Source organism: Epinephelus fuscoguttatus, linkage group LG12, assembly GCF_011397635.1.
Source record: "Epinephelus fuscoguttatus linkage group LG12, E.fuscoguttatus.final_Chr_v1".
Taxonomy (NCBI): Eukaryota; Metazoa; Chordata; class Actinopteri; order Perciformes; family Serranidae; genus Epinephelus; species Epinephelus fuscoguttatus.
The window spans coordinates 11,605,426-11,661,278 of record NC_064763.1 but is presented as its reverse complement, the minus strand read 5'-3'; the positions used below and the strand labels follow the sequence as shown (position 1 = coordinate 11,661,278).

Below are 55,853 nucleotides of genomic sequence, written 5' to 3'. Positions count from 1 at the left end.
GCTGCTCCTGACGCTACCGTCATAAAAACAAGAGAGGAAGAAATCTGAGTATCTGATTGGTCGAAGGGCCGAACTGAACAGTTGCTATCAACATCCGTGATCAACAACATAGACGCATTTATTTTTATCACAAAACTAATAAATAATCATGGTGGATTTACTGAACAGAGTTCCCGAAAAAACGCTGCACTTAACAGCTTATTGTAATTTCCCCCCCTTATGTTCCGTTGTGTGTGTTTAGAGATGTTAAAACAACATATTAATGCAACTGCTATGTTTCCTGCCTTTTTTGTGTAAGTGGGGAACATAGGACCTTTTTTGCAGGGTTAAATGGGGAACATAGAACCCGGGGAACATAGGGATGACCCCATATAGAGTCACTGGCCACTTTATTAGGTACACCTTGCTAGTACCAGGTTGGACCCCCTTTTTAATTCTTGTTGTCAAAGATTCAACAAGGTGCTGGAAACATTCCTCACAGATTTTGGTCCATATTGACATGATGACATCACACACTTGCTGCAGATTTGTCAGCTGCACATCCGTGATGAGAATCTCCTGTTCCACCACATCCAGCAGCAGCCTGAACCGTTGATACAAGGCAGGATGGATCCATGCTTCCATCTGAATGTGGTTTTTCCAATCTTCTATTGTCCAGTTTTGGTGAGCCTGTCTGAATTGTAGCATCAGTTTCCTGTTGTTAGCTGACAGGAGTGGCACCTGGTGTGGTCTTCTGCTGCTGTAGCCCATCTGCTTCAAGGTTGGACGTGTTGTTGGTTCAGAGATGGTCTTCTGCAGACCTTGGTTGTAACCAGTGGTTATTTGACTTCCTGTTGCCTTTCTATCATCTTGAACCAGTTTGGCCATTGTGACGGAAGGAGGAGAACCCTCCATGTCCTGATGCTGCCTGCTCATCATGCTGAGGGCTGACACCTGGCTGGGTGTGGCCAGCAGGCCTGAGCAGAAAGGCTCAGCTCTGTGCAGGCAGTCTCTCTCTGCACTCCTTCTTGGGGTACATCCTAAGTCCCTTAAAATTACTGCTAACCACCTTACCTTGCCACCTTAGCTAACTGTTTAGTCCCTCCCACTTAGGAAATCATGCAAGGAGTCAAGAGTTAGGAATGAGGAGCGAGGATTGCTGATTAAGAGACATGAGACGGCCTTACTCTGAAGCGTCACGTAAAGCGACGTCCTTTTCTGATGACGGCGGCACAGCTGGATCTGCTGCATAACGGAGCCAGCGTTTGGCGTACATCCCAAGTCACATTATATTCATTGATCAAAGCCATAACCCCCCCCCCCCCCCCAATCATCATCATTATCATTATTATCATCATTATCATTACTATCACTATTATTAAATCCACTCGCCATCATTCAACAAGTCAGCTGCTGAGTGAATAAGACATCAGACCTGTCAGTCTACCTCAATCAATTCAATTTTATTTATAAAGCCCAATATCACAAATCACAATTTGCCTCACAGGGCTTTACAGCATACGACGTCCCTCTGTCCTTACGACCCTGACAGCTGATCAGGAAAAACTCCCCAAAAAAACCCTTTAACGGGGAAAAAAATGGCAGAAACCTCAGGAAGAGCAACTGAGGAGGGATCCCTCTTCCAGGACGGACAGACGTGCAATAGATGTCGTATAGCGTGTGTGTGTGCGTGTGTGTGTGTGTGTGTGTGTGTGTGTGTGTGTGTGTCTGAAAAGACTTCCTGTTAGGAACCTCTGGTGTTACCTTACTCATCGCACCTAACAGATCCCTCCTAACTCCTAACGCTAACTCCTTACTGGCAGGAATAAGAGACATGAGACGGCCTTAAAGATGGCAGACCTCGAACGACTTCCGGTTCAAGTAAGGAGTTAGGAGTTAGCAGTATAAAATTAAGAGACTTGGGACGTACCCCTGGTTGGACCTCCAGCACATGCTGTGGGGGTTATTTGAGGCCTCCGTTTCTTTGTTTAGTGGTTTGTGGCTTTTTGATCCTCAGGTTCTTACACATACACAGACATACACACATTTTCCCCCACTTTACTTGCAAACACACATCCATGCAACACTTCCAAATGATTTTGATTCTATTTTAAGTTAATTAATACATTTCTTTGTTAAAAGTAATGCAGCGTGTGGTCTCCAACTTTTTGTCCTGTTCCCTGAGCATGGAACGTGACACCATTCTCCTCTGACCTCTGGCATCAACAAGGCATTTTGGCTCACTGGATATTTTCTCTTTTTGGGACCATCCTCTGTAAACCCTAGAGATGGTTGTGCTGAAAATCCCAGTAAATACTCAGACCAGCCCATCTGGCACCAACAACCATGCCATGTTCAAAGTCACTTAAATCACCTTTCTTCATCATTCTGATGCTCAGTTTGAACTTCAGCAGGTTGTCTTCTCCATGTGTTGAGTTGCTGCCACGTGATTGACAGATTAGCTATTTGCGTTAATGAGTAGTTGAACGGGTGTACTTAATAAAGTGGCTGGTGAGTGTATACTGACAGTTTTGTTTTTACTTTGACGTGACACTGCAGTGTGGTTATGAAGCCCCTCGCTTTCAGATGAACTTAAAATAGGAGGAAACCCCCAGCGTCTCTGTACTGTAGACTGTTGCAGTTTGTTATATTCTACATTCCACATCTGGAGACATGCAGTATCTTCCACGCACCAAACTGCTCCTCGTCCTGCGTTAATTGATATATAATGATAACTGTTTAGTTTGTGAGGTCTGGTAAACATGATGTGAGGTGATTTGAATATTTCAATGAAGTTTTAATGAATATTGTGATAAAACCATTTACTGTGATATCTTGGCTACAATAATTGTTGCATGGAAATGTGACACCAGCACAAATCTTGACAGGTGATCTCACAGCTCATATACTGAAAGGTTTTAGGTTAATAATGACTCCATGTTCTGTGTTCACTGACAGACTGAGAAGACGTCACAGTGATGTAGTGACAGCCGAGGACGTCTGCAGCTTCTCTGAAGGACGAAAGAAGTCTCTGGGTTTCCTATGGAGAGACTGGGAGTCACATCACCATGGTGTTAGGTATCCAGAAAGCACAGTTGTGCTCCCCGAGGATGGAATGTGTAGATCTGTGTGTGCTGACAAACGCTGTGATGCAGAAGCTTTATGACTTTGACAAAATGACAAAATGTTGGATGATGTCATGCAGTGCTACAACCACACACCTGCGGTCAAACAGCTGCTGTGTCTCCGAAACCTTCTCTGAGTTGCTGTTGTTTGACTTCACATATCTGGAGATGTGTTGGCATGTGCAGTGGTGGAAAGTCACAGTACATTCATTCATGATCTGTACCTAAGTACACATTTGAGGTACTTTACTTGAGTCTTTCCTTTTTACCACTTGATAAATCTACTCCACTACACATCAGAGGAAAGAATACTTTTGGATCCACCAGTTTATGTTACAGTTTTAGTCACTTCACTCTGGATGCCGTTTCATCTACCTCCAGCTTCCACCATCTTGGCTCTTTATGTACTGTCCATCAGCCACTCACCTAGAGCCAGTAGCGGTTCCACCAATGGCCACCTCAACCTAGAGGACACCTGTTCGCACACAGACATGCACAGACACCTGGCGCACCAGACACACACCCACAGCTGCATCACAAATATGGCCACAGTCATCACAGTCTGGATACCTGAGAGTCTGTGCCCACCACAGCAGCAGGGCAGTGATGCTCTGTCTCCATGGCTACAGCAGCTGGGATGTAGTGCTGTGCCTTATTCCAGTTTGAAAGAACAGGACGACAGCGTGGCTCCATGTACTGCGTCCAAATCTCTCCCTGTGCCCCTGTCGCATATCTGCAGGCTGGAATATTTTGCCTTTTTCGTCACTTTAACAGAGGCTGAGTTCTGTTTAGGGCTGGGTGATATGGCAAAAAATATTATCACAATAATTGTCCACGTATTGATCGATATCTATATTTATCACGATATATAATTTGATGATGCTGCGGGTTTGAAAAGTATCCTGATGATGTCTGACACCGGAAGAAACCAATTGATTTTCCATCATTTAAGTGACTTTTTTTATCCACAGTTTTATCAGTTTTTGAGGACAATGCAAGCTCTTCTTCAGCTTCACTTCCCCTCATTTTCCCCTCTTATCGTCATGTCCACGCTACTTCCTGTTCCTCCTCACCTCGGCACAAACTTTGCAGTAAAAAAAAATGGGTGTGTACAGTGACACACATCCCCAACACTGACTGACAGCTGTCTGTTAACTTCTGCTGCATGACACGCTGTCTGGATCTATCAAGGTCTGTCCGTATCCAGTAAAAATGACTATAGTTTATCATCGTCAACACACATTTTATTGTGATCCTGTTTCGAGATCATCTTATTGCCCAGCTCTAGTTCAGTTCTGCAGTCAACAAGGGGTCAAATACAGCTGACGGCTCCACACCCAGGCAGCTTCAGCTCTACCAGCCTCTGGAAGTTCAAGCGCTGTGCTTCATTCAAGGCCTGGACCTGGAAAAGCTCACAGGACACTCGGTTGCCTGTCACCCACTGGGCTTGGTGAAGGTGGAAGACATGCAGCTCTGTAGCTCTGACCGACCCAGAGGTCGAGATGTTTGCGTGGAAGCAGCCGATGTAGCCAGTGCACAGGCCTCAGCCCTCTGTTGCTGGAGGTTGTACATCTTGCTGTTTTTCACACACTTCACTCCTACAATGAAGGCAGCGTAACCGTCCCCCCTGCTCTCCTGATCTGCCTCCAGGCGTCCTCGGCTCCAAAGCCAACTATATTGTCCCCCTCTGATGACACTGGTGGCGCAGGCGTCCTGGAGAATATCTCCTCGCATAGTCCAACAATGACAGCAGGCTGTCCTTGCTGTTCCCTTGGGCGTTGAAGGTCCCAGCTCTCTCCTCCTCTTCTACCTTATTTATCAGGTAGATGGTGTAGCTGACATCATTTTCTAGGAGCCACCTGTATGGTTTCCCCTTGTACTTTTCGAACTGCAGCACGTACTCCCCCATCACCTCCTGTCGGTCCGACACATCACCCCCCGCTGAAGGAACGCAGTGAGAGTGTTAGTCCTCAAGAGGTCACGTCTCTGAGGGGGACACTTGTCCTGAAGCGAAGGATTTTTTTTTTAATCCTCATGGCCTCATCTGAGGGGCCCCGCCGCGGTTGTCATCCTTCCTGGGAATAAATTGTTGGCCTTCTTCATCATCTCCTGTGCACCACAAAACACAATGCATATATTACATATTATTATAATGTGTGTTTTATGTTGGTAGTTTATTCCTGTCAGAGAGTCCTATTTAGATTAACTTGACAGTTAAATTCATTTTCATTTGATGTATGATTTTTTTCATGCTAATTATTGTTTGAGAAAGTTTATGTCTTTAAAAAGTTTATTTTCTCTTACCCTGTATGGTTGAGCATGTGATGCCAGCAGCAGAAATGTTACTGAGTGTTACTGTGAAATAAAACACAGTCATGGTCTCAACCACAATCCAGAATCCTGCATCTGGTGCCTCCTTCTCTCTGCTCGACACTCCACCAAAACTATAAAGTAAAATCACACGGCAGAGTCCAGGGGAGGTGTAGAGAGGGAGTCAGTGGATTACAGTTACATACAGTACATGACCTAAATGTAACGTCATGAGCCTTAGCTAACATTAGCTTAGTATTAGCTAACAACAAATGGAGGCTGAACAACAAAACTTGAGCCAACTCATAGCAAGATTATACAGTTTGCCCATATATACATCTGAGAATTGTTGATTTGGTGCTTGAAAAAATAAGCCGTACTTCAAGTTTGACTTTTTGGTTGACCAAAGGCGTGATAAAACACTGTAAAATTGAAAAAATCTACTGTGTTCTCTGCTGCTGCTGCTGTGCTGTCTGTCACCCAAAGAGATGACAGGTCTCCTAATGTTGTGTTCACACAATAAAACAATTTGTGCGAGTGAATTACATGTAAAGTCAGTGTAAAGACACGATTAGACGTGAATTCCTGCCGGGCGGCGAGATGGACGCAATGTCAGTGACTTTTGGTGTGAACACAACATTACTGTTAAAAAAGTGGGGAAACAGCACCACCTAAATCCCACTTTTGGTCAAGAATATATTGCATATGAGGATATCCTGAAGGGATAAAGTGAGATTTATACTTGTGCAGCAGACCCTACGCCGTAGCCTAAGCATGTTGCGAGCATTTATACTTGTGCGGTGGTGTGTGTGTGTCACTCTGCAGTTACACCTAAAGAACACTAGTTGGTGGTGGAGGTTTCTGTGGAGTGCTGTAAAGTTTAGTTGATTCAAAACACACATTAAACACACATTAAACATGGCTTAATGTTTCAAACACAAGTACACAAAACAGCTTCACTATAATTCACAGCATTCACAGACACTTGTCTTTATCTGGACACATTTTCCCCACAAATACAACATGCTAACATTATTAGCACAAGCCTATGGCATTTTACATTGTAGAAATTAGCCTAGCAGATAGCATCTTTTCCTCTACTCATATAAAGCCAGGAACAACAGCAACATTTTACAAAGTTAACTTTACAAAACTCGGCTCTTTGACACTCAGAAGGTTCACTGACACAACAACTGTCTTATACTAAACACATTTGCCAAATACATGTAACATGCTAACGTTATTAGCACAAGCCTATGGCCAGTGGTCAATTTTTTAACAAGTGTGATGCAATGTAGCTTTGATATTTTTTGCCTGCACACATCATGCCCACAACGACTTTCACAAAATGTATACCACCCAAAGGACATTATTGCAGGACACCTTAACCTTGACTATAATCAAACAACAAATGATACCAGTGTTATTTTTCTACTCCAATTATCAAACAAGTTATGCCCTACTACATAACCGGATGTCACCAAGGTATGCACAGAAAAGCAGGTAAAGTTTGCAGTTAGCTAGCTGCCTAGCTGGTAAATTTCACTTCACTTTGGGTAGCTGAACGTTAGCTCTATCACAAAATAGCAGGCTGACAGTAGCATAGCTAAATAAGGCATTTCTGTGGAAACAGCCACTGCAACATTTAAGTTTTGTGTGAGAAATCACATCACTTGTCTGGGCATGAGTCAAATCCAAGCTTCTCACCTGTTCTTTTCTTTTTAAAATAATCACGAAGGTCAAACTTTATTTTTGTTTGTTCAGGCTGCCAATGAATGCATCAACTGCGGCCCTGTCCAAATACCCGCACTTGCACCCTGAGGTCTTCCCTGAAGTGCACTTGCCAAAAGTGCAGTTAGGGGCTTAAGCGCGTAAGGGACCGACGCTGTTTAAAGGCCTAGGGTTTAGGGTTTAAAGGCTATGTCGTGGCCTGCCGAGTGTCCTCTTTTTTGGAAATCAAAATATGGTCACCCTAACACTGACAAACCTGGATGTGTGCTCAGATGGATTCAGCTTCTCCTCTCCCTCATTTTCCTCTGATGACCATTCATAGTTCAATTCAAAACTTATTTTAGGAAATAAATCCATATTTTTGGCTGTTTGACAGTGGATGAATTAATTAGCCTACAACGCAACTGCTGACCTAACTGACACTAACCATCAGTTTTGATTTGATTGTTGATTGCAATCAGCTGTGAGGCGGAGTGATGCATACACAGTGAAATAACCGTGATGTTGCACTCCAATATCGTCACGGTTTTACTGTCTCTCGACCAATCAGATTGCAGGGCCGAAACTAACTGTTGTATAACAGTAAATATTATTCATAAAAAGCAAACAACAGAACAGAACTCCATGCATGCAGGAAGTTAATTTCTACCTTTCTGTCAAATGGCCCACCAGTTTTCCAGACAAATCTAACATCCTGTCCATTTGCTGCTGAGAGTTTTGGAGCCAAGCATTATCCCTTTCATTTTCTTCCTTCTGTGTTTTCTCAAGGCGCGTGCAGTACTCTTTAAGGTACTCTACAGTACTCCCCTCACTCTTCCTCTTTCTCTTTCCTGGTCTAACTTCTGTTGAGGTACCTGGTTGATCACTGCCATGTGCCTGTGAGTCTGGGAAGTTTCCTGCTTGCAGGATTGCTGTCTCTGTCTCTCTGGAGGAGCCTGCTGGTGAGCTTGCTTCCACCTCAACCTCACTGACAGGTGTCTGGGGTCTCTCTACACTAGATGGTCCAGATGAAAACATACTGACTGGCCTGACTGAGGGTCTCTGGCCAATGGCTTCATGCATTGCTGCATAGAAAGTCCACGAGGCAGCAGTGACCTCTCCTGCATCTGTCCCTGACCCTGTTTTTGGCAGTGTTAAGTCCTATGTAAATTGTAATAAGAATAACTTTATTAATCATCAGAGGGAAATATACACACACATATATAAGGGTAATAATAGTTAAAATTATGAAGGGTAATAATAGTTAATATAATGTGGTTTTATATTATAAAGGGTAATAATAGTTAACATAATAACATGGTTTTATATAGGTCTACAAGACATTCATTGAATAGTGTCATTTATACAGTTAAAGCATTAGGCTACATAAAATGTGGAAATTGCTGTTACCTTGTATCTTTTTATCAGATTTTCTCACTTCTTCCACTGCTGCGGAGTGACTTTCCCCTCCAGCCCCATGATTTTGATAATTTCACTGAAAGACACATGTTCATCAATTAGGCCTACATCACTTTGAATGAAACACTTAAATAACAAACCTGTTTGCTCATGCTATGGGCATGATAACTTACTCATATCCCTGGGAAGAGGCATTTCTGTGCCCTGTGAACAGCCTCTCATTCTCCGCTCTGAACTTAATAAAGCTGAACGTCTGCTCATCACTCCCTATGGCAAATTAATAGCAAAATCACAGCTGTGTCAGTTCATATTTTGATATATATGATATTCAATTTCTGATTAAACAATTTTCACTTACACTTAAAAAGACATTTCTTCTCCATTGCCTATGGCATGGCAAGCTGTGTTTCCACTGAGGGAAATGGTTTCAGCTTACAGAAACAGGAGGTCTGTGTCGCCAGGACGTGTTGTTAGATTTCTGGGGAGGTGCACGTCCAGTTATAGCGTAGGCTCTATGTCTACGTGGAGCCTACATTGTAGCTAAGGCGTTGATTCAATGCAGAAGTATAAATTCCCCCTTAGTGCTACCGTAGTGAGTGAAAGAGAGAAGTAAACAAATTGCTCTGAATGATAGTGAAGACAAATTTTACAAAACCAAAATTAAAAAAAGCAACAACACATGAATCGACATTTATTTATTATTCACAAGTATTTATTGTAACATAAAACATTTTTGGTGGTGTTGATGTGAGAGGCATTACGTTGTTGTTGTTGTTGTTGTTGTTGTTGTTGTTTTCACTGAAGTAACCAATTATTTGAAGATTTTATAACACATAGACAGGATAAAAAGATTTCAAAATTTCTACTTTCTATGTTTAAGCATTTTTAAGACTTTTTAACGGCTGACTTACGTTTTGATACTAATTAAGGCCTTATTTGTAGATAAAGAAATTATATGCCTTTTAAGACTTTTAAGGATTGGCAGGGGTCCTGTTTTTATCCAGAAAAAACACAGCTCCTGATTCTGTGTTCATACCAGACGTGAATAAAACACTTCAGGTGAGTGAATTATATGTAAAGACATGACTAGACGCGAAATTCCACAGGGCGGCGCGATGAATGCAATGCAAAATATGCGAATTCAGCAGCGCGAAAGAAGTGAGTAGTGCAATTTTGAGTTAAAAGTACGAGTGCAAGCCTCTAGAGGGCACTGTAGACTGTATTAAACACAAACTTTACGTCACAACTAATAAAATAAAAGAATTGGTTTTGTTGGTATTAAATATCCACTCTTAAAAGATTTTTATAAATGTTTTAATTTTGAAATTGTCTGTAGTCAGGAGGAGATGGAGCTGCAGATATTTCTTGCAGTGTGGAGCTCAGCTGTCCTCTTTTAGCTTTTGCTGAAGCGAAAGTCCGAGGCTCAGAAACAGGAAGCAGCCGACACCTCATGCTACAGGAAGTCATGTGCTGACTGCACTCATCTGCTCCACATGTTCCCAGCGACACACTACAGAATACCATCTGAGGTCATCTGGTATCTGATGACATGAGCGTCCTGTCACATAGTTCCCTTATTTCTAAAAATGAGGCTCCTTCTGTCTCTGTGATGATGATGATGATGATGATGATGTGACAGTGGTTTGTTCCTGACAGGAAATACTGATAGATGAAAAGCTACAAAGGAAAAAATACATTTTATGACAAAATGTTTATGACAATAAGAAGGTCATAAAGGAGAGATATTAATTTATCACTTTGGCTCATTGTTATTAAACCTTATCCCGTGGGCTTGGTGAAGACTTGATTCTGATTGGCTGCAGGATGTCTGATAAAAACTGATCATGGACACCTAGTAAGTAGTTTGGTGAAACTGTGTTCACTGCTCTAAATTAACGCGTCAGCTACATAATAGTGTCATTAGAGAGTAATGTTCGTCCTTCAGAGTCTCGTCCTCTGAACACCACAGGATGGAGACTGTAACACTTCCTGCAGGTAAGACACTGCCCTTCTGAACTCCAACAGTCATCTGACATCCCGTCTGCTATTCTACTCGCCACTTTTAGCTGCAGCCAAAAGTAACATTACTCAAGGCGAATTGTTTGTTCATGAAAATCATGATGGACATGGTTGACAGCTCGCTGTCTTGTTGTTAAACATACTATCAAATTATATTTACTGTTTGTTACTGACTTTGAATCTTCTTAGCATAATGTTAGCTTTCTGGGCTAATGGCTGATCCAAAGGGTTCCATGAACTACGTGGACCAGAACATCTCCTGTTGCTAGGTTGTATTTAAGGTCCGTCCTATTTACTGGAGTAATGAATAACATTTTCATTGCACAAGAACCTTACAGGGAATTTGATTGTTCCAGGTATTAGGTAAACCCTCAGGTGTTTCTATGGGAACCACGTTATGGCCTGTGAAAAACTTTAGAGTTTGACTGTATAACAATATGAATGAATACTCTGACTTTTTATTTCTTTGGTAAGTGACCATGGTATAAGCAGGATAATGCCCTTCAAGGTGTCCATTATCACTTGAACTGCCTGCTTCACCGCCACACCCCTTCCTGCAGTCTCCGCTCCTTTGATGACCTCCGACCTCCTGACTCCACCACTCTCCATAGCCACCCTCTCCCTCTGGAACTCTGTCCCCAAACACTGCACCGACCTCTCCTGGTTCACGTCTCTCATCGAAACTCAGCTTTTCAAAATGGCTTTTAATGAGTGAATAACGTGTGTATTTTATGATCGTTTCTAACTAATGTAAAGTGTCTTTGAGTAAAATGAAAAATGCTCTATAAATAGAATGTAATATTATTATTATTATTATTATTATTACAAATTTTAAAAGGCATTTAGGATTTAGGACCCAAAACTCAAAGTTTAGGACTTGGGACTTGGGTGCAAAGACTTGAGACTAACGTGACTTTTGAAGCACTGACTTAGTTCCATTTTCTGACATAGTATCTCAAACTATTAAAATAACAAGACACAAAGTCGTTATTTGATTTTTCTTAATGAATTCTCCCAACAAATGAAGCTGTTTACTAGTCAATAACAACACCTTTGTTTCATGATACTGAAACTACAACAGGTGTTTGCACAGGAAGAGACCCAGTTCTTACATTTCTTTTTTGTATGTGTGTGTTTAAAGCAGCAGTGAGAGATTTTTTACAGTGTGCAGCGGTGGTGACTCAGTGTGTCAGCAGCAGCTGTGCGTTTAAATGTGTGTGTGTGATGACAGTTTGTCAGTGTGTTCATGATGAAGCTCGTTCTGCTCCTCACTCTGCTCACAGGTAACTTTACATTCAATTTGTCACTGTTTCATTGTCTTTGATTTAAAACTGATCAAATAGGAAAAGGTCACTGAACGTCTCTCCATCTGTCGAGGTTTCATCTCCACTTTAACTTTATTTTCACCAGCTCAGGTCTCAACATCTGTTACTGACAATAATTCTGTTTCTTGTTAAAGTTATTAATTTGTAACACATTTATCCTCCAAACCAATTTTTATTGCATTTTTTTGCACTTTTTCTTTTGTTGGAGGCTTATTTTTCATTTATATTATTTTTTTTATTATTATTATTTTGGGGCTGTTGAATGATTAATTTTTTTAAACTCGATTAAGTGCTGAAATTCAGTAGTTTTGCGATTAATCACATTTTTAACTGCATAAAATTCCACTATTTTGCATTTCAAAGCAGTTTGGAGGTCCATATTAATGAGGTAAATAAATTCTTACCAGAGTGTTTTGATTGGGAATCAAATTAATGCAAAGAAATTTTATTTACGATCTTTTTGATCTTTTTTTACGTTTTGATTTATTTATTTCAAATCAGAGCTGCACAGTGATGCTGAAACCATGAACCACGTCACAGTGCTTATTCTGTCAAATACACTGTTTGCTGTTTGTTTGCAAGGATTACACTGCTACTGTTGAGGAAGTTTAGGTACTCTGATATAATTTCAATAACTCACAGATGTCCAGTGATCTGGTTAATGTGATGACGTTGTCACTTTTCAGGAGTTTGAGTTCAGTGTCTTTCTCTGATTCATTCAGGTCCTCAACGTGTCAAACTATCGTTCCCTGTGAAGGAATGAGTAGTTTCTGTCAAGTGCTGCAAACTCTGACTGATTCAAAACACACATTTTATTAGTGCCCAGTGCAGATATAGAGATAAAAATGCCAACTAATGGGGCGTCAGTGGCTTAGTGGTAGAGCAGGCGCCCCATGTACAAGGCTGTTGCCACAGCGGCCCAGGTTCAACTCCAGCCTGTGGCCCTTTGCTGCATGTCTCTCTCTCTCTCTCTCTCTCCCCTCCACACTCATCTGTCCTATCAATTAAAGGCTTAAAAATGCCGAATAAGAAAATGCAGACTACTGTTGCAAAATTTGACTTTATTGTAACTCACAAGGTTCACTGACAAAACAAGTGTTTTACAGTGTATCTCAAATTGCATAGGCCTACTTCGTACGCAGTACATAGTTCACTATCTACACAACGTACTTCCTGTGTGGTGCACTGATTTCAACAAGGTAGTGTTGTCTCAAACTTGCTGGTGCGTACTGGAAGTGACAAGGGTTTTTTCAACCACCATTTCTTCTTCTTTTAAACGGTGACTTGCAAACAGACGGTACAGCATTATTACCAACATTTGACCACTGTCGCCGCCCACACATAAACCAAATTTGCGTCACAATGTCAATGCTTTTTAAAATGTGCTGCCGTAGCTAGGAGCACGTTAGCTATGCAGCAAACGCTGTTTTTGTTTTTAATGCTATACAGTAGGCTGTATAACAATGGAATGTGTAATGATGACCACATGAATTTCCCACTTGTGGGATAATAAAGTTTACCTTGACCTTGACCTTGAATGCTGATGGCTGCTATTCAACAACAGTTTTGATACTTTGTGCAAAAACATGTAACTAACAGGCTCCTTGTTGTCCCCAGCCGCCACGTCAGAAGTTGACTGGATTTACAAAATTGACTGTAAAGATGAGACTCTTGTGGATTCAGTGAGCCTAGTTTTATTCATGTGTTACGACGTTAGTCTCCTCAGCAGCCATTTTGTTGTAGTGAAACCATTTCTCTATGTATAAAATGACCCATAGTGACCTCTGGGATCGTCACAGTCCCATGAAACTTTACAGCTACAAACTAGAGACCTCAGGCATTAAGAGGATGGACGGCTTTCAAAGGAATAAGGAAGTTTTTCAGCAGTTTCCAGAAAAGAAGTGCTTGCCATCCAAATGCCGAAAAATGCAACTCTTACAGAAACCCACAAATATCAAAAGCTTTTGATTCCAAACCACAGCATGCATTTTCCTGTGGTGTTCCTCAAAGTCATAGCACATCAGGCTATGGCTCTATGGTGGAGACAAATCGGTTGAGAGGGCCAAACGAGAGGACGTTCCTGTAGTGGAAACGGGCCTCATGTTACTGGAGAACTTCTGAGTGAGTGAGTGGGAGTGTGAGAGAGGAGAGATGAACACTGGTATGGCTCATGTAGCAACTCGACCCTGTATTGATATAAACCGTGTCTAAATTTATATCTTGCTTGAAAATATATCAATATATCATTTGTAGTTGTTATATCGCCCAGTCCTATTCTCACGTGGTAAAACATGCTTAAATTTAGCACTAAATGTCTCTCACTCTCTCTGACTTGTGGTTTCCCCATACAGATCCACTGTTAAGCCACTGAAAGTCAAAGTCTAAAGTCAAGAATATGATCTTAATTTGAGGGCGTAGGTTTCAAAGAGTTTAACATCAGTTGGCTGCAGGGTGTAGTGTAACGACTGAACTGCGTGAACTGAACTTGAAGGGCACAAAACCAACATGTTGAGGGTTTTATTTTTATTTCTGTCAGTTCAGTCTTTATTGTCTCGTGTGCCAAATTTGACTTGACACATCAAAGCCAAGATATAACTCAAGAGTTACACACAGTAACAGTAAAATCAAGTGAAAACATTGAGTGTTTGTTTGTGTCTCCACAGTCAGTGAAGGTGACGGCAGCAGAGTTGTCGGTCAACTACATGGAAACGTCACTCTGCCCTGTACATATAACATCAAATATTATGGCGCGCTGACGGTTTGTTGGGGTCGAGGAGAAATACCAAACTCTGGCTGCAAGAAGCAGCTCATCTCCACTGATGGACAGAAAGTTACAGAAGGAAGCAGAGTTCCCAGCAGGTATCAGTTACTGGGACGACTGGATGAAGGAGATGTTTCCCTGACGATACTGAACGTCTCAGAGTTAGATGCTGGAAGATACGGCTGCAGAGTTGCGGTACCCGGGCCATTCAATGATCTCAAACATCATATCGATTTGACCGTTGAGGAAGGTGAGAGATTCTTTTTAAAGTCTGTGCAAATGTTGTTATTAAAAGGCTGGTAGAGTATCTCTGATGTTCTGCTCTCACAGGAAACAAAGCTGACAGACAGGAAGCACACTGGTCACCTCGCACAGCAGCTGGATTCTCACAACATCACAGGATTACATGAGAATCTGTCCTGCCAGGCTTCAGATAATGTGTTTGTGTGGTCAGGACTAATCAGGGTCCTTTGATCCCATGTCGTCATGTATCACTGCTTTGTTAGTGGACTTACATACATGTACATATGACACGCTAGGTGTCCTTTGGTGTCCGCTGTTGACGTTCTAGGACGGGACGATATGATATCGGTTCTTTGCCCCCGGCTGCTCTCAGTGTCATCTTTCACCATTCATTGTCTGAGGAGCAGCTCTAGACCTTAAACCCTATGACATCACAGATTTGAGTTTTAGCACTTTAGTTTTTGGATTTGAGAGAAAGTTTTTTTTTATCAGTATATTTAGACTGTCATTAGTCCAGTTCAGACCAAAGATTCTCGACAAGACAAAACCGCTATTAGCAGAGAAAAGTGTCAGCGGTGTGAACTGGCCAGTCTGAACTCGACTCAAGCTGGCTGATGGTGTCACCTGACACTCAGCTGGTCAAATGGCAGGCGGCTGGTTTTAAAGCACGTCACCTGTTTCAACAGCCAGTCAGCTTGTAGTGAAGTCCGCTGGTCAAGTCAAAATGACCACAAACGGCGTGTTGGCTTGCTGCAGCAGGTGCTCCGTCCCCGCCGAGCCTTCTGTTTCTGTCCTCACAGTGTGCTGGTGTTAGACGGTGGGTCGCTACTGCTGCTGGCTGTATGTGCTTATGCCCCGCCCACACACACATTCTCACTGACTGATGAATTGGCGCTGGTTATTTATATTATTGTGGCGTATTGATTATGAATACAGTCCATCTGATGCTGGTTTTGGAGTTGTTGACTAGAGATGATACACTGTCTCATCATGGTCACTTCCTGTCAACGATACAGATCAGAAGTCGAGAGAGTTGTTGACTAGAGATGATACACCGTCTCATCGTGGTCACTTCCTGTGAACCAGCAGCTTTTTAGAACACTGCAGAATGGTATATTGCAAGTAGTTGCTTGTTTCAGATTTGACTTGTCTCAAATCTTTGTTCTGAACTGGGCTTTAGATCAGTGGTTCCCAAATGGGGGGTTACAGGTCCATTCTAAATGGACCGCAAGTGACTTGCAAACGTGTCAGCTTTGTAAAATAACACACTTTATTTTGAAGTACAGTGAATTTCCAGTGCAGAGCTTTTATTTTGAAGTGCTGTTTCCTGCTGTGGAGCGAGTGAATAATGGACACCTACTTAACAGAGACAGTAAACTAGCTCAACGGCATGGCCAAACACAAGTATGACACGACATGGACCTTGAACTAATGACGAAGGACAGATCTGGACCCTGTGACTGGACAGGTGGGGAACCACTGCTTAAACCACAGGAATAACATGTATGAATGTTGAAAATGGGTGTCCTACCCCTTTAAATAAAGCACAGAGCTGTCAGAGCACTCAAGATCTATTGTGTCATTAATGGCTGACGAGACAAAAACAATACCAGCAATCACCCTCTGGCTGCTCTGATGTATGTTAAAGCTCCAGTGTGGAGGATTTAGGGGGACATAATATAATCAGTGTGTTTTCTGTAGTGTTTAATCAGCTGAAAATAAGAATCGTGTTTTTGTTACCTCAGAATGACACGTTTATATCTACATAGGGAGCAGGTCCTCGTCTATCACTAACTTTTACTATTGTGACAAATCTGAGAATCTGTTCTGTCTCTCAAAGTGACAGGAATCCAATGGCAAAGTGAGCTGAGGTAGAATTTAAAACCCCACCTCCTTTCTCACCTGCACACACCTGAGCAATTACTGGGTGAGGTGTTAGTGTTCCAGATGGATCTGACGAGCACTGAGGCGCTTTGAGTTCATTATATAGCAGCTAATGTTACAATTATGGTCTGTTTCAGCTCCACTGACGACCACATCGACAACATTAAACACAGAGACGTCTCCAGAGCAGACGACAGATGAAGATGTAACAGGTACAACACACAGTCACAATGCCCCGTTTCCATCGAGCAGTTCAGTTCAGTTCAGTACGCTATATTTTCTGTTTCCACTGTGAAAAGTTGTGGATGGTACCAACAGAACCGTTCCTTACCGTCCCCATGTTTGGTCCCCCCTCTGTTGGGGTACCTAGCACACAGACATGGTACTAAAAGGTGGAGCTGTGAACACTGCAATCTGATTGGTCAGTAGAGGACAGTCACTCTGCTCAGGGCTGAGTTGTGTCTGGTTTTGAGGCTCATGTAACCACTGTTCATACTGTGGAGAGTTTTATTAGTAAACTGTAACTATAAAATGAAAGGATGTTTTGCTGCCTCTCACAGCAGCTGGAGTCTGAGAAACAATAACTTCATTCACTGGGTCGACTGCCGGCAACTTTTAAGGTGGAATGTTAACTTGTAATGTTACTCAATGCATGAGTTGATGACATGAATCCATCAACACACCTTAAATTTCACTGTGACAACTTTGACCATCACTTTAGTTTTTATATGACAGACACTTTTAGTAATGAGTGGATCTTCAAGCGTTTATATACAGTATATCAGTTTCGGCCATGGCGGCATATATTCTAATCCTCACTCGGAGGGGAAAAAAAAGCCTCACAGAGCGTTGTTCCTGTGGGCAACACTTAACCCCTGAGCTTGCCTGAGAAGGACTAAATGCACAAAGCTGCTATTTTTAAATATCCCATGAAGAGAGACTCTTACTGCAGCCTGTTCTATGTTGTTCTGAAAATGTTGGCGTGCAGCCTCGTTCTGTGGACGATAAACCAGGTGCAGACTTCCATCTGTGTCACCGCTGATGAGGAAATACAGTGAGTGCTTTAGACGGAGAGTGACGAAGTGTTGCCAGCAGCAATCAGTCTGTTCACGTTGACCTTCAAACTCAGACTAAAGAGAATAGTTTAAAAAAAACTCCAGTCCTGTCTGTGTCTAAACCTTCATCATGACATCACGCTGCTGACACAGCTGGACTAAAAACATCTGCTTTCATTTCCTTGTCCCACAGGTCATGTGAACTCAACTGACCGCCCCCTAACTTCCTCCTCCAGCAGCATCGTGGCCAAGGTTAGAGAGAAAATATTAATGTGATTTGTATGATTTCATTTCATTCAGAATCATTTTTACAAGAATAAATATAAAAAATGTAAAATGTTGTGTTACCACTGTCGGTGTCTTTTTATCACTTCCTACAGGAGAGCAGCGGTACAAACGTGGTTCTGCTCTGTGTTCTGTTCGGGTTGGTCGCTTTGGTCACAGCAGGCGCAGTTCTCATTATTGGTAAGTACAAGAGTCAGCATTCATGGTCATCCTCACATTTTCACACCCAAACAACAGAGAGGGAAGTTTAATGTCCACTGAGTGTGTGGAAATGAGTTCAGCCAAACATCCTGCTTCAACGCAGAGAGGAACCAGCGGTCAGTTGGCTGTGATGAAAGAGGTCATGTGGAGATTTCACAGCAGGTGTTGGTGACGCAGATCGATTTGACTGAACTGTCCCACCATTTTTACAGATGTGTGAACTAATCACAGAGCAGCAGCATTCAACATGTCCCTATCCAAAACCCCATTCTCACTCCCAGCTCGTCATATACCGCCGCTTTGCCAGTGGACCGCAGCGTCAGACACCAACACACAGAGGCATCAGACAGCAGCAGTTTTTGACACTGCAGGCAACTACCATAGTGTAAAGAGGGAGAAGGTCTGAAACCAAAGGTTCATCGAGTTGTTTTAATAACAACGTACTTCAGGACTTCAGAAAGTCAATGTCAGAACAAAGGTTTTAAGTGTATTATCTGCGCTGGTGATAGCCATGTTCAGAGGCAATTTGGCACAAATGTCATACAACATGAAACAATAGGGTGTTAATTATAGTCATATTTGTTTTTCTTTTTCTTTTATTTTTTTTCAAATTTGGCACAAAAGTACACTACACAAGGTTAAAAGTCAAGGGCACTGTGACCTCACAAAATATTTGTTTAAGCCTCTGCGCTGGCGCAAGCCCTGGCTGGAGGGATTATGTTTTCAGGTTGTCCATCCATACATTCGTTTGTCCATCCATCTGTCCTTCTCATCCTCATGATCTTGAGAAGACCTTGAGGTTGTTTTTTTTTTGTGTTTTTTTTTCAAATTTGGCACAAATGTTCACTTGGACTCATGAATGAGCTGATAAGCTGAATTTGGTGGTTGAAGGTCAAAAGTCAAGGTTACTGTGACCTTACAGAACATGTGTTTATGCCTCTGTTTATAGCTGTGGCCAGAGGCATTATGTTTTTTAGGTTGTCCATCCGTACATTTTAACGAATGCAATACCTCAGGAAGACCTTGAGGGAATTTTTTTTTCTCTCCACAAATTTGGTACAAACATTCACTTTGACTAGAAAATGAACTGATTAGAATTTGGTGGTCAAAGGTCAAGGTCACTGTGACCCCATAAAACTTTTTTTTTGGCTATAACTCAATTCATATGCTAATAATGACAAAACTTCACACAAATGTCCACTGGGACTCAACAATGAAGTGAATAGATTTTGGTGGTCAAAGGTCACTGTGACCTCACAAAACATGCATGTTTGCCTCTGCGCCGGCGACAGCCATAGTTGGAGACATTGTGTCTTCCGGTTGGTGGTACGTCCCATGCTTGTGAACACAATATCTCAAGAACACTGTGAGGGAATTTCATCAAATTTGGCACAAACATCCACTTGGCCTAAGACTAAAATGATTAGAATTTGGTGGTTGAAGGTCAAAGGTCACTGTGACCTCACAAAACATGTTTTTGGCCACAACTCAAGAATTCATACACTACTACTGACAAAACTTCACACTAATGTCTAACAGGATAAGATAATGAAGTGATGACATTTTATATCCAAAATATCAAAGGTCAGCTTCACTGTGACATCATGATGTTCTGTAAAAACACTTCCCTGGCTGTTACTCAATGCCATGACTGTGCTGATTGTACAGATCTTCTGTGCTGTCAGGGGGGAAGATGTGTGTGTTTTCACGTACATGAATGTGAACTGTAACTGCAACTTGACAGATTTGTGGAGACGTACAACCATGAGATGATAAATGTAGTTTTGAAAAAGACATGCAGGTACTCAATGAACGTGACAAGCATGAACTGACACACCTTTGTTTAATGTTAAAAGCTTCACAGGAGGTAGAGCGTCATATTTTGACGTGTATATCCACTGACAGAACAGCGATATTTGGAGTTGTATGTAAACATGTGAACCCTCACGACACACTGTGGAGAAAGTCTCTGTTCACAGGACTAGTTTAAGTCTTTAAAGTTGTTACAAACGTCAGTGGGGTTTTGAACAAGGTTTTCTTACTTCTCGATCGGAAACCAGGAGTTATAGTTTCTCTTCACCTTTATGGGTGCCCTGGTGTCCCACAGCACCAACCATGAACCTCAGTGTCTCCAGTTCCTGTTCAGATAGAGACATCTGTTGCATGTCTTTCCTCGTCTTCCTCATTATCGCTTTATGTCAGCTTGGTAGCAAACATCATGATGATAAAAATACTCTGGTTTTTCAAAAAGGTTTTCTCATAATTCTGACACACACATCTCATAGCAATGAGCATTTTATCAGCATTCTTATATCAGTCTGTTACAACTTGGGTCTTAATTTCCTAGTTTTACATCTTGTATATCAGTTGTATTAAAACAATAATTTAAATGTTTTACTAAAACACAATCCAAAACAAAGTGCGACAGTCTGTGTGTCTGGACTCAGACATGATTATAATCTGATGTCAGTTATTCCAATAGGTCTGTATTTATTCAGAACTCATGACTCTTTGTTAAAAGTGAACTTCTCTCCTCGTTAATGTTTCTGTTTCTGTTGTGTTTGTGTCTCCGCAGCGAGCAGAAGAAGGCGACTCAACAAAACGTAAGTTTCGAAATGTGACTCATTCAGATTGGGAAACTTCTTCTTTTCTCGTTTCTTCGACTTTTCCGAAATTTGTCTTCGAATAGATTCACGTCTGGCAGCTTTTGGACCCTTGAAGCAGCTCAGAGACGCTTATTAAAGGTTGTGGTTAATGCAGAGTTGTTGGAACAAACTGCGCTGATGACGGATCGTGACTCAGCAGAGCCTTCACGATGAGGCGGCAGTTTTACCACAGGGTTGTGAATCTCGCTCTGCATCTTCACTGCGTTGTCGTCACCTATGTGACAGCATCATGTTCAGTGATGCCACAGTGTGTTCAAAGTGAAACTCAGTGGTAACAGGGAACACCCCAAACCATAGACCACATGTCAGAGTCCAGTCCAACAGAGACGGTGGATCAAACTCAGAACAGAAAGCTTCAACCCGTCATCCTGCACAACATCTGAATTAAAGAGTCTTTTTAAATGTTTCCCTGTGTCTCACAGGAGTGTGTGATGACAAAATATGATTCCGACCTTCATCTGTTTTGGAACAAAGCTACAAAATTTAAGATTTACCTCAGAGAGCACTTTATATGTTATGAAGTCGATACACATTCACACCGCATAAATACGCACATCTGTAGCTACAAGACGTGACTCGTAGAAGGCTGCTTTCATACACAGTTCGTACATATTCCTACAAAAAGTAATGGACCAGACTTTGTACATAACCCATGGAATTGTGCCTTTCCTCCAGGAGACCGGTGTTTGTGTCCCGTGTGAAACCAAGTGAACTTGAAATTATTTTTAGAGTACGTCTTCACGTTACATTAGGTACATACCTCGTCAATAACAAGTGATAACACATAACACGTCAAATATGCAACGTGAAGATGCCAAACCATAATTCTTTCCTGAAACGTAACCCACATAACGTCACTTTCCTAAACCTTACCTAAGTAACTTTACTTTCCTACATAATTTTATGTTAATTTTGTAAGTTTTCATTAAATCTGTAACATGACTACACCCATCCGTGATTGTTTCCTAAATCTAACCTACGTAAATGTACTTTTCGCGCAATTATGATTCTTTTCTCAACACTGACCTTATCAATAGTGGGCTAATATGTTTAGCGTTAATATGTTAGATATCATACAGGCCGTTGTATGAGGATACAATGCTTTTGAGGTTTTTTTTCCCTCTCTTTGCTGGACTAGCAGTTCTCATTTGTGCTAAGCTTGGCTAAAGCTGTCCTATCTTTGTACTTTCTGTGCAGAGATGAAACTGACCTGTCTTCTTATTTGAGTCAAGGAAATAGGGACAATGTTGACCAACATATTGGTGATACATTAAACTCATTATAGTATAAAACAACAGTTTGTAGTCATGTATAGTCATTAGTTATCTGGAAATAAAGAATGAGACCTGAAACCTAACCCCCCCCCCCCAGCCCTGGCATTTAATGACCTAACCACACGATTAAAGTCTGAATGTTCCTGAAAAGTCTATGTTGAAGCTGCAGCAGGTTTCCTTTTACCAGAAACAGAAACTTTGAATCTGAGATGAAAGCGAGGAGAGGAAACACCTGCGGTTTCTTCTCTGACTGATTCACAGAGCGTGGTGAAGATGTTCAGACGGAAATGTCACAGTGTAAATGTCAAAACCTGAACGGGAGCATCACGTGATTAACGACCTAACTGGGTTAACCTTTACCACAATGTTATTATAACCAGAAAGCTTATTTTAAATGTGGGTTTATTTTATTAAAGCAACACACATAACCCAGAAAAACCTAAGAGATTTAAAAAAAGATCAAATTCAAGAATATGATTACTGATATGTAACTGTAACTTTATGATGTAATACAATATATTAAATCTGTCTTTCAGGCCTGAGCAGCAGCAGCAGGTTGTCAGTTCAGTCCAGTACAGTGCGACTTCATCGAGTCTGCAGCTCCAGAGTCGAAGTTTGGCCGTGGAAAACATCTACCAGATAGAGGGAGGCTTGGATGGAAGCGAGTACGAGTACTGCCCCTAAGGTCTGAAGCTCTGCCAACTGACCTGCTGACCTGGGACACAGGATGACAACAAGTCACGGACAAAAAACATCAACTCTTGCCCTCGAGGGCTCCTGGACTCCCCAAAACTGCCATCAGGATGACTTTTTAAGTGGCAGAGTGAAACTTGGGAGAAGTTTTCCTTCTTTCCTTTCTGACAGAAATCTTTTTATTTTAACACAAACCGCGACTTTTTTCCAAACCTTAACCAACAGAGTCCTTTCTGTTAGAAAGCCCTCAAGGAAAATTTGCATTGCAAAACTGCATTGAATCACCACAACAAACAATGAGACCCTGAACTGAAAACATTCTGCATCACTGATAAAAGTCTACAAGAAAAAGCAAACAGTGGACGGTGTCCAGGTTTCAACAAGAAACATACAATCACTGAACTTAAGAGTTCCGTGACGTGCAGCTAACGGCAGGTTGAAGCTGAAGATTATGGTGCTGAGAAAACTAAAAACAATCTGCAGCTTAAATCAGTTCTCTTTTGAACATCTTCAGAGCAATGCAACGATGTCAAGGTAGAAAACAATCGCTATTCATGGCATTATCCCGGCAGGAAACACTGCGATATATGGTAAAAATTGACCGATTTTGGTGGCACTATGCTGACAGGAAATGTGCTGATGTTTCATTAAAAAACAACCACTGTTCATGGCACTATCTCAGCAGGAAATGCAGTGATGTCTGGTAGAAAACATGCTTTTCGTGGCACTATCTCAGCAGGAAACATGCCGATGTATTGGTAAAAACCAACCTCTTTTTGTGGCATTATCTCAGGAGTAAACACAGCGATGTACTGGTAAAAAGCAGCTGCTTGTCATGGCACTATCCTGACAGGAAACCCAGTTATGTATCATAGAAAAACAACAGTTTTTCGTGTCATTATCCTGGCAGGAAATGCAGCAATGTTTTTTATGGCATTATCTCAGCAGGAAAGGCAGTAATGGAGTGCTAGAGTGGAATGTGTTTTGTTGTTCTGGAACAGTGGTCTGCAGCCTGGCAGGCGTCTCATCGAGGTGTTACTCAAACGCAGCTTGAATTCTTTTGTACACTGATGGTTAAAACTCTGTAGCTCTGTAGCTGAATGGACAGAAAGTTTGTATTCTGCACTTTGACCAGTTTGTTTTAAATAAGTTATTAAAGATTAATTATGTCTTCATGTGACAAGTCATTTAAGATGATTAAATTAAGGTGGAAAACTAGAGTGACTGCTGTCTGTCTGTCTGTCTGTCTCCATCTAGTGTTTGAATCTTTAAACTGCACACAGACATGTTTTACTGTCTGTCTCACACACAATGAGGAGAACATGAGTGGTTCCAGTGGAACATTGTGTCAGTCCCACATTAATAATTACCACATTGTTTCAAGGTGACGACACCATTACCTAAAAAAACCCAGTCAGACAGGTCAGACAGGTTCATCTGAAACCTTCCTCTCACTGAGAGACGTCCTCATCCAATCAGAGCAGCTGAATCAGTCTCTCAGGTAAGACTATGAGCTTTTTCTCTCTTCTTCTGTGGTTTTAATCTGTTGTTATGTATCTAACACCGTCAGTTTTGCTGAAGTAAAGGATCTGAGTACTAATACTGATACACATCTGTGTGTAGATATAGCTGTGACTTGTGACGGAGCTGTGAGCTGGTTGATTGTGTTTCATGTGTCAGGTGTGAGAATGAGTTGGCCCGTGTTGACGCAGCCTCAGCCTCTGGTGTTGTCCTCTGATGACGCTGAATGGGCCTCTGGGATCTGTGACTGCTGCGATGACATGAGAGAGTGTACGGTATAACTGTCACACAGAACACAAACTATTATTTCATTAAAGAGCCAGCAGAAACACTAGTTATAGTTCACTCAGAGACAGAGGGAGGAAACTAACCGGGATGATCAGAGCAGTTAAATGATATTTAAAGTTCATCTCCACAGTTTTTCCACGTATTTACTCTTCTTGAGTCCAAAACATGGCCATCGATCCCTCACTCAGTCTGAATATGACGTCCTCTCTCAGTTCTTAGTTTCAAACTCGTGATTTACCGAGTAATGTTTCATCATAAAACTTTGTAAATGTCTCAGCTAATAAAGGTTTTAATTAATGTATAAATCTGTCGCTAGGAAAAATGAGTCTTTGGTAACTGTAGTTTTATATCTGTGTGAACACACGAAGAAATGTGTCATAGCTCGTAGTTTTCAGTTTATAATGAGAGGGAAATATTTTCATATGCTAAGCTAAAATATGTCATCAACGCAGTGTTTTATAATTTGAGGTTTGCTGCGTTCATTTAGTGAAATAGAATTTAAAATATTTATTATTAAACTGTATTATTTAGGTCAGATGTCCACCATCATTTTACTCTTCAGATGTTAGCATGCTAACGTTAGCAATGTCAGTTAGCTACACAACAGTTCCACCAGCAGTTAGAGGCTTTAAATATTCAGTAACAAATCTCTATGTACGTTTTTGAGCTGTAATCTGTTTTAATTTTGCTTAGTTTTGATAAAACTAAACTAAAACTAAATTTTAAAAGTAGTAGAAGAAGAAGAAGTTAGCTGTCAGAAATGTTGGGTCAAATCTGGCCCCTGATGAGGTGCCATGTGACCCCCAAACACTCGGATTTATTTTTTATTTTTTTGTACTTTTAATGTAAATAATAGAGATGCGCCGATCAACTGGCTGGTTACTGGAATCAGATGATATCGAGCTTGATCGGCCATGACAACTGTACATGCGTGTACCACATGGTGGTTCACGCTGCAAACGGCAGCATAGACAGTAACTGAATATTGTCAGAGCAGCTGCAATACTTTATCAGAAGTTGCATACTGAACATGGTTTGAAAGTGACTGTGTTAAGACTAGGGAATGCTACCAAATCTATGAAATCACTGAATTGGTAAGTAGCTCAAAAAAGTAGTGTAGCAAAGCTAATGCTAACCGTTTAACGTACATAGATGGGAAATGCTAAAACGATCAGCGCAACTTTCTGGAAATTGTAGTAAGCTACTTGATCTCAGGACACAACACAGATGTGATTTTTATTTTTGTTTGAATCAAAAGTTTATAATTTTCTGTCCTGACTGTTGATGTTGTGTGGTGATGTGTGTTAATGTGTGTGTTTGTTTGCAGGCTGCTTTGCATTCTGGTGCTGTCCCTGTTTCGCCTGTAAAACCTCTAAACAGTACGGTCACCATCTCTGTCTCCCCCTGCTGGACGTCTGTGGCTGTGGCTGCGTCCATCCCCTCACCATGTCCATGAGAGTCTACGTCCGACATCGCTACGGCATTAAAGTGAGGACAGTTCTCTTTATTTATCTCTCTGTCTTCTGCGTCTGTCTGTGTCTATCAGAACTATGTTTCTTCTTCTTCTTTTTCTTCTTCTTCTCTCTCACTAATCGTGACGACCCCTCTGATTTATCTGGTGACCCTTTGGAGGGCCCGACCCCTCAGGTTGGGAACCACTGGACTAAACTAACTGTATATAAAGTAAACTGTCTCCACCTGCAGCAGCTCCAACAGGAACAAGCTGCTCTGATACTGATGATCCAATAATAATCTGATGATGTCACATATTAGTCTGCGTGTACTTTTACTGCTGACGTAAATTTGACACATGATACTTTTGTACTTAACCTTGAACGGGACTTTTAGGTGTAATGGAGCATTTCTACAGTGTAGTGTTGGTACTCGCAGCAGATATGAGGACTTGTCTGTGATGTGTTCAGGGCAGTCTGTTCACTAAGTACTTGTCTGTGGTGCGTGCAGGGCAGTCTGTGCAGAGACTGTTTGTGCTCCTCCTTCTGTCCGCCCTGCGTCTGGTGTCAGATGTCCAGAGAGATGAAGACGAGGAAACTCCCCGCCACGCTGGGTGACATCTTCCACCGCTGATGACATCATCCACCGCTGATGACATCATCACTGTGACTCCTTTTATTTGCTATCAGTGTGACATTAATTTAAATCAGTTCAATATTGTTTACATATTTACTAAACGTCTCTTCATATCTATTAATATGTATTGATTAATTATCTAATTTGCACTGTTAATTTTTAAAAATATTTTTCTTCACGTTATTTTTCTTTAATATTTATCAAACATGTTTTTTTATACCTTTTTTTATTTATAAATTTGATGTAGCCGTTATGTTTTGTATTTTGGCAACAATTAAATCGTAGGAAACTGGACTTTGATTTTTGCAACTTGGTATATGCTGTCCAATGCAGCATATACCAAGTTGCAACTTGGTATATGCTGTCCAATGCAGTGAAGAATGCAAGGACTCATACATTGGTGAAACCAAACAACTATTAAACAAGCGCATGGCTCAACACAGAAGGGCAAACTCCTCAGGTCCAGTTTCTGCTGTTTATTTACATCTAAAGGAGAAGGCTCACTCCTTTGAGGACAGCAATGTGAAAATCTTGGACAGAGAGGACAGATGGTTCGAAAGAGGGGTGAAAGAATCCATCTACGTTAAAATAGAGAAGCCGTCTCTAAATAGGGGAGGTGGCCTGAGACACCACCTATCCCCCATTTACAATGCGGCCCTTGCTGCTGTACCTAAGAGATTGAACAACAAAGACTGCCCGAAACTAACCTCAAGTGGCTCAAAGAAACACAACGACAGTCGTTCACTGGTAACCACACATTATGCCTAACGACTGTTGCTCACCAGTGGCCCCACTCACTCCTAAGGACTGTCGTTCACTAGTGTGACTCACCTGACCCAAACAATGGTCCAGTGAAACTCCACTAACGAAGTATTGTCTTATGAGGGTGGTGGGTGTACACCTCCGCAGAGGTTAAAAAGTCTTACTCCACTGTTTGTCAGACTAGTGAGGACTAGTCAGACCGATGCGTTGAGAACTGATGAAGCCGCTTGGATAAGAGGCGAAACGTCTTCTAGACAAAATCAAAGTCCAGTTGCCTACGATTTAATTGTTGCCAAAATGGAATTGACCTGGATAAATGAGAATATCCACAGAGTTATGTTTTGTAGTTATTGTCCCAACATATTGTAATACTTTAATTCGTCTGCACTGATTAATTGCTTAATGATTTTTATTACGCAGTAAAATATTTACTGAAAATCTTCTTATTTAATAAAATCTTTTTTTAAACAAATCAAAATGAGAAAAAAGTAAATAAATAAATAAAGACATTATATGTCAGACAAACCAAACTGTGACTCTAAGAACAGTTTCTATTTTTTTTTTTTTCCACAAATCGATGTAAGGTCCATTTAAAGCTGTTCTAGAGCTTTTGATCGTGTGACATGTTCTTCCAGTAGAAATGGAGGTGTTCTGATGTTTGTATATTTTTCTTAACATTTCACAAACTTCACAAAGTGGAAGTGTAACTTTTATTTCTGATCCTGTAAACAACGACTCAAGGTCAAAAATTAAATTTAAAATAAAAAATGATCAATTTTCATTTTATCATTCAAATAGAAATTATTTTTTGTGTGTTCCTGAAAATTTTCTTAACAGTTTTGTTTATGTAGTTTCACTGATTTGTGGAAAATTATTCTGATTATTTTTATTCTATAAAAAAATTAATAATTCTAATTAAGTTAAATCCTGCTTTTATAAATCATTTAACAAAAGCAAGTGTCTCATTTTCTGTTTGTATGAGATGTCAGAAATGTTATGATCTGTTTTTTATTTGAACCAAAAGATATTTTTAAATCTATATGACTAAAAATAGAAACTATTCAAGTGCAATTAAAGACAAAGATACAAGACAAAATGACGACACATATAGATATATTATAATACACACATCATCTATATTGATAATTGAAAACAATGCAACACAGAAAATATAAATGTAAATTAGTCAGGAGGTGAAAGAAGAAAAAAGAACAGTAATAATAAAACACTGCAGTGAAGCACAATCAGCCATGTCCTTTATTTTGAAAGGTCAGTTTACCTCCGGTCCGCTGGGGGCGCTGTTGTCTTCTCAGTTCAGACAAACAAGAAGAAGAAGAAGAAACTCAAACACGTGTGCTTCCTCTCGCGGTGCGTGTTCTGAGCAGAAATCTGATCAGAAAAATACAACTGAACTGTTATCGATTATTTAGTTTGATCAGAATGACGAAGACGAAGAAGGAGAAGGTTTGTGCGGACGGAGAGGAAGCTGCCGCCGAGAGCACCGAGAAGTCTTATCAGGAGCTGATCGCTAACGTGAACCCTATCGCTCAGCCGCTGGCCTCCAAAAAACTCAGCAAGAAGCTCTACAAATGCGTCAAGAAGGGTAAAAATGAATATTGAACAGCTGTGATCGACTCTGAGCTGCAAACTGTCTCTGATCACCGCTCACTGTCTCTTGCTCCTGTTACTTTCATGTAGAAAGTGCCAAACTGTTCTGCAAATCTGAAGATTTTAACGCTCTCTTGTGTGTCAGCAAACTATACAGACCTGTCAGGGAGTGAAATTAGATATTTTAAGAATCTTTAAATTGTTATGATTAATTCGGCATACAGCATGTCAGTTAGATCTTTACAGTGAGGAATGTTTGGGCTATTTTCTCAGTGGAAGCAGCCTCATGTCGTTTGGACACGTTTGAATGGTTTGTTTGCTCAGGTGTCGGCCTCGTGCTGCCAGCAGAGGGAGATCATGAAAAAAAGTTCCCCTACCACGTTCAATAAGTCAGATGTCTCTTTCTGTTCAAATTAAATTCAGTTCGCTGCAAATCTGTGGCAGTTTAAGTCAGTTTCTGTTGTTTGTGATAAAGTAAAGCCAAACTGCGTTAAAAATTTAAAGATTTTTAAGTTTTCGTGTGTGTGAGCAGGTGTTGCAGAAGTCATAGGTCGTGGAATTAAATATAAACAATCTTTAAATAGTTATGATTAATTCGGTATACAACAGGTCACTGACATGTTTACAGTTAAGGATGTTTGGGTCATTTTCTCAGTGGAAACAGCGTCTCTTCTGATGTCAGGACACGTTTGAATGGTTTGTGGTAAAGTAATGCCAAATTGCGTTAAACTTAAGATTTTAAAGTTTTCTTGTGTCAGCAGGTATTACAGACATCATAGGTCATGAAATGATATTTAATCATTTAGCTGTTATGATAAATTCGGCATTCATCCTGTCAATGAAATATGTATTAAGAACTGTCAGTGACTTTACAAGGGAAGTCTCTTTATGTTGTCAGGAAACGTTTGAATGGTTTGTTTACTCAGGTGCTGTCATCAGAGGGACATATGAAAAATGACACTGTGTCATATTCAGTTAATCAATGTGTGATTGCTGTTAATATTGAATTCAGTTTGGTGCAGATCTGCCAGTTTTTCTCAGTTTCTGTTGTTTGTACTAAAGTAATGCCAAAGCTGCATTAAAAAACTAAAGATCTTCACATTTTTCTGTGTTAGTGTACATTACAGCCATCATACGTCGTCAAATAACATATTATATGAATCTTTTGACTCTTAGGGTTAATTCGGCATTCATCCTGTAAGTGAAATATGTATTGTTTAGAACTGATCAGCCACTTTATCAGAGGAAATCTAATCAGGTTGTAAAAAGCATTTGAATAAATCGATGGCAGACATTCCTGACTTGAGCTGCAGCAGAGGAAAATAAGAAATAAAACTCTGTATCATGTGTAATCAGTCGGTGGTGAAGCTCTGCTGTTCAGATTGAAATCATTCTGCTCTTGAATTCAGGATGAATCATGACGTCACTGTTGATGTAAAAACAAGTTTTTGGACAGAAGTTTGAAACTGTGTCTTCATGTTCTTTTTTTTGTTTTGTTTTTGTTCCAGCTGCCAAAGTAAAAAACATCCGCAGAGGAGTGAAAGAAGTTCAGAAGTTTATCAACAAAGGAGAGAAAGGGTGAGTCCGCCATGTTTTTCTGCCACTCTATGACCTCACACACTTCATGTACAGTGGTGGAAAAAAGTTTTCGGACACCCTTAAAATTTTACACAATCTCAAATATTATCATGAAATATTTGTGGAAAAATCTTTTTTGTGTTTCAAAAGGTGTGGCTGCATTAGACAGATACACACAAATACAAATTATATTTTTTTGTTTATTGTTTACAAGAAAAACTAACAAAACTAAATTCTTGACAGTTTCAATATGTCAGTTCTCAACATTGTCGGTATCAAAGTCAACAAATAACAGAGAATGTGTTCAGAACTGAACAAAAAATAAATAAACCATCACATCATCAAATTAATATTCAGTATTCCTGCCACTGGCACGTAGTAGAGCTCTAATCCTGGCTGGCATGTTCCCCACGAGCCTTTCACACTGTTGAGGGGTGATCTTGTTCCATTCTTCTTGAATTACTGCTTTTAATTCTTCTAAATTCTTTGGTTTATGCTTTGAAACAGACCTTTTGATAATCCACCACAGATTTTCAATGGGGCTCATGTCCGGGGATTGAGCTGGCCACTCTAAGACCTGGATACTGTGCTCCTGCAGCCAAGTTCTACTGGCCTTGGATGTGTGGCAAGGGGCATTATCTTGTTGAAACATCCAGTTTTTACCTCGACGGAACAGTGCACGCGCAGAAGGGAGCATGTGGGTTCGAGAATGGTACAATACTGGGTAGAGTTCAATGTGCCATCACAGACAGTGAGATGACCAACACCAGCAGCACTCATGCATCCCCAAACCATGATACTGCCTCCACCATGCTTGACAGTAGGTACTGTACATGCTGGAGATAATGCTTCGCCTGGCCTTCTGCGTACCCTCACATTAGTAGGAGGAAGATAAAGCTGGAAACTGGACTCATCTGACCACAAAATCTTCTTCCAATTCCCGGCTGTCCAGTTCTTGTGTGCCTGGGCCCAACGACGCCGGGCTAACCTCTGTCTCTCATTGATCAGCGGCTTCTTGATAGCCTTGTAGGACCTAAAAGTCGGCCACGTACAGTGCGGGTGGAACACTGGACACCAGTTTGGTTTGACCACTGCTGCTGAAGCTCCTGTGATGTCATTCGGCGGTTTTGCCTGCACATGCGGATCAGGACGTGGTCATTTCTTGCTGAAGAAACCCTTGGACGCCCAGATCTTGGTTTGTCTTCCAAGCTGTTGGTTCGTCGGTATTCCTGCAGAGTGTATCCAACTGCTGAAGGACTGCATCTGCACTTCCTGGCTATCTGGCGGCAGCTGTACCCTTCCTGGCTGAGAATCTTTATCTTCAGGCGTGTTTCCTGCGTTAGGTTCCTTGTTTTAGCCATTTTTGTGTCTGAAGAACTTTCAAATGTGCTGGCTTTATGTAGACACGAAGCTTGGCAACAAAAATTGTGTCTTAATAAAAAGAACGACCTTCATCACTGGTACCAAAATGACCCAATACTCAAAATTTCTTATGTATTTTTATGGAACCAATCAATTTTAAGTTTTTAATGGCTTTTTTAGGATTTATTTAGTATTTTGGCTGTGACTGTACTAAAAGAAATTGCACTTGAAGACCTAAGAGTGATTCTTAATGCAATATTTCACAAATGCATGGGGTGTCCAAAAACTTTTTCCCACCACTGTATATTCACATATTAATGACCATCTGCTCTGATGTACACGAACCTTGTTGTGTTGTTATTGATGCGTCTCTCCGCAGCATCGTGGTGTTGGCTGGCGACACACTGCCCATCGACGTCTACTGTCACCTGCCCATCATGTGTGAGGACAGAAACCTGCCGTACGCCTACATCCCCTCTAAAGGGGTGAGTCTACCATCATGACACAAACCCACCATGAGCGCTGAGTTAAAATCAGATCAACACGTTGGCTCACTGCAGCCGGTGAACGCAGCTCAGACTGACAGCTGACACGTCATGCACCTGTGAGAAGCTGCGTCAGTTACTGAACCTCCGTCGTGAGAAAGTTTTTACTCTGTCGTCACTCAGTATCTTCGCACACACAGTGACTCTGTGACATGTTGATGTTTTCAGGCTTCTGCGTATTTAAGTTCAGTTTTTATGGGAAAGAAAATATTAGTTGTTATTGTGTTTTTGTTTGTTTATATTCATGTTTTCATCTCACAGTAAATATCATTGTGTGAATGTGCAGAGGGGAGCCAGTGCCTCGGATATAACAACTACGTTGATGGGACTAATTCTATATGTTATATTATTAATACATTATAATTATTAATAATAATAATTATATGTGCTGTTAGTGCAAAGTGAAAGAAAGCTAAAAAGTATTTTATTATATTGTACGGGCCACAACAAAAACACTTTTTCTGTGCCAAAAATAACACAACTACCCGCTCATTCAGAAATTGGTGATTTTCATTTGCAGGTGCATCTGTATGGAGGACGAAATATGACCAAAGACACAGAAAAACATACAGACACAGAAAAACTGAAAAACAGAAAAGTTTATTTATGCATTTATTTGTTTATTTCCAATTATATTTCAACATTTATTTGTTTACTTATGCATTTACCTATTTCAGTATTTATTTGTTTATTCCTGTATTTTATACATGTATTTTTTTTTCTATTTACTTATTAAGTCCTGCATTTCTTCATACATTTTTTTATTTATTCATACATTTATTTGTGTTTACCTGTGTTTATTTATTTCCATATTTATTTTTTTACACATTTATTTTCCTATTTATTTTTGTAGTTATTCAAATTCATTCATTTGTTTTTTATATTTATTTTTTAATTTATTCATGTAGTTATTCAGACATTTATTTATTCATTTATATTCATATTTTTGTATTTATTTATACACTTATTTCCCTATTAATTCATACATTTATTCGTTCATTAATTTTACTATATATTTAATTTCGTATTTAATTTTGTATTTATTTATACATTTAGTTTTTTCCTAATTTCTTTTTTAATTTCCCTATCTATTTATTTATTTCTGTTTTAACTTATTTATAACTTTATTTATATATTGTTACTTCAGTCACTTATCGTCCTCCACACTCTGTGACGCTGTTCCAAAACATAATTAATATTTAATTTCAGCTCAGTTTGAGAGTCAGTACTGCTTTTAATTTTTATTTATGGACTCTCCTGGGTTCTGCTGTGGGCGGGGCTTCATGCGGAGAGACAGGTGAAGTGAACGTAACTTGAGCTGACAACAGCTCCGTACAACACGTGCCATTAAAGCCTAAAAACCAAAGCTGGACAGACGTTGACCGCCCCAAATTTAAATATCTAGGATTTTTAAAATGCACCACCCAGCTGGAATCTGGCGACGGTGATGAGGATTAGATTAGAAAGTTAACCCAAATGTGTAGATACACAATGAGCTGTTGTTAAGCCATGTTTCATGTGAGTTTTCAAGTGTGTTTTGTGTCTGATTTCTGAGCAGATTTATTTACGACTGATGTGTTTGTTTGACGTGTTTATGATGTCATTTGACTGAGCCTGATTTTTATTTAATATTTGGGTGTGTTTTCAGGATCTGGGCTCGTCTGCAGGCTCCAAGAGGCCGACCTGTGTGATCCTCATCAAACCTCACGCAGACTATCAGGACGCCTACAACGAGTGTTTGGAGGAAGTGTCCAGCCTGCCCAAACCCCTGTGAGACATCAGCCAATCAGTGAACAGCTCTGAGGTCACTGCCTTCATTCACTTTAAAATCCAGCATTTTAGGAAATCCTCGTTGCTCATCAGTCGCTCCGACGAAACCAAAACAAAGTGTGTAAATAGAATCTGTGTGTTTACGCGTGTCATGTCATCAGGTTGTTTCTGCAGGACGATAAAACGATCTTTTTCAGTCTATTTTTTATTAAACACATAAATACCTTCAGTAAAATGAGCAGAGGAGTTGTATTGTGTTGTTGTGTTGGTTTTATTGTGCAGCTAACAACTCAACAAGCCAATCAGATTGATGGATAAAGTTTGTCCCGCCCAGAGGATGATGGCGGCAGGACAGATGCCTGACGGCAGACTGTTAAAATATTTCCTGGACGCTGACGTCTGTTTGATCATTTTGTAGAAAAAGTTTATTTTCACCAGATCCTGAACGATGGCGAGACGTTTTCGAGCTCGGAGGGATTTTTGGTGTTTCTGCTGTTAAATATGTTTTTTTGTTTTAAGTGACTTGTTTGTTTTTTAATTAAAAGAAGCGACTCTGGTGTCTCAAGTGTTGTTGTTACTGATGAACCTGAACACATCACACTGAGTCCTGACCTCTCTCAGGCTGAGTCTCACTTTTAAGGAGCAGTCTGGTGTTTTAGTGAAACCTCTTGTTAATGCTCTCGCTCGGTATTGAGACACGACGGAGGTGTACCCTGTATAGCAATACTCGCACAGGTACAGCGAGCCTAGGAAGGATTTCAGGCTCGTTTTGCTGTAGTAGTGTTATTCAAACAGAAACATAAACGCCATCTTTTGTCTTCTTAGTGAATCGGTCACAAATTTAGAGAGCGTTCGACCGTTGTCGGTTCTGTAGAACACTACAATTTTGCAGTTTGAGACTTTTTCAAATTTCGGTATATCGGCGAACGTTACCGCGGTCTGATCGTTCAAACCCGCCTTACTTTGAATGTCTCTGCCGAGAGCAAACGCTTCGCTATCAACGATATCGGGTGAAGCACATGAGCCAAATTAATTGCAAAACAAAGTTGGTTGTCGGGGCCGTTGATTACGACCCGCAGAGAGCTTCGCTTTTTTTTTTAAATAATCTCGCTGTCTAAGGTATTAGACAAGAGTCTTTTTCGACTGCCGCCTCGAGGGTTTTTGACTAGTTGGACGGTGAATACCAAATTACTGTTGGTTTTAACAGCCGTGTTAGATTGCACAATTCGGTCTAGGAAAGACTGTTAGTGACTTAAATCAAACTTCTCTCCTCTCACGATGGAGGACGTGCCGTGAGGCAGAGCATCGCCTCTCAACTCGAGCTGCACCAAATCTTGCCGTGAAAAGACATTTGTCACGGCTTGCGCCATCTCTGTAAACACCCTGACGTAAAATTCACCAAAATCAGCCGTACCTCGATGTAGCTCGGTAATGTTGATGTTGAGTGAATGGCTAGATTCAATGCTGTTAAATCTACGTCATGTCACCACCTTTGACGAGGGTGAATTTTGAGTTTTCTTGCGTTGTATTTTGATGTTATAAATTTTCCGAATGAATGTCTGCTACATTACTCCCTCGCTGTTGATTTTGACGGTCAGACGTTGGACGTTGGACATTTTCTAAATGGTTTACAGCGTGGTCTATGGTGTTTAAGACGCCCGCTTGATTTTGGGCACTTTGATTATTAAGTTGGGTCTCGGTTTGCAAATGTGTGTCGTTTGAGGTTGAGGGTTTGGCGGCTATTTGATTTAACAAATCTTGACATTGGCTTATCGTGTTTAAAACACCTTGCGTATGATTAAGTTCGGCAGCAGCAAAATCAATATCTGAGAATGGGTCAGGGATAAAAGAACTGACATGGCTTTGTTATCCGATTAAAGAGTCGGACTGCGCGGGTACACTGTTAGAGGGGGACGAGGGTATTTGATTTAACAACTCTTGACGTTGATTTATGATGTTTAAAATGCTTTGAGAATGATTAAGATCTGTGATAGCCATGGGCGGATCCACCGGAGTGGCAAATGCCACCCTAAAAGAAAGCCATGCCACCCCAGCTGCCACCCCAGTTGGCAGCAACGAATTCAAAGAAAAGTTATGGCCAATTTGACATTTACGAGCTTCAATCACCATGGCAACTGAGTCTGTGAGCAGGTTAGGTTTTTCTCTGTCTCCTCCCTCTTACACGCTGTTTCATTTCCTCATTCATTCAGTCCGTGTCAAAGCTTGTATCGAAGCGCATTCATTAGCGGAGATTTACCATCTGTCACAGTCTAAATCCTGCTGGATATTAGTTTGTTACTCAGGACTGTCTTAAATTACTGAATTTATGCACATCAATCATTTCTTTGGACATCAGTTTTTGTCTTTACATTCAAATATTACACAGCGAGAATTCACCCTCAGCTCAGAATCAAACCTCTGTCCTTTTTATATTTATTATTTTTTATAACACTGTGCACAAGGATCAGACTGTCAGTCTGTTAGAGCAGCTCCCAAATGTTTATTGCACATAATGTGTAGGTCTAATTATTTAAATTTTAAAAATTGGTATGAAGCTTTAGACACGTAGTATCGATGACTAATGATCTCTATCACTGATGTCATTTGCCGCACTGATGGAACATAATTCCTATAGCCTAATATTGGGGATTATATGTTAATATTTCTGAGTGAGCATTGGTGCAGCATTTCAGTGTCTTTAAATTTACTACATTTGTAGCTGAAATAAAGTCACTGAATGCTGTTGAGTCAAGATACAAATCGATGTCCAACATTTTAAAATCTACTGTATTTTAACCTCAATGTCTTTTCAAGTGCAAACCACCAAACATATTATTACTGGGTCAGACTGTGAGTTTACAGTCATGTCTTTATGTCTTTGATCTATAGCCTAGCCTATATGTTTTAAATCTTCCTATTTTTCAGTTGCTGCCTCCTGTGTTTTTCCCCATCAGATTAAATCTGAACAAATATATTATTATGTATTATTAATATAATGTAATGTATCTACAGCCTGATACACAGTCAGATTCCACCACATTATCTTCATTAAAGAAATGGAAGTCTGATAAATGATGAATAAACGGACAACACTGAATAAAACTTTGTTATTAACTTTACGGTTAACTTATTTACACTTTCCTCGCTCTGACTCAGGCTCTTCTTTTAAAGATAAACGTGCACCGTCCGCTACACAGGCATTAATATCTCTACATCCACTGGATTAAAATGGAGGCGCTGTCTTTTATTTACCTGTTGCCATGGTGAATCGTGGAGTCGGAGCTCCATTGATGATGGCTTTTTATTGTCGGCTTAACTCAGAGTGAACATAGCTAGTTGACTGAACTAACTCAGATCAGCTGTTCTGGAACCGGTAACCCAGAGTTTCCCATCTCAGGGTAAATCAACTCAGAGTTCAGGGTTAGACTCAGAGTTTGTTGAACCTCCTTCAACACTTATTCCTAATATGAACTGTTTCACATGAAACCTCAAATGTAAGACATTGATTGCATGAGATTAAATTTGTCTGTATGAGTTTGTAAATGGCAGCCCGTGCCCTTATGTAGTGTGAACATACTATTTCTCATCAAACTGTGATAACTGTGATTAAATTCAGTATATATACATCTGTCAAATGTTGCCACCCCTCAAAAATTCCTGCCCCCCTCTTGCCACCCCATAAATATTTTTCTAGATCAGCCCCTGGTGATAGCCATATTGATGTCTGTGAGTGAGTCAGGGATTACTTTATCTTCTTGTTCCTCACATAAAAGACTGAGTGGGTTCCTGAGTTTCATTTAATACATTCTGGTTTAATTCTTGTATCATCACATGAAGTATTGAGGAACAGCGGTTGCTTTCATCCATGGTTACAGAAAACAAAAAAACAAAATAAAAAAAACAACAGCAAAAACCCAAACTTACACTCAAACACCAATGCTTAGCACAAAAAGGATCTCGCTCAAGTCCCTTTGCACATGAGCAAACGAGAAAATGTAATTCTTCTTTCTCCCTATGACAGGTCGCACATTTGTAACTATGCGGGCATTTTCTGGGTCTTTTTGCTGAAAAAGAGAGAGAGGATTATTCATTATTTTATTCAAATTGTATTCTAAATAAATAACAAGTAATAAATATGAAATATACGTTTGTTAGTTAGGGGGGAATGTTTATGACATTGATTTACGGTGTTTAAAATGCTTTGAGAATGATTAAGATCTGCAATAGCCATATTGATGTCTGTGAGTGGGTCAGGATTTCTATATCTTCTTGTTCCTCACATAAAGACTGAGTAGGTTCCTGAGCTTCATTTAATACATTCTGGTTTAATTCTTGTATCATCACATCAAGTATTGAGGTACGGCGGTTGCTTTCATCCATGGTTACAGAAAACAAAAAACAAAAAAACAAAACTTACACTCAAACGCCATGGCCTAGCACAAAGAGGATCATGCTCAAGGCCCTTTGCATATTAGCAACGAGACGATATAATTCTTCTTTCTCCCTCTGACAGGTCGCACATTTGTAAATGTGCAGACATTTTCTGGGGGGTTTTGCTGAGAGAGAGAGAGAGAGAGAGAGAGAGAGAGAGAGAGAGAGAGAGAGGATTATTCACTGTTTTATTCAAATTGTATTCTAAATGAAATAAAAACATGTAATAAATATGACACGTTTGTTGGTTAGGGGGAACGTTTATGAGCCGACGCGTGTTTCACGTCGGATCTATATCAATAATGGTCTAACTTCCTGTTTGTAGTATTGCACCGTGAAGCTGACACACAGATCCTACGTTTTATTTTTTTTGAAGAAGAAAAAAGGTTTTGACTCACCGGTTTTGCAAGTGTTGTGAGAAACACTTGGTCGACCGTCGCTGTCGTTGTTGCTGCTGCTGCTGCTGCTATGTGTACGACGCCTCTTCCCCCCGAGCCCAGAAGAATGTAGCGTTTGTACAGGAGGACGTGTACCGTCCTTCGCATGCTCCGGAGCGGTCTGAGACGATGATTGGACCATAGACATATTGGACCGGGTCAACTATTTTACCCACATCGGCTGGTGAGGGAATCAGCGCCGGAGCAGAGTGCTTAGTTTCTTCCGCCTCTGCTTGAAGAATGATTTCGCCCAACTCTTCATTGATGATGCCTGTAAATAGAAAAGAATAATAATAATAAATAACGGATCGCTGTGAAACTTAAACGACAAGAAAATGGTTTAAAAAGATGGTAAAAGTTTTCTTACCAATGTCCATGATAGGTCTTGGTGTTCTTGTAAACGCGCTCTCTGGCGTGAGTAACTAACGAAAGGTGGAAAAAGCTGTATTTAAAGAAAATCGTACAAATGGTAACATATGCTTTATTGATCACCCTTGTTTGTAGTATGTGCTTAAAGCTCACTCCATATGGTCTACATCTGGTAAGGTGATTGGAGAAACTGACGCAGAGTGAAGTGTGTGTGTGTGTGTGTGTGTGTGTGTGTGTGTGTGTGTGCGCGCGCGTGTGTTTGTGGAGGTCAGGAGGTCGTTTGACTACTTTAGGTTCCGGCTTTGGGTTGTTCGGTGAGAATCGCTTGTACTTTTCACACTTTGTGCTTTTTGTTAGAACTCATATTTCACCCTCTGTAACTAATATAACTAACGTGTTGAAACTTTTTCATGTAAAAAAAAAAAAATTTAAATAAACTGAATATTTAATTGCTGTGTGTGTGTGTGTGAGAGAGAGAGAGGGAGGTGAAGTAAACATCAAAGATGCTTTGCTACAAGCTGCAACTGCACAAACTTAAATTCAGGTTTCTTCCATGACGGTGTCCCTTGGAGCATCCACAGTGTTGGGAGCCCCTCTGCATCGTCAGCAGGTTGCTCAGGTTCACAGGTGTTTCGCCCCTTAACCTGTACACCTCGCCTGAGTGGGGCAGCGAAGACTGGTTAGCCTTCACCTGCAGAGGGGTTCCAACTGTGGACAAACATCATTATTGTGCCTTTTTTAACCTATCCTTTTCCCCCTCCCAACATCCTGAGTTCCAACGTCTAATCAAACGGCGTTCACCCCGGAGGAAGGAGTGATGTGGATACCTGAACATCAGAGTTATTGTGCCGTTTTTTTTAACCTCCCTGTTTAGGTTAGGTTACTTTATTCATTCCCATAGGTAGATTTGTTTTGCAGTGAGCTGACATCCATTTCATCCATACATACAGTACAACATTAACCATAACAACCAAAAGAGAAAAACATTAGTATAAAGAGAAAGGATAAAAGTGCTCCATAGCTCAAAGCTAAGAACAGATGTTGACGGATCTCAACAGACACACAGCTTCTTAGGTGACAGAAGGTTCCATGGAGGGAGGGGTAAGTGGGTCGGTGGCGGGAGAAACCCCCCACCCTATGATGATGACTATAAGAACTGTAATTCTTTACATTAAATAATGTCTCCATCATATAAATGTTGTCAAATGAAGAATAAAGTTTCCAATAGAACAACTATTTGATCAGGTTAAAAATTTAAATGGAGCCGCTCTTTCAGGGTAATAAATCATTTTTAAAAAATAGGTGAACTAACTCGGGAGAAAAACACTTTGTTAATATTCTGTTCTACTAATATGATTTGTAAGAACATATTCTGAAAACATTTTACAGTGGCAGAAGTGAATTCACTATGTGATTCTTTCTGATGCTGTTTGATGTTTAAGCCACACGGTGGCAGCGTTGTATCGTAGGAATTATTCCCAGTTAGTAAATACTCTACATTTCAGAGGGAAACGTTGTAGTTTTTACTGCACTTAATTTATCTGACGGCTGAAGTTACTGCGCATAAAACTTTACTTATTAAGTCTGTAAAATCTGAATTGTTGTTTCATTAGAATAGTTTATAAAGAAAGTAAAATCAGCTCCACATTAAAACTGCATCAATAAAACTGCTTACACATGAATGCATCAATAATAATATATAACATTATAATATAAAAATAACACTCTGAAAGGAGACACTACTTCTGATACTTTGATTGTATTTCGCAGATGACACTTCTGTACTGTAGCGGACTGTCACATAAACAAACCTTTAAAGTCTGGATGAAACGACACTCTAAGAGTATCTGAGCTCAGCACTGTTAAGTATTTCCGAGTGAAACATGACAAGCAGGCAAGATATAAGTTTAGAGGAAATTTGATTTGATCACAGGAAAGTGGGCGTGTTATGCCAGTGAGGCCCTGAATGTTGAAAAAGGGAAATTAAATCTAAGGTTTGAGGAAGACATGGAGGTGGAGGACATGTGGAGACACCCTTACGTAGCTTGCGAGCTAATTAATCATAGCAGATATAAGTTGCAGGTTGACTGACGGAGGGATTTCCTAATATTATTTATTGAAATTGGTCAGTACTTCCTTAGCTACATAAGCACGTCATATTTTGATTTTGGATTTGTAAGACTTTGAAGATGTTCATTTTTTTGTATTTTTTGTCAACAAGATGCACAACATTTTTTATTTCTTCTTTATTTACCCAGGGGCCTGTATCACGAAGCAGGATTAATGTCTTAGCGAGGTAACTTCAGGGTTAACCCTGGGTTTTCGGTCTCACGAAGCCGGTTTAGTTCTTATCGGGGTAGATCACCATGGTAACTTACTCTGAACGGCTATCCTGCTCCGGAGCAGGGTAAGTTCAGGGTTGAATCTGATCCTATAAAAAGCACCACCCACTGGCCAATCAGCTGTTCGGAAAAAATGACTGCTGACAGAAATGCAGCCCAGTCATGACGGGAAGTTTAATTAATTTGACTGATTTTGATTTGAAACTTTATTTTGAACATTAAAAAAGAAAAGAAAGCAACAACAACAGACAATGAAAAGATTGTTCAAAAGGAGTGGAAAGAAGTCGAAATTTCATCCCACCCCTTCATAAGAAAGAAACTGATCATTTGCAGACACTTAATAGCACCATTAATTAGTGCCAACATTTTTTGTTGTTGGAGGAAATGATCCCTGTTAAAGATAATGGGCCTAATTGACAGCTTTGCTGCTGGAAATGTGGAAAGTAGCCTATCATGTCTACACTTCATGGTGTTTGAGGGATTTTCCTTTTTGTTTTTTAAAGAGGGACACTAGGTATATTTCTGCACAGCTGTTAATTTCTAACACAGCTCAATATCAGGATGATTTTATTCAGACTATCAGTTTGGTGTTGATATGATTTAATTGTGGCGTCAGCTTTAAGCTTTATTGTAGCATATATAACGTTATGACAAAGAAGACCAATTTATCAGACGCAATGATGTTAGACGATAATTGTAATACACGCAATTCATCTGCGCAGCATTGATTTCATGGGATTCAAGGGTGTGATCAGTGTCAGATGGACAGGTACAGGTACTGCAGCTACTTGAACCAGTGATGAGTCATTTAACCTACACATCATTTTATTTGCTGCCTTGTTTTGTCTTGATTTTTCCCTCTCTCCTCCTCTATTTCTTCTTTCCTTACCCGTTTTTTTTTCTTCTCTATTATGTGATTTCATTGATGTTTTGACAGGGGAATTTCTTTGATAAGCTTTTAGTGGCTTCTAACCTCTCTGGCACTTTTCTTTTTTTAATCTTGTAAATGTTATACTGTCTGTTTTTAACATTATGTGCAAATAAACTAATTAAACTAAACTAACTAAACTAAACTAAATAACATTATTCATCCCGTTATGCGTTGCCACGCATGTTTCCTCCTCCTGCAGCTGCCACGGTGTTGGCCTTTTCTCTAATGTTGCTTTTCTCCTCCTCATATTTTAGTAGAATTAATCTCTGATCCTCATGAGAAATGACCCAGGATAGGTCTGGGCAACCCAGGAAAGGTTGATCTCACTTCGTGATACAGGCCCCAGGACACTTCCCTTGGAGATACACAATCTTGTCTTCCAGGGAGTCCTGATCAAGCAACACATTCTCACTCTGACCTCTTTGACTTTCCAAGTCACATATGACATGCAAGGTACCCTGGGTGTGTTGGTTGTTGACATCTTCTTTCAAAGTACACTTATGTTTTCACAGAAAATTTAAGGTTTACCTACAGTCTCTTTCAAAATAAAAGCCCTACATCGATACAACACCACGAATTGAAGTTTTTTTCTTTGACAACAAACACCCATGGTTAAGTTTAGGAAAAAAGGACAGGGTTTGGCTTCAGAATCTTACGAGACGTGATCACCGCTCTCGGTGTTTGTTAAACCCATCCACAACCCCTCCCACCAGCCCCACTTGGACTTTTGCTGCCTTAGCTTTCGTCCTTGTCTCGACGTGTTTCCCCTTGATGCGGCTGGTTGCTGTAAAACTATAACAGCAACTGGCCGCACGTCACTGCCCAAGCACCAGATTTCGACAACTTCAGGGTGAGACCGGGCTCGATCAAGATGATGGCACAAAATAAAATCAGTCAATCAAATCAAATAAAATCATGACTGGGGATGTGATCATCTTCATTTAATCTCGACTTCAAGGTGGTTTGCGGAGTTTGTCATCATTTCTTAAAAAGGTCCTTAACTGGGTATCGAAGCCTCTTGAGAGTTTTCAGGACTTCTTAAAGAGGATTCCAATGTCCTCGAGAAGGATTCAGGGGCTTTGTGTGTTTATTCAACCTCAAGGTGTTTCTGTCCCTGCTTCATGTTTGCATGTTCAGTACACCCCTCTGGTTGGTCAAGGTGTTGCACTACACCTGAACTGAACTGTAACTCTGTGGGTGGAAGAGGGAGCCCCTTTTTCTGTTTGGCCTCTGGCCCTGCAAGAATCAAGGCACACTATCACGGTTTATTTCCAAAGTTCAAGGGGTCCTTGAGGAGGTTTAAGGGGTTTACTGATTTACATGTCTGCAGCATCCCGAATAAGTGTGCTAATGAACTGTCGGAGCAGGTGGAGTGAAATGTTGAGCAGGAATCCTTCAGCCCGAGGACACAAAAAGAGGAAGAAAGAGGAGGTTTTTCTAACAGGTTTCTGCTGATGGAAGATTCCTCCTCCTCCTCCTCCTCCTCCCTCCTCCGTCTGTTCTATAAACCTGTTCAGGCTTGCCATCATAATCTCTCTGCTGTGATGTTCATAAACTTCTGTCAACACTCAGCCTGCGGTAACAGAAAATTTCCACTACTGACACAAAGACAGACAGGCAGACGGGTAGAGGGTGGAAAGTGCAGGGAAGATCCAGGAGAGAATTCAGGGAGGAGGCTTGACAGGACTTTGGATCATTTTGACGGGTTCTGCTGGTGCTCGGGGTTCTCATTTGTCCATGTCCCTTAGTTTCATGTATTTTAAGGATCCTTGAAGGATTCTAGCAGTCCTTAAGATGGTATTAGAGTTCCTCAAGTGAGACTGTTAAGGGTTTGTTTTTGGAATCTCAGTTCTGAAAGGTCTCATACTGGGTTTTTGTTTATGATGTGTGGTATTTCTTGGCAGTTTCACATGTGTGAGCTCAGCGGAGCGAAGGAGAGATAGACGGAGGATGCACTCCGTGTTGCTGTGCATGAAAGATTCACAAGTAAAAACACCAGCTGACGTAACACATACGATGAAACCGGACTCGAGGGCTCCAGGGTACCTTGCATATCTTATGTTGACGTGGAAAGTCCATGACCAAACGTCAATACGTGATGAGATCAGAGTGAGAATGTGTTGGGGTTTGTTGTCTTTGAAGTAGATACAGGGTTTCTTGATGAGGTTGAAAGATTTTTAAGGGGGGTCCAGGACTTCTTGAGGTGGTCTAAGGGGTTACTGGTGGTGGGTTTCAAGGAGTTGTCCTTGATGTGGTGTAAGGAGTCATTCAAGAGTCTCCAAGGATCCCTGCAGTGGTTCTAGGAGACACTGCAGTATTGTCAGGATTTTTCCACAAAGTTTTATCAGTCCTGGAACATGTTATAGAGTTATTTAAAATGGCTGTGTGGGTCATTAGGAGACAGAAGTGGTGTAAGGTGTCTTTGTGCACAAAGAGTTTTCAGACACCTTACACACACAGGTAAAGTCATGACTTTACCTGTGTGTGATAAACTCAACACAATCTGATTATTATATCAGTTGAGGTGCCCTGATGGTCTCACCTGACAGGCCAGACAGAGGCGTCTCAGGAGAGGTGACTGTTGGGGGTTAAACTGGATCAGTTGTGGTTTCACTTTAACGAACGCAACAGAAAACATAGGGGTCGTCTTCACTGAAGCTGTCAAGGTACCAGCATGACAAGCCGACCCCTGGCTCACCTCTAACAGCACTTTAAAAAGATCTCAGCATGTCGCTCTGCTCTTAAGTCTCCTATTTGTAAACCAGGAAACAGAAAGATTTCTGCATCTTTAAAGGAGAAAGAAAAAGAAGTTGAGAAAATTCTTAAAGGAAGATGGTTTATCTTAAGTGCAGGTGAAATAATCTCCTCCTATCAGCTGTTTGTTTCCTGCTTGTCTTAAAGTTCATAGGCTTTTCTGTCTCAGGTGTGTTTTCTGCTGCAGGCCTCAGCACACACACACTCCATCTGTGTGTGTGGGTGACGTTATGCAAATGTCAGGCAGCCCGCCGTCAGCCTGGCAGTTAGCGGGTCGACCACACACGCCGCAGCACTCTGCCAGCAGCTCTGACAGTCCTGCTGCTGATGTGCCCTTGAGCAAGACGCCTCAGAGGAAGCTGACAGGTTTCATTCACAGAGGATTACAGTCGCATCATGGAGGCGGGAGGAAGAGCTGCTGAGGGGCTGCAGCGCAGAATAAAGACCATCAGTTATGTTACTAATACTTGCCTTCCATTCTGACCTTGGGTCTTCCAGCCCATTCTCAGTGCAGATGTTCCTGTACACTGTGCCTCTGTGCTGTCCTTCAGTCCAGCCTTTTCAGCCACTGGTAGGATTTCTTGATGTCGGCCACTTCTTTAATCTGTCGGCGGTGCATGCCGTGCAGGGGCTTGTCCTTCCATGATGGTTCGTCCTTCTCTTCTGCTGCCTGAGGTATTCTCTTGGCAGCTCATCTCTGGGGGCTATCTTCCAGATATATTCCTGGAGCTTGGTTATTTCGTCCTGGAGAGTGGCTCTGACACTCACCAGTCCTGGACCCCCTTGCTCCACTTAGTGTACAGTCTCAGGCTGCTGTACTTGGGATGAAGCCCTCCATGTATTGTGAGAAGCTTCCTTGTCTTGATATCAGTGGCTTCTATCTCCTCCTTTAGCCTGCTTATGATCCCAGCTGGGTATCTGATGACTGGCAGGGCATACATGTTGATGACTCGGACCTTGTTCTGTCTATTCAGCTCACTTCTCAGGACTTGCCTTACTCTCTGGAGGTATTTGGCTGTGGCTGACTTCCTTGCAGCCTCCTTGTGGTTTACATTTGCCTAGTGAACCCCAAGGTATTTGTGGCTGTCCTGAACATCTGCAGTGCGGCCCTCGGTTCTGATCGTCTTCCCTTTCTTGGACACCATTCAACCACACTTAGCCCGAATGACATTCTGTTGTCGTTGCTGTAGATCCTGGTGAAGTGGATCAGTCAGTCGATATCTTGCTCACTCCTGGCATACAGATTCATGTCATCCATGTAGAGGAGGTGACTGATGGTCTCTGAGTTGGCTGAGGGGGTTCATGCCTATGTAGTGAGGACAGTGCATCACCTTGGTATATGGTAACTTGTGCAGTTGGCTTTGAGTTGGCCTCTGGAATCATTTGAGAGTTGTGTGTAATGCATAAGTATTTGTGTTGGGAAAAAGGGTTTGCTCTAAAACAAAATGAGATTACCACAGTGTGAAAATGCAAATCACGGATTCAAATGTTTCTTTAGCAAAAAGTACTATTATCACAATATACTTAAAGTACCACAAGTTAAAGTACTCATAATGCAGGATGTCCCATTTTAGAGCCCTGATTCAAAAATAAGTTCAAAACAGAATACACTGATTTTAAATGCTTTTTGACACATATTCCATTAAATACATCACAAAGACAAAATACTTTATTGTTTATTATAAATATACACTCATTCTGAATTCGATTCCTGCAACGCGTTCCAAAAAAGTTGAAACAGGAGCAACAAAAGACTGAGAAAGTTGTGTAAGCTCGAGAAACACCTGGAACATTTCACAGGTTAAAGTAACATGCAGCATCCTCAAAAGGCTCAGCTGCTCAGAGGCAAGGACGGTCACTTTGTGGAAAAACTGCAGTCCAAACGTTTTTCAACACACAGTAGCAAAGAAGGCTTAAGTTTTTTCTAAAACTGTTATTAACTATTAAATATGATTTTTTTTTTTACAAGACATTCAAATTACTGCAAAAATTATGAATGTTGTGCAGCATTTAGTGTGACGGCCAGGAGAGTTAAAGAGTCACAGTGAAAACTCTCCTTCTCTTTTTCATAACTCTGAAATTTGAACACAGACATGAAACATTTTTTTTTGTTTCAGTTTGACTCCTTGAGGATTTCATTACCTCTGATATCTCTGATATCAATGAAGGATAAACGTCCATAAATCCACAGAAGCTTCAGAAGCTGCCTGAGAGGCATCGTGTTTTTAAGTTTTCTTCAGTATCACAGTGATCGTTGTCTGTGCATCTACATCTAGGTTAACTGCAAACAGGAGCTGATTGAAAGGAGACACTTTGACTACATGTGTCTGCAAAGAGAATATTAGCAGACACATGTAGTCAAAGTGTCTCCATGTGTCTGCAAAGAGAATATTAGCGCCCCAGTCTGAATGATAAATTCAGGATCACATTTAAATTTACTTATTAAAACAAACTCAGATTAAAGAAACATTTTGAATAGGTGGTAGACATTCATGTGTTCATCAGTGAGTTTTGTCACTGCTGACATTTTTGTGACTGAGCCATCTGTCTGTCCGCCACATTTTTCTCTTTACATGAGGTGTTTGAAGCCTCAGAAACTGTTCTGCTGTTTTGAGTTTGAGGGCAACTGGATGAAGGTGGAAAAGTTCTTATAGGGGCGGCTCGACTGGTGGGAGGCATGCTGGGACAAGACACACACACAGATAGATGTAATCAGGACGTTATGGCAGTTATGGTGGTAACCATGGTAAAAAATAATAATAAACTGTCCTGTGGTGGTGCCCTGCTACACCTGGACAACATGTTGCTGATAAACTCATCGCTCCAATCAGACAGCAGAGTTACATTTGGTTTCACATCATTCTGATTGGACTAATTAAAAGATTCCTGAGTCGTGCTTGTAAAATCTGCAATGTAAAGGCAGCTTGAACACATGACTGACTCATGAGTATTTTAGGGCTTAAAGATGCATTTAGGGGGCTTTACTTTATCACTTGATGAGTGCTTATATACGACAGGGTCACTCATAGTAACAAACTCACAGAGTTGTCTCCATCTCTGCAGTTCTGTGGAGATTTTCAGCCTCTTTCAGCTCCCAGTTTTACAAAAGCGTGGCAGCATCACATTTCTAACATGACTGAATCTCACAAATTGCACATAAACTGGCAGATGCTACACGCATGAGAAGCAGCCGTGATTTGTTTGGCTTTCAGCTGTGAAATCTGTCACTACTTCCAGATCTTGAAATTTCTCTGGAGCTCTGCTGACATTTTTCAGCCTCTCTTAGCTCCTAAATTTTGTTTTGCAGCATATTTCTTGTCTGGTTCAGTCTCAGCCATGTTCTGCAACACAATCGCAAGAATTAAAGTTAGGATTGGATGTTTCATTGAAACTTTATGTTCAACAACACTGTGTATAACGTGGTGAGATTTAGGCACAAAAACAACATGTGGTCACGGTAAATGTCAGCACAGACTACCCGTTTTGGTGGCACTATCCCAACTGAACAAACAGCGATGTCTTGGTAGAAAAAAAAATTCAGTAATAAAATCTGTCACTTCTTCCAGATCTTGAAACTACCCCATACATCTACGATCTCTCTGCAGCTTTGCAGATAGTTTTTGGTCTCTTTTAGCTCCTAGTTTTGGTTTTGTGGCACATTTCTTGTCTGTTGCAGTCTCAGCTGTGTTCTGCAACACAATCACATTGAAACTTTACTTTCAACAAAGCAGTGGTTAGATTTAGGCACAAAGAGAATACATGGTCATGGTTAATATCATGTTGGCATAGAATACCCAGTCTTGGTAACACAGCAATGCCATTAAAAACAACCACTTTTTGTGGCACTATCCTGGCAGGAAATGCAGTAATGTCTCAGTGAAGTACAGCAATTTTTTGTGGCATACTCACGACAATATACAATGTCTCCGTATGGAATAACCGCTTTTCATAGTACTATCCAGGCAGTAAACACAGTGATGTCTTGGTAGAAAACAGCTGCTTATCGTGGCACTATCTCAGCAGGAAACGTAACGATGTCTTTGTAATAAGCAATCGCTTTTCATGGCACTATCCCATCAAGAAAAACAGCAACAGCCTGCAAAAACACCCAGGTTTAATTGTTTAAAAGCCACTGCAAACACAATAATTAGTCACTAAAAAACAACCAGTTTTGTTTGTTGTTGATCTTGAACAGTGGTCTGCAGCTTGGCAGGCATCTCGTGTAGGTGAAACACCATCCACCTCCAGATGACGTGCAAATGGAACGTGTTAATGGTTTGCAGAAACATAGGGATGGCTTTCTGAAAAAGTCACTGTGCTCCACCTGCTCAGCAGCAAACAGCAGACTAGTGATGTGACATTCGCGAACAAGCCGAGTCTTTGAACCGGCTCTTTGAAGTGAACGAGTGAACCGGCTCTTTAGAGTGAACAAGCCAGTTCCTAATTCACGTTGTGTTGATGACCCCTCTCGGTTAGAAACGAAAGGTAGGAAGCTAACCCACTATCAGCACTTGCTTGTATTGGCAGGCTTGTTGTTTATAAAGAGCGTTGCTATGGCTACACCAAACTTTATATGTGCAGGGTCTATTCTGGGTCCACGTTACAATATCCAGATCATGTGATGCGATAAATCAGCAATGTGATTCGTCGTTGAACCCACTAACACCCGCCCTCCACACACACACACACACACACACACACACACACACACACACAACAATAACCCCCCCCAAATGAACTGCATCTTTGAACCGACTCTTCAAAGTGAACGAGAGCCAAAGAACCGGCTCTCACAAGTGAACAAGGAATCTCATCACTACAGCAGACAGACACAGTCAGAGATGAGCTGGTGAACACAGAGGAACGTTCAGCAGCTACAGAGACAGATATTCCCTCAGGAGCAGGTGGAGATTCATTCACAGGACCAACACTTTGTGCTCTCTTCTCTGAACGTGATAAATACACATTTTAAAGCACTCATTAAATGTGTAAATGTGTTATAATTATTAAAATGTTGGTTTAGGTTCATAATGAGCTTGTTGAGGACTAGTGACATCACACAGCTGTAAATCGAACTTGTCTTGGCAGGAGTTTGATTCAAACTGACTGCAGGAGGTTTTCAACACAGACCACCTTCTACCTTACCTCCCAGTCTGACATTCAAATCCTGTGGTGTCATAAAAATGACTGTCTTTGTTTGTGTGTGTGTGTGTGCGTGTGTGTGTGTGTGTGTGTGTGTGTGTGTAATCAGACGGCACACTTTCAGCCCTCCTCCTCACGTTGTGTCACAAAGAGATGAAATCTATCAGATCTTTGATCTTTGATCTGCGACTGATAGACTCAGTCAACACACTTTAATGTGTGTGTGTGTGTGTGTGTGTGTGTGTTACTGTAATGCTGTTTCTTTTTCAGTTAATATCTTTAAATCTTTATGGTCATAAAACAGTTAATATCTTTCATCTCAAAGTTGGTGCAATGAAAAATGTTCCAGTGACGGCCCCTCCCCTCACTCAGTACATTTACATGACATCACAGAAAATGGATTTATTGTGTCAGTCCAACTAAAACCAGACTTTTAATATACATGTAAACATGTTAGTCCGACTGAAACTGTACTAAATCGAATTTCACAGTGGGACTAACACCCAGATAATGTGACTCCTGCATGTATACAGTCAATCAGACCCAAACTGGCCGAAGTGTTCTGAGCATGCTCCACATTCTACTCAACTGTATTTATACAGCACTTTTTATACAAACAAATACTGACAGTTTTATCATTTTTTAAAGTTTTATTCTGTAAATCTTTTAATCTGTAAAGCACTTTGTATTGAAGCTTGAAAAGTGCTGTTTAATTTAAATTATTATTAGTATTGTTATTTATGAGCTTAGTCGTCAGGTGCATTTGAAAAGTTTCTGTTCAGCACGTTAACCCTCAGGTGTGACGTGTTGACGTCGTTAAACACAAATAAAGAAATGTAAAATGGTGATAAAAACACTGATGAGTTTTTCTCTGCAGGCTGATTTTCAAAGTGAAAGCACACACACACACACACACACACACATATACTCTGTGTTTATTGTGACAATACAGATCATCAGTTTCAGCCGTCTGTGATGACACACACACTTATCATCTGTGTGTGTGTGTGTGACTGACAGATGAGGTCAAAAGCAGTGTAAGTGTGCCGTTTGTTTACACTCCACACGTCCTCAGACAGCTCCGCCCTCAGGACACACACACACACACACACACACACTCCTCATGTTGTGTGTAAACAGCTGGACTCCATCAGACGTCTGTCAGCAGTATTGATCTATCGATCAGCTGATGGCATCAGTCAGTCAGAGTGTGCCGCCTATTTACTATCACATACACATCAATGGATGACATGATGACTAAACACACAGTGTGGAGACACACACACGTGCATTAACTTGCTTTGAACTAGGGCTTTAGTAAAAACTGGACCTCACATACAATTAAGGTTTATAACCACCAAATTCCTCCAACATTAAGAGAAGAAGATCATCAGGGTGTTTATGTTGATATCAGCTGTAGAAGAAGAGTTCAGATCTTTTACTGAAGCAGAGGTGCAGATGTCAGGGGATCACGTCCCCCTCAGTATTTAGAACATGTGCATTTGTTCCCCCAATAAAAACACAGACTCTTATTTTAATAAAATAAAGACATTCACACCATAAATGGAGGCAGAAAAGGCACAATTTCGGAAAACAAAGAATCACCAGAATGCAGGAAATTTAAGTGTTTGATGGTTAAATGTTCCAGTGGAGGATCCCCAAAACCCTCGTTTCATATGTGTTGAAGTGAACTGATGCTTAAATGAAACGTACAAGCAGTACATTGTAATTTATTAGTTGATTTTATTTTTTATTATTAATCTGAGTATGCAAACTAAAATGATCAGATAACTGCAGTGCAGTAAAGAGTATAAGTACAGTAAGGGCTCATTTATGCTCCCTTTACGTACGAAAACGTATACGTCCCTTTCAAACGGTGTTACTGTCACTGCCCACATACTTCCATGCGCCCTTTACGTTGGCATGGATGCTACCAATATATCCACCAGGAGGCAGCCCAGCGTCAAAAGTTTATGGCAACAACAAACTCAAAAACAAACATGGCGACTGTGGAGGAGAAATAAAAGACAAAAACAGGGGCAGCGTTGTAGGAGGCGGTGGTCGGTAAGGCCATTAAATACATCGCGACTGGAGAACGGAGAATTCTTTTCTCTAGTACTGCTGATGAAAGAAATTGAATTGTTATTTCTTCTATTTGTCTCACTAGAGCTACGTATCGGGTAGTGACAGCAACACTGCCCCCACGGTTCCCGGTGGTACTGCTCCGTTTGACCCGTATCCGTAAGCTTTATGGAAACGTGCAGAAATATGGATGAAATGAACGCGGAGCACGGACAGAAGGCTCCGTCCGTATCCGGATCCGTATTTAACATTGAGCATAAATGAGCCTTAAGTGGACCTGGAAGTGAGACTGTTTTGTCGGCAGCAGAAATTTAGTTTCTATTGGGAAAATTCTTAATTTGATTTTTGCTGTTGTTACACAAGCTGACTAAATGTCTGTTTGTATATAATATCTGTTTTAGTTTTGTTGTTTCCTCCTTTTTAAAAACACATGTATACCACCCTGATTTCAAAGAAGTGTGACGCTGTTTCCATTGTCATATTTTGTGCTTCATAATGTGCACAGATGTGAAGTTACCCATGATGCCATGGGCACTAACACACGTCCATCCCATCACAGACACTTTGAACTTTGAGCTGGTAACAATCTGGATGGTTCTTTTCCTCTTTAGCCCGGAGGACATGACGTCCATGATGTACAGGTCAGACCAATTTGTGTCAGTCCGTCTCAGATGCGCTCAGGCTCTAGCACACCCTGAATGTGTCTGGCGGCAGCTCCTTAACAGATGACCACGCAAAGTTATTACTACTTTCACTAAAAGATCTGCACTACCTCCACCTCTGCATGACCTTAAAATCAAAAGTTGATTCTCACCTGAAGAGCCAATCTCCAGAGCTATGATTCGCCAGACAATATCTTCTTAGTCATTTTCTTTATAATGACAAGATTGTGGGTCATTTCGCTCGGGATATTTCTCGACCTCAACAATGAGTCTCTCCTCATCCATTCTTTGTCACACAGGAGACACAGCAACAGCTACAGAGTTCTCTTAATGCATCAGTGGTGAGGAGTCGGGCTGCCGTAGGAGCAGAGAAAAAGAACTGCTACAGGAGCGTTGTTGTACCACCGCGTTTCCCCTTGACACCACTGGGTACAGTTTACCAATAACAGCGACCAGCTGTGTATCATGCCAGCGTGAAAGGATGTCTATCTTGTTGGTGTCTGACACCAAAGTTCACCGACCAAGCTCTGGTATTCGATGACTTCTATGTGGTGACTCAGCATTTTTGCGCATGTGAACACTCCAAGAGAACTCAGACCCTTCTGAAGCGAATTGTCGGGAGGTGGTCTGAGTCCACGGTGCGGTTCACTTAACCTGAGCCGTATGAACACAAAGTGCTCCAGGTTCACTTTGCTCACTGCTCACTGTATTCAGCCCTCTAGATCACTTGCTGTTGCACTTGGACGCTTGAAAAAAACAGATAAAAACCACGTCGGCATGTAGTGTTTGCAAGGACGCAGGACGAGGAGTGGTTTGGTCCACAGAAGATGATGAACGTCTTTAGCTGTGGAATGTAGAATACATCAAACAGCAGCAGTCTACAGCACAGAAACACTAAGGTTTTCCTTCAACTTTAAGTTCATCTAAGAGCGACTATGTCAATATACACTGATCAGCCAAAACATTTAAAACACTGACAGATGAAATAAAAAACATTGATTATCTTGTTATAATGCAATGTTCTGCTCAGAAGCTTTGGATCCTGGCATTCATGTCGATGCTACTTGACACGCACCACTCACCCAAACACCATTGCAGACCAAGCAAACCCCCCCATGGCAAAAACACTCCCAGATGGCAGTGCCCCCCCAGCAGGACAATGTGTCATGCCATACCACAAAAACTACTCAGGAATGTGTCAAGGAACGTGACAACGAGCTCAAGACATTGACCTGGCCTTCAAATTCCCCAGTTCCCAATTTGACTGAGCATCTGTGGGATGTGCAAGTACCCCAGATGTACCATCCATCCACGGTGAGGCCTCTACGGATTGGACATAGCTTTGACATGTCAAGGTATGGACAAAGGAAGTCTAGGGATGCCCCGTGGTGTCTGGCACCAGGGTCTTCACAGCAGATCATTCAAGCCCTGTGGGTTGCGAGATGACATACCAGCATGTCCCAAGGATGCTCGATTAGATTTGGATCTGGGGAATTTGGAGGCCAGGTCAAGGTCTTGAGGTCTCTGTCACGTCCCTCAGGTCATTCCTGAGCAATTTTTGTGGTGTGGCATGATACATTGTCCTGCGGGTGCTGCGTGTCAAGTGGAATCCACATGAATGCTAGGACCCCAAGTTTCCCCATAGAACATTGCATTGGAACAAGATGATTCATATTATTCACTTCACCTGTCAGTGGTTTTAATGTTTTGGCTGATCGGTGTATATTACATATAGAATATAGTATGAACAGAAAGAGGACTGAGTCTTCTTTCAAACAAACTGACAGTGTGAACACAAAAAGAAACAAGTCCCATTTGTGTTGGTCCACTTGTTGGTGCACTTTTAGAGGACTGAGTTTGGTTTGTTTAAAAAGGAAAATATGTGAAAACACAGCTGCAGCCGGCAGCTCATGTTCAAATATTGATTGAACTTTCCTCGGCCGTGGCCCAGTCTTTTGTTACAGGCATCAAACTCAATGACAAATGTAAATGTACATTTACAACAAATAAATAAAGTTTATTAATTTGAACATTCAGTACCTTTTGATTGTTTTGTGTTCAGTTGAATACAGGTCAAAAAGTATTCACAAATTCATTGCATTTGATTTACACAGCGCCCAACTTGTTTTGGAATCAGGGTTACACAAATAACCAAAGTATCACCTACTTAAACTAATTTTCTAAGTCAAATTTATGACTTATTTTGTTACTAAGTGTTTTAATCATACGCTA

General features: G+C 40.9%; 3 protein-coding genes across 3 annotated transcripts; all 3 read left to right on the top strand.

Moving 5' to 3' along the window:
* The first annotated feature begins 11,793 nt into the window (after window positions 1-11,793).
* LOC125898159 (T-cell immunoglobulin and mucin domain-containing protein 4-like) lies at window positions 11,794-24,179 on the top strand. Its single transcript, XM_049591869.1, has 7 exons — window positions 11,794-11,845; window positions 14,551-14,898; window positions 16,913-16,987; window positions 18,024-18,082; window positions 18,211-18,295; window positions 20,892-20,919; window positions 22,793-24,179. The coding sequence occupies exons 1-7, from the start codon at window positions 11,809-11,811 to the stop codon at window positions 22,938-22,940; spliced, it is 780 nt and encodes a 259-aa protein (XP_049447826.1). The 5' UTR covers window positions 11,794-11,808; the 3' UTR covers window positions 22,941-24,179.
* Window positions 24,180-24,438: 259 nt separating this feature from the next.
* LOC125898168 (cornifelin homolog B-like) lies at window positions 24,439-28,389 on the top strand. Its single transcript, XM_049591878.1, has 4 exons — window positions 24,439-24,450; window positions 24,630-24,740; window positions 26,086-26,246; window positions 26,721-28,389. Exons 2-4 carry the CDS (start codon window positions 24,638-24,640, stop codon window positions 26,841-26,843), a joined length of 387 nt encoding a protein of 128 aa, XP_049447835.1. The 5' UTR covers window positions 24,439-24,450; window positions 24,630-24,637; the 3' UTR covers window positions 26,844-28,389.
* Window positions 28,390-28,933: 544 nt separating this feature from the next.
* nhp2 (NHP2 ribonucleoprotein homolog (yeast)) lies at window positions 28,934-35,036 on the top strand. Its single transcript, XM_049591877.1, has 4 exons — window positions 28,934-29,211; window positions 30,725-30,794; window positions 32,536-32,641; window positions 34,350-35,036. Exons 1-4 carry the CDS (start codon window positions 29,049-29,051, stop codon window positions 34,473-34,475), a joined length of 465 nt encoding a protein of 154 aa, XP_049447834.1. The 5' UTR covers window positions 28,934-29,048; the 3' UTR covers window positions 34,476-35,036.
* The last annotated feature ends 20,817 nt before the right edge of the window (window positions 35,037-55,853 follow it).

What these genes read in the sequence shown, in the direction of transcription:
- LOC125898159 (XM_049591869.1), top strand. Translation starts at nt 11,809, where the DNA reads ATGATGAAGCTCGTTCTGCTCCTCACTCTGCTCACAG. An exon ending in CGATTTGACCGTTGAGGAAG is followed by an intron (nt 14,899 to 16,912) that starts GTGAGAGATTCT and finishes GGTCTGTTTCAG; the next exon opens with CTCCACTGACGACCACATCG. An exon ending in AGGCGCAGTTCTCATTATTG is followed by an intron (nt 18,296 to 20,891) that starts GTAAGTACAAGA and finishes GTGTCTCCGCAG; the next exon opens with CGAGCAGAAGAAGGCGACTC.
- LOC125898168 (XM_049591878.1), top strand. Translation starts at nt 24,638, where the DNA reads ATGAGTTGGCCCGTGTTGACGCAGCCTCAGCCTCTGGTGTTGTCCTCT. An exon ending in CTGCGATGACATGAGAGAGT is followed by an intron (nt 24,741 to 26,085) that starts GTACGGTATAAC and finishes GTTTGTTTGCAG; the next exon opens with GCTGCTTTGCATTCTGGTGC. An exon ending in GACATCGCTACGGCATTAAA is followed by an intron (nt 26,247 to 26,720) that starts GTGAGGACAGTT and finishes TGGTGCGTGCAG; the next exon opens with GGCAGTCTGTGCAGAGACTG.
- nhp2 (XM_049591877.1), top strand. Translation starts at nt 29,049, where the DNA reads ATGACGAAGACGAAGAAGGAGAAGGTTTGTGCGGACGGAGAGGAAGCT. An exon ending in ATCAACAAAGGAGAGAAAGG is followed by an intron (nt 30,795 to 32,535) that starts GTGAGTCCGCCA and finishes GTCTCTCCGCAG; the next exon opens with CATCGTGGTGTTGGCTGGCG. An exon ending in CCTACATCCCCTCTAAAGGG is followed by an intron (nt 32,642 to 34,349) that starts GTGAGTCTACCA and finishes GTGTGTTTTCAG; the next exon opens with GATCTGGGCTCGTCTGCAGG.